This window comes from Gobio gobio (assembly GCF_949357685.1).
Source record: "Gobio gobio genome assembly, chromosome: 3".
NCBI lineage: Eukaryota > Metazoa > Chordata > Actinopteri > Cypriniformes > Gobionidae > Gobio > Gobio gobio.
The window spans coordinates 58,905,578-58,977,666 of NC_137099.1; the positions used below are offsets into that span (position 1 = coordinate 58,905,578).

The following is a 72,089-nucleotide window of genomic DNA, read 5'->3' on the forward strand; positions in this document are numbered from 1 at the left end:
TTATTTATAAAGAGAGCGCCTTTTTTAAAATTTTATCTGCCGTATTCGGAGTTGTGAGCACCAGTGGTTCAGCGGCGCTCAATTGATCATTGAGCCCGCCGAGAGGCGCCTTTCCTCGGCCAGTCCTTCTGCCGTCTGCCGCTGGCTCTGATGTCTCTGTAGTGGTTAAACCGTCTCGTCTTGTGTAGATCTAACGGCTGATCTTTGCTCTCATTAATCTATAATTTGTTCCTAGACAGATCGTTTTGTCTGTGGGCAAAGTGAAGTTTCATAACTTTATATTTTTAAGATATTAAACTTTACCGTTGTAGTCTCCTAGCGCTGACTTTGACTGAATTGCTTTATTTATTGTATACACTCTAAAAAGAGGTGTTAAAAAACAACACACTGAGTGTGTTGATGGTATTTTGACACATGTTGTGTAGATATAACACACAATGTGTGTTAAATGTTACTCTGGATGAACAGCAGTGGGTGTTTTGGCAGCCAATCACATCATGCCTCTTATTCAATGTCTTTTTCAAATGCTTTCACCGCTTTTCACTTGTTATCACTGACCAGACTGACTTTATTTCTGTCAGACAGAAGCTCTTATTGAGATGAACAGGATTTGGTGTTGATGATTCAGTGAATGTTTCATCTGAAGTCACCAGAATCGTGATCAGTGGCTCCTTTATTTGAGCTCTTGACCCTTGACTCTTTCACATCAGTTTTTCGCTGTTTGCTGTGACTGTGTGTTTATTACGCACATTAAAAGCAGCAGAACTAACCATGAGAAAACGATGATCAGAAGATAATGTTATCATCGCATACATTTGCTGAGCTCAGGCAAGTGTTTGATATCTGAAACTTTACTGTAAAAAATATTTTGCGCTGTTAATAATTATTTTATAATATTATTGTCATTATCTGCACATTTGATTTTAGATACACAGTGCACATAGGATGTTCTAGTCTATGGTGTCACACAGGCACACACACAAATCAAGAATCAGCTCATGAATCTCAATAATGGTAACAAACCAAAAGCTTCATCCCGCAATGCATTCTAGGAGTCACCATAGTACAAAACTCATCCATGACTCCCAGCATGCACTGCAGGATGAAGCGTTTGTCACCATTGTTGCGATTCATGAGCTGATTCTTGATGTTTGTGTTTGACGAGTATCTGCTGCAGCTCTAAACTTTCTGAAAACATTGAATTTGTATTTTTTTAAGAACTCATTCTGCACTGCTGGACATCATGGACTAACTTCACAAAACTTTTATAGCTAACAGCACATAAATAAAGTAAATGTATACCATCCATTTAATCATAAACTGGATCAGATCTTGAGATTATGACTTGATCAAGAAACTTCTGATCGTGTTTTCTTTCATGCCATAACAAACATATTTGATTAAAAGGCAGTTACAGCAGAAAGAGGAGAATTAAAAGACAAGTAAAGGGTCAAGAGCTCAAATAAAGGAGCCACTGATCACGATTCTGGTGACTTCAGATGAAACGTTCAATGAACCATCAACATCTAAACCTCTGTTCATCTCAATAAGAGCTGGTGTGTGTAGATTCATGATGTCTAAAACATCCAGGTAATACAATAAACAGTCAAACACACTTTATTAAACGTCAATGGACTAAACACAAGTTAACAATACGTGTCAGTGTTCATCCAAACACGAAGTAACATGTAACACACATCTGACACACGTTGTGTAACTATAACACATTATTGTGTAAAAGGTTTCAACACACTTCTGTGTAAGATGAATAACACATTAGTTGAGTTACAGGTAACACGGAGATGTGTTAAAGAAAACGACACAGGTTGTGTGTTAAATTTTAAATAAATTAAATAAATAAAATTAATTTAATTTTAAATAAAAATTTTAAATAAATAAAATTTTAGATTAAAAAGTTTGTCGAGACAAACTTTAAGTTGGCTTGGGAAGTTGACCAGAAGGTTTGAAAAAGTTTTTTAAAAAGTTAAAAATGTTCAGTTTAAATGCACGTTTAATTTTAATTAAAATTAAATTTTAACCCTGAGCACACACACTACATGTGTTAACATCTACACAACATGTGTTGTCCCTGAGCACACACACTACATGTGTTAAAATCTACACAACATGTGTTAAAATCTACACAACATGTGTTGTCCCTGAGCACACACACTACATGTGTTAAAATCTACACAACATGTGTTGTCCCTGAGAACACACACACACAATATGTGTTAAAATCTACACAACTTGTGTTGTCCCTGAGCACACACACTACATGTGTTAAAATCTACACAAAATGTGTTGTCCCTGAGCACACACACTACATGTGTTAAAACTGACACAACATGAGTCAATTTTTAACATATCTGGTTGTGTTGTTCTCAACACATCATGTTATAAAGCGTGACACACACCATCATTGTGCATTGTATGCAGTGTTTATGTTCTCAAACAAAAAGGCCTGAGTAAATAAAAGTTATTTATATAGAATGTTTTATCAGTTGCTACATTTTAATTTAATTCAAAGCGCAAACTTTATCAACTGTTATCTCTTCATGATCTTTTCTCAAAAGCGGCATTGATGTGGTGTTGAAGTGTGAATAATTGAGTTTATAGAGTCATAGAGTTTGAAACATTGTACTTTGTGTGCACATGCGTTCTGTACTCGACTATTGATTAAATGCTTAATAATTTAGTTTCACTTTATTTTTAAAATTACATCTGAGTATGTGATTACCTGACACAATTAGTGTGTTAAAATGACTTACACATTTATCGTGTTAAATTTGACACAACATGTGTTGTCCCTGAGCACACTCACTACATGTGTTAAAACTAACACAACATGTGTCATTTTTAACACATCTCTTTTTAGAGTGTATCTTCTTATACCTTTTACTTATACTTTTATGATTGCTATGGATGATCACACATAAACTGACATTTAACAAAAAGAGACTGGGTTGTGTTTTGTGTCATATTTAATTTATTACAGTGATAATCATAGCCTATATTATGTGTGTGTGTGTGTGTGTGTGTGTGTGTGTGTGTGTGTGTGTGTGTGTGTGTGTGTGTGTGTGTGTGTGTGTGTGTGTGTGTGTGTGTGTGTGTGTGTGTGTGTGTGTGTGTGTGTGTGTGTGTGTGTGTGTGTGTGTGTGTGTGTGTGTGTGTGTGTGTGTGTGTGTGTGTGTGTGTGTGTGTGTGTGTGTGTGTGTGTGTGTGTGTGTGTGTTTTTAAATGTAAACGAAAAGAGGCTGGGTTATAAACATGCATTGAAGATAATATGCATTGCCTGCACTACATATACAAATGTATACTGAGTGATACTGTCAAGAACGCTGCTTGTCCATTAGCAGAGTAGGCGAACTAGTTTCCTCCCGTCCTCGGGAGTTCATTCTCCGGAGTCAAACTTGGTAAGTCACGGAAGCAAGTCAGAAGTTCGTGTACGAAATGTGTCATAAAAAACACCACTGCCTCATTTCATAAAAAAAAATTATAATAATTAAACATAATAATAGCCACACGAATGTGGTTCAGGCAACGCATAGCTAGGCCTACATTGATTATCTTATATATTTATAATAAAACAAAGTATAAAACACCATGCCTCTTTTCGTTTACATTTTAAAAATAATATATTAAACATTAATATGTGGTTTAGGTAAAGTGACCAGATTTCTGAAATGGAAACCGGGGACATTTCCTATTTGAGAACACAAGTACAGACAAGAAAGCATATTGAGAAACGGCCAGAGTCTCAGCTGTTTCTCCGTCGCTCTGCATACGTCATCTCCCTCATCGCTCTGATTGGTTTTAGGTCTATCCAATTGCGCCGAGAGGCATTTGAGCGACGCCCGTTGGTGACGCCCCTTTGGAAATGATTTGTCTATGAAGCTTTGCCAGACCATAACTCATTTACTACTGAGAATGGTCTGGTTTTAACCAGGCTAGCATATAGCCCCTTTAAAATAAGAATAAAAATATGAATCATTAATAGCCACACAAATGTGGTCCAGGCAACTCCTACATTATCTTCACTGCATGTATATTTGAATATCCGAAATAAATAAAGTTATGAAACTTCTCTTTGTCCTCAGTCAAAATGATTTGGCAGACAACAAATTATAGATTCATGACACCAAAGATTGCCCGTTAGATCCACACAAGATGCACCACTACAGGACATCAGAGCCAGCAGCAAACGTCAGAAGGACTGGCCGGGGTTAATGAGCGCTGAGTGCCTGGTGATCCCCTAGATCTCACAACTCCAAAAACGCAAGATAATTTTTTTTTAGAAAGGCGATCTCTTTATAAATAAACCACAGATTAGAGCTTTAAACAACTTCATTCTCGCCTGAAAAAGTCTTAAAACTACCTTTTGTGACACAATAGTAGTATTTTTAATTTATGCAGGGTTTCTCATTACATCACTTTACCACGTGACAGCAGCAAGCAGGCTCCTGATTGGTTAACGCAGTAGTGATGTGTCGTTCATGAACGATTCGTTCATTTTGAACGAATCTTTAATATGACTCGGGACTATCGAGTTGTCTCAGAGAGTGATTCGTTCATTTTGTGTTGACCGCGCATGCGCATTACGGTGAATCCGTACTGGAAACAACAAAAATGATTAGTTCATCTTTCGAGTCTCGAGTTCGGGTTTGAGTCTTTCGTTCTTCCTGTCAGTCCCATAGAGTCTATGCTTTCAGTAACGGAAACAGAAAAGATTAGTTCTTACGAGTCTTTCGGGTTTGACGTTTGAGTCTTTCATTCTTTTCCCACGTGACTTGTCACTATGTCTGTTTTGAACACTATATATTTTTTTGTCCTTGTGTTATTAATGAATAAAAATCAGTTTAAAAATGTTACCTAAACCTTTGTAACATAGCTTATAGGCCTATAGCACCTATAAAAAAACATATTACACACACACACACACACACACACACACACATATATATATATATATATATATATATATATATATATATATATATATATATATATATATATATATATATATATATATATATATATATATATATATATATATATATATATATATATATATATATATATATATATATATATATATAAACCTAAACCTTTGTAACATAGCTTATAGGCCTATAGCACCTATACAAAAACATATTACACACACACACATACACACATATATATATATATATATATATATATATATATATATATATATATATATATATATATATATATATATATATATGTATGTGTGTGTGTGTGTGTGTAATATGTTTTTGTATAGGTGCTATAGGCCTATAAGCTATGTTACAAAGGTTTAGGTAACATTTTTAAACTGATTTTTATTCATTAATAACAAAAAAATATAACTCAATAGAGAAAAATAAAATACAGTTGATTCAAAACGAGTAATAGTCTAATTGAATTTGTGATGTTAGACTTGAATAGTCAATATATTTCCCATATTTGTTTATGTCTGATATTAACTGAGAATTATATATATAAAAATAAAAATAACTACGTGCTTGTTAGTAAAAAGGTTGTGAACTAGTGTTCAATACAGACAGTGACAAGTCACGTGGGAAAAGAACGAAAGACTCAAACGTCAAACCCGAAAGACTCGTAAGAACTAATCTTTTCTGTTTCCGCTACTGACAGCATAGACTCTATGGGACTGACAGGAAGAACGAAAGACTCAAACCCGAACTCGAGACTCGAAAGATGAACTAATCATTCTGTTCCCGGACCTGTGTCACATGGCCCGGCCCAGCCCCATATCAGAGTCAGACACAGACGAGTCAACAACTAACGTCTCGAGGAGTTCGAAGACACGAGAGGCGGAGAACAAACGTGATAACTATGAAGTTGCAAAAGAAAGAATGTCTTGGATCAGGAGGTGAGGTGAACTAACAGAGTTAGACTGCAATAGCCTGACCCAACAACTAATCAATTAATTAAACGTTTCAGTTTCTTATCATTTGGCTTTGGTTGCAGTACCCTATAGTTTATTTTTATTTAGTTTTACAAATGTAATCAACATTTTCATAAGTACTAGATGGGTTGGGCTATTTAACATGTCATTTTAATTATATTTTTCGGAAATGAACGAAATGACTCGAAATGACTCAAAAAAAGATTAGTTCATTTTACTGAACGAGACTCAAAGATCCGAGTCAGTAAAATGATCCGAACTTCCCACTACTATAATGCAGCGCAAATTGAAAGCAAAGTGAATTTGTGAATTTACAAAAGCACCAATCGCGTATAACACACAAGATGCTCAATTCACGATACGTGCCTTTTGTGTCATAGTATTTCTAGACCCGTCTTTCATTTAATTTAACATTGAAAACACTCGCTTCTGACAATCTATTCGCGTTTGGTGTGGATACAGTATAATGGCTTTAAAGTGAGACACTGACTTCCACACTGAATCTCAACAATGGTGACGTGCTTAATGCCACAATGTATTCTGGGAGCCATAGACTAGTTTTGTATGAAGCACCCAGAATGCACTGCGGCATGAAGCATGTCACCATTATTGAGATTCATACTCTGATTCTTTAAAGCTCCCATGGCATGGCATTTTTCTATTATTTAATAATGTTTTCTGAGGTGTACTTATATTGTTAGTATGATTTTGACATCATAAAATGTCATAATTTAGAAATAAAAGGCAATTTTTCTATACTACTGTTTGCCCTGTGGCTGAATGTCCTGCTTCAAGAGGCGTGTCTGCTGTGAGACTTCAGTAAAAACGCCCACTGTTGTGATTGGCTGACATCTTTGCATTTGATATGAGCGGAGGGGGCGTGGTTAAACGAGTTCTATGAGGCACGAGCTGCTGCCAGAGAGACGGATGGACCTGAGTTCACTTCACATCGGTTCTGTCAGTCTCAGTTCAGTGAACTGTTGTAGTTACAGCATATACTTCAGGTTATTAGTCTATTTTTAGTCGGAGGGACTGTCACTCATGTCAGAAAGTTAGTAACTTTAGTAAATTATGGATCAGCGCTGACTGGAGACGCGAACCGTTTAGAACGATTCAGTCCGATTTGGTGAACTGATTCGGTTCACTAAAAAGAACCGATTCAAAAGAATGATTCGTTCGCGAACCGGACATCACGGAGACGGAGCGATTGCTAACAAAGTTATTTATAGTACCTACTGAGTTATGAGAGCGCTGTCAGTCAGCGCAAGTTTATTGTGTTTGTATCTGAGAGTTCTGAATAAACACGAGTCCCAGCCACACCGAGTCCGTCTTCATCCTTATTCTACCAACTTTGTAACACATGCACAGTACCATTACAGCTGTCGAAATGAACGAGTTACGAGTAAGTGTTGATAATAGCATTATTTTTAGATATTTTCCTATCATATGAAAGGCGTCAGTGACGCGCATTGAGTACACAGCGCAAACAAAGACACAACAGCAGTAATCGAATGTAATCCAGTTTATTGTGGGGAAAGCTGGCTAGCCTAGCCGGATATGCTCACGCTTACCCCCCTTCTGCTTAATCTCACCCGCGTTTGGTGCCTCCGCTGTGGGCCAGATGCAGTACTGGGGGTCTGTGATGTTGAAGGCCGGCCAGTGCAGCCTGAGCTTCGGCGTGTGTGAGGTTTATCTCTAAAGATGTGACTCTGCTGATGTTGAGCTGAAACGACTGTATGCACATTTTAGAACAGAGAGACGCGACGAGGACGTACAAAAACACTGACTCACAAGATAGAAAACACCGTTCTGTCTGGAGAGAGAGAAGCCGCTGAGTGTGCACGAATAATAATTAATTAGCTACACATCAGAAATCACTGATCACAGATCAGAAGGAACTGAAAAAACGCTTCTGTTTTCATTTGTACATCCAAACACTGAGAAACTGCCAGCATTCACTCGTTCACAAGCAATGATCTCTCGAGCGTTTGCATGGGCGGGCCAGATTCTCTGGGCGGAGGAAAGGGAGGTAACCGTTCCTGCTTGGACGTCAAACCAGGAGACTTCAGGATTGGCTCGTCTGGCCTGTCATTTTCTCAAAGGCAGAGAAAGACAGCCAGAACTCGTTTTTACACCGATCAACATTTCTATCCACTTGGGGACAATATTCAGGCTAGGGGAACTCATATTAATGTTGAAAAACCTCATAAAATGAAAATTTCATGCCAAGGGACCTTTAATGACTGTGTATTTTTTTTTAGTGCATAATCACTCAGCTCAGAAAGCTTCTGATAAATCACAGGACTATTGTAATCAGTAAAGAGAAACGTATAATGTATTATCTAAAAAAGAATTAACTCTGAATATGATCAGTGAATCAAATATGATGATCATATCATTACCATAATTATCATAAAATAGTTATTTCAACCAAAATTCAACATATGCCCAACATTGAATCTGGCTGTCAAATAAAATTAAATTTTCAACCAAAATATGATTAACGTTGGATTAGTTGTTGTCCGAAGTCTACCTGAGGTCACATTGACATACTCTGGCTGCTGTGACTTTATTTCTGTTATACCTCTACAGAAGCTCTTATTGAGATTTTGAGTTTATTAAGTACATATTTGAAGATCTCAGCAGAGGAGGATTAAACAACTTCACAATTATCCCTGTCATACTGTACGTCTACAGACGCTCTTATTGAGAATTAACATACGTTTAGATGTTGATGTTTTATTGACAATGGTCACCATTATGGTGAATAGTGTTTCCTTTAGTTAATCATTTTGACTCTTTGCTTTTTTAAGAGTTTGTTTTAGGTCTTTGTAATAGTGTTTACCTAGCCTAGAAATCTAGACACACTCTAGCGGCAGAAAAAATATTTTGCCACGAGTGCAGTTTAGCAACTCTCGGTAGAGCTGAGAGCTGGAAAAACCAAACTCTGGTCAGGCCAATTACAGTGTGTGTAGAGTCGGTGGGTGGGCTTAACGTAATGTCGGCACGTTGCGGAGGGTTTGTCTGCTACTTGTAAATAAAGCTGACAAACAGCGGTCATTTGAATTGGCTTTGACCGTGACTCTGGAAGACTTGGAGTTACGCATTTCTTTGAGAAAAGAACAAAGAACGGCACTGAAGTCATTCTTAAGAAAGGAAGATGTGTTCGAAGTTTTGCCTTCCGGATAAGGCGAAAGTCTATCAACTAACGTTAGCTCAGCTTCACCTTTTTCTTCGCTCTGATTGGTTGTGGCGCTCATGGCGCTATCCAATTGTGTGCAGAGGGAATTTGAAAGACAGCCGTTTATCCCGCCCCTCGGATTGAGCCCTGTCAATGGTGGCTTGTCAGGCTAGTGTTTACCTTAACACATACTTTGTTACGAAGGAAGTCAGAAGCAAAGCTGATTGGATGATGTAGTTTTTGTTGTAAGATAGGATGATTCACTAACCTCATCATTAACCGGAAGAGGTAATTAATATTATTTTTTTTATGCCACAGATCAGATGAATGTCACCATTGTTGAGATTCATAGGCAGGAGTTAGAAGCGCTTAGTGTACAAACTGTTTAAAAACCTATTCAGCTTTTCCGGTAAAACCGTGCTGAATCTTTTCTAGATTACAGACAATAAAACAAAGTTAATAGTATATTGTGCATACTTAGTTTTAAGATCGGTGAATTAAGCCACTACTCAATGATCATATTTTTATCAATGAGTAGCCAACAGCATCTGTTTTTGTTTACTTTTGCTATTCTTGCAATAGCAAACTCAGTTACAACAGACAGACAAACACTAACATTAAAAAGTTGTCAAATTTCCAAACTAAAAAAATCAGTGATCACCATGATGGTGACATATAAAACAAAACATTTTCAACACAAAATCAACACACAAAATTCTCAATAAGAGCTTCTGTAGACATCTGACAGAAATAAAGTCAGTCTGGTTAGTAATGTGTGAAGCTGGTAATGCTGTTTGTGGAGTTGTTTAATCCTCCTCTGCTTAGATCTTCAGAGATTTAATGTCTTCTTTTTATCTTCAGTTGATTTCATCTAAAGCTGTGGCTGAAGTCAGTTGTAGTTCTTGTGTTTCTGCTCATCTCTTTTCTTCTGTTCTCTTCTTTCCTTTAGTGATTATGCTTGTTAACAGGTTTATTAAGACTGAGATGACTCCATATTTATTATACACAGATTTTGTGGCTCAGATAAGGTCCAGTTCTGGTTTATTTCTTTGCTCTTGGCTGACATGCGGCATTGCTCTGACCTGCTTGTGGCCCAGATCTGGCAAACAGGAGTGGTCCACTCAAGGGCCATAATTTATTGCGGCATGTGGGCCAGATCAGTATGCCACATGTGCCAGATTTGGGCCGGATCTGGGCTGACACAATGCTGCTATGTGGGTAATATAAAGTGGGGCCGATTAACCAACTCCACAAACAGCATTACCAGCTTCCCACATTACTAACCAATCTGACTTTATGTCTGTCTGACGTCTACAGAAGCTCTTATTGAGAATTAACAGAGTTTTTATGGTTTATGTTTTATTGAAAATAATAGTTTAGTTTCACCAAGTCACCATTATGGTGATCGTGTTTACTTTAGTTGGGTAGTTTGATTTGACTTTTTAAACATTAGTTTTTTTTCTGTATGCTGTAACTGTGATTATTATCACAAGAAAAGCAAATTAAAATCTAATCAGATGATATTGTCTTGTTTGATGATAAAGATTTGATACTCATAAAGTGATCAATTTCACTGATGTCATCCAGAATCTAATCTTTTGAGACATGATCATTTTGTATTTTTAAGTTTAACAAGCCTGTATTTCTGTTTTCCCCATTAAACATTTTGATCTCCAGCATCTATTAGACTCACTCAGATATCACTAATCAGCATATGAATCTCAACAATGGTGACAAGCTTAATGCCACAATGCATTCTGAGAGCCATAGACTAGTTTTGTATGAAGCATGTCACCGTTATTGAGATTCATACGCTGATTATTTAATGTCTGTGTGTATCTTTTTGGTGCACAATCACTCAGATTATAAGAGTACTGGACAATCCCAGGACTATAACTCAATAATATTAAATTAATAGCTGACATCATCTGAATACAATTTCTCTTGCAGTTCTTGCCATAACAAACACAGTTACAGCAGTCAGAGAAAAACTAATGTTAAAAGATTAAGAGTCAAACTGCCAAACAAACACTGATCACCATAACAGTAACTGAATTGTCAACAAAACATTAACATTTAAACCTCTGTTAGTTCTCAATAAGAACTTCTGTAGGTGCCTGAATCTGTAGATTAGAGGTCTTCATGGAGCCCCCGAGACCCGTGGACCCGGGACCCGTACGGGTTCGGGTCTATATTTTAAATGATCTGCCGGGTCCGGGTCGGGTCCCAATCTATTACTACGGGTCCCGGGTCTGTTTAACATTGTGTGTAATACCGGAGTCGATCCGGACTCGGAGAACACCTGCCAGTGATCAGAGTCAGTCAGCACTGCTTGTGTGTTGTTTGTAACTTGCAACTGTAAAATTAGGATAAGAAAAGTGTGCGCCGGGAAATAAGGTTTAAAAAAAAGAAAGAAGAAAAACATGAGCGATCTCTCTCTCTTGCTCGCTCGCCTCACGCGCCCGCTCTCTCTCTCTCTCTCGCTCACTCTCTCTGCAAGCGCACGGTAATAATAATGGTTACCTTCATGAGTGATGTGCGAAAAAAGCTAAAAAACAACGATTATAAAGAAATTAAACCCACGGGCACCTCTTCTGTCCGGGCATTCTTCATGCATATTGTGGACAAACATGAGAAAAAAGTAAGTGCTGTCTACGTGTGACGCACTGTTGAAGTTTGATTTGAACTTATATTTAAATAATATATTTCAAATCAGCAACAAAATCTCAGGTGAACTGTCACAAATGTTTTCTATGACGCTCAAATTGCGTAAAAAAGCTCATATTTCAGGTTGCTCCAGCCACGTGTGCAGTCTCAAGCGCGTCTCATGTTTCTATGGCAACCCGAGCTTCCGCTGTGATTGACTTTAATAATAATATGAATGAACCGTCTTATTTCGTAAAGTTTTGGTGGTCAGACTCGGCTCACAGAGATTATTGCAAATAAATATTGCGGACGTCAGCGGCCACCGAACGAGCAATCGTTATTATTGTTCAAAAAGGCAAACAGTCAAAGTTATTAGGCAAGTTAACTTGGCGAAATGCAAATCTGCAAAGACGCATTTGTCACCCGTCACCGTGACATAAAGTGGACTTTTAAAGCTGAAATGATGAGTGAATTAAGCATGCTTGGAATAACAAGAGAGGAATAACATGGATTTAACAAGTAAAGGAAGGGAGACGACGGCTAGGTAAGACAAAAAGTTATATTTTTTACTTGTTTATTGACTTGTTAATATCAGTTATTGTGGAATATGTGACAATCGGGTCCAGTCGGGTCTGTGTCTTCGCGCCGGGGTCGGTTCCAGCTTTTAAATAATAGACGGGTCCAGGTTGGTTCCGGGTACTATGTTTTTGGCATTTCTCGGATCTGCACGGGTCCGGGTCCAGCTTTTGAAATAATAGTCGGTTCCGTTAAGCACATTACGGGTCTCTTCGGGTTCGGGTATGAATTTTTGGACCCGTGAAGAACTCTACTGTAGATGACAGAAATAAAGTCAATCTGGTTAGGAATAAGTGAAGCTGGTAATGAGTGTACTTTTTTGCAGGGGGTGGGGGGGGTTTATTCCAACCAAAATTCAACATCTGCCCAACGTTGGAGCTTGACATCAAACAAACGTTGGATTTAGACATCAGACCAATTTTAATTTTCAACCAAAATCCAACGTCTGACTGACGTCACATTGACATAGTGTGCCTGCTGGGTTGTAGTAGTTTTGTCTATATTTCAAAAGGATACTATGATAAGCTGATAGTAATGTTAATTTGTACTGTATAACGCAAGATTGGCAGTCCTGCTTCCCATTTATAGTGTAATATTTTGCTAATAATATTTAAAAAGATAGATTTTATAATAACATAAGAAGCATGTTAATTTCGTTAAATATTTTCATTAACAGGTAATCTGTCTGATCCCTGCAACAACTACACTGTGCTGAGTGAACCACGGAGATCCATCAATAATACAGATTTTTTAATGAATTTACACTACACGTGTGACACTTATGTCACCTGGAGCGGCTGGTATCGTCTCTTCATTAACAACATGAGCGCTCATATGCCAGACACGTGTGTTGCAAAGGGTCACTGTGGCACTTCTGCCCCACTGTGGATACGTGGTGGACACCCAACAGTTGAGGATGGAGTCGTCACTCGAGATGTCTGCGGTCACTGGGACAATTACTGCTGCTATTTCTGGTCTTATCCCATTAAAGTCAAAGCCTGTCCAGACAATTATTATGTCTATGAGCTGGTTAGACCATCTGTGTTCTGTTCAGGATACTGTGCAGGTAATTATACTCACATGATCTCTTTCTACACATTCATGATTTGTTTTTCTGTTCATTAATCACTATTCACCCAAACTTTCAGACACTGGCAGCGTTAACACCATCTCTACATCTGTTGCACCAGTGACCGTCTCACCTGGTAATGTAATACTGCTTCCGAAAAAGCCTACTTCTAGTTTTGGGTTTGAAATTAGTTGAGTATGTCTTTAACCAGTCGAGTCAGATTCAAGTCCAAAAGGTCAGAGTCAAGTCTGAGTTCCAACTAAACAAAATTGTAAAAAAAAACATCAATATTAAATGTAACAAAAGCAAACATCTGTTACATCTTTCAATTTTGATTTCACACCATCTCATATTTAGTATCCTGCTCGACAAACTTAGTCATGTCATGGAAGTTATGGGTGACTTGATGTCTATATTGTGACATATTTCTGAGTGAAACAGCTTTGTGTATGGGGGGGGGGGGGGGGGGTAATTGGAGCTTGGTAAATAGGAACAGCCTATTGGGACATGAAGAGCCAAAAATGCTTGGTGTCTGTGTCTAAATCTCACAGAAGTTTGAAAGTGTTTATAAACAGGAGGGCAAAACTATTTTTTATCATCAATTAATCTTTCAGTTTATCTGATCAAAACACTGCTGGATATCATGCTGAAAGTCACATGGTTACTATAATCAATGTTTCTTATGACATAAGCAAATAAGCAATATATATAATTAGAAAATGTGTACATAGTAAAATGTATATAAAATATGCATTAAAAACCATAATGGTGATGGTTTCAATAAAACATAAAAATCTAAACCTCTGTTAATTCTCAATAAGAGCTTCTGTTATTTCATCTAAAGCTGTGCCTGAAGTCAGTTGTAGTTTTTGTGTTTCTTTTTCCTTTTTCTTATTCTGCTCATTATCATCAGGTTTCTTCAATAATCAAACAATCATCACTTAATTAATCTCTTAATTGTCTCATTAACTTTAACACTGATTCAGTGTTACTTTAACACTCTGGGACCATGTGTGCTCTAAGCAGTGTTAATTTAACACTGGGGATTTTACTGTGTATCTAAGAGTTCTGAATAAACACGAATCCCAGTCACGCCGACCCTGTCTTCCTCCTTATTCTACGAAATTTGTAACACATGTAATGTACCATTACAGCTGTCGAGATGAACGAATCATCAAAGTGTTGATTATAGCATTATTTTTAGATCTTTTCCCATTACATGTTGATCACGTGAATGCAGTGATCTCGTCATTGCAGTGCATTTTCTCTCACAAAATGCTTTCACCACAACTAACAGCAAACACGACATCAACATGAAAACAGTAAGAGCTTGGTTGTGCAGAATAACAGCGTAGTTCATTATAACAGTAGTTTGGACAAGTGTGCTGATACCCAGCAGACACAGTATGTCAATGTGACGTCAGGAAGACATTGGACTCCAACTAATCCAATGTCAGTCAGACGTCATATTTTGGTTGAAAATGAAAATCGGAACAAATGAAAACATATGTTTGACGTCAAGCTCCAACGTCAGACAGACGTTTAATTTTGGTTAGAATAAGCACCGCACTGTAAAAAAAAAAATCTTAAAAAAAGTGTGAAATGTATGGCAGCACATTAAATCTGTGAAGATCTCAGCAGAGGAGGATTAAACAACTCCACAAACAGCATTACCAGCTTCACACATTACTAACCAGACTGACTTTATTTCTGTCAGATGTTTACAGAAGCTCTTATTGAGAATTAACTGGGGTTTAGATGTTTTATTGAAAATAATAGTTTAGTTGTCATGTCATGTAGTTAGATGTCACCATTATGGTGATCAGTGTTTGCTTTAGTTGGATAGTTTGACTCTTGACTTTTTTAAAAGGTCCCACGGCATGAAGATTTCACTTCATGAGTTTTTTTAACATTAATATGAGTGCCCCTAGCCTGTATATGGTCCCCAAGGGTGGCTAGAAATGTTGATGGTTGTGAACTGAGTTCTGGCTGTCCTGCTCTGCCTTTGCCCGCCCAGAGCACTCAGAGAAAATGGATTCAGTCTATGTTAGCACAGGCTTTACAAACAGACTTTACGATGTGGATTTGACAGCTCGGCGACAAACAGTGTTCATTAATGCCTGATCTGTGATCAGTGATTTCTGATGTGTAGCTAATCATTCAAGTTCACTCAGACTTTCTTTCTAGATCGTTTAATGATCGCCGTCTTGATGCCCTAAGCGTAATGCATTAGTGAATCAAGCCAGTGACTAAAATGATCGTTTCTGTTAGTATCATGAAACAAATCCCTTATTTTAAGTGATTAAACTACAGAGAGTGATCATAGAACACTCTTTATAATGTTCGGAGCTGTCAATCACACGTCGCGAGTGTATCTGGACACTTGCCCAAACTGCATTATAATGAATGACGCTGTTATGAAGCACAACAAAGCTCTTACTGTATTCATATCGACGTTGTGTTTGCGGTTAGTTGTGGTGAAAGCATTTTGTGAGAGAAATAGCGTTGCAATGACGAGATCACTGCATTCACGTGATCAACAGACTATCTGTGTACTCAATGCTCATCACTGCAGCCTCACCGTCAAATTCACACTTTGACGATTCGTTCATCTCGACGGCTGTAATGGTGTTACAAAGTTCGTAGAATAAGGTGGAAGACAGAGTCGATGTGACTGGGACTCGTGTTTATTCAGAACTCTCAGATACAAATAAGCTTGCACTAACAGCACATCGCTCGCAACAACTCAGTACAATAAAACTTCCTCCAGCGCTCCGTGGTTCAGGAGTGCCCAGTCAGTCTCTCTGCATGTGAACCATATGTATGCAGTGCGTGCAGTGCCTCGCTAAACCACGCCCCCTCTGCAACATAATCTAACACTCATTTCAAATGCAAAGATGTCAGCCAATCACAACAGTGGGAGTTTTCACTGAAGTCTCACAGCAGACATGCCCCTTGAAACAGGGCATTCAGCCAGAGGGGTAATAACAGTATAGAAAAAATGCCTTTTATTTCTAAATTATGAAATGTTTTGATGTAAAAATCATACTAACAATATAAGTACACCTCAGAATACATTATAAAAAGAATAGAAAAATGCCATGCCATGGGACTTTTAACATTAGTTTTTCGATGGCTTCTGTTACTGTGCTAGCTATTGCTAGAAAAGCAAGAGAAAATGTTATCAGATGATTGTCTTACTTGTTGGCAAAGATTTGATTATCATATAGTGGTCTATTTCACTGATGTCATCCAATTTTTGGATCTATCCAGAATCTAAATTTTGACACAGTCATTTTGTAATATGAATTATAGTAAGTTTGAATTCTACATTTTGCTCTAAACAGTTTGTTCTTCAGCTTTTATTAGACTCACTCAGACATCAATAATCAGCCTATGAATCTCAACAATGGTGCCATGCTAAATGCCTCAATGCATTCTGGGAGCCATATGAAGCATGTCACCGTTACTGAGATTCATCGATGATTCTTTAATGTCTGTGTGTTTTCTTTATTGTGCCCAATCCCTCAGATCAGAACACTGCTGGACAATCACAGGACTATTACAATAAATAATGATAAATTATATAATCAAATAATAGCCACCGAATATGATCAGTGAATCAAACAATACATGCTAATCATATCTTTATCCTCTGTACACAATTTATCTTGCAGTACTTGCCATAACAAACACAGTTACAGCAGCCACAAATAAAAACCCTAATGTTAAAACGCCAAGAGTCAAACTGCCCAACTAAAGCAAACACTAATCACCATAACAGTGACTGAAATGTAAACAAAACATTAACATCTAAGCTAGAGATGCACCGATTCCGATACTGTTGTAAAGTAGTTGTTCTGCTACTATTTTGAGTGGTACTGGAATCCACTGAATGTTACAGATTATATTTATGTGAAATGGGCAGCAGTGCCATGTTTTTTTAGGAAAACACCAAGTTGAATGTTAAAATGTCAGCAACAGCATCAATTTGTGTATTTACTTTGTTACAGTCAGAAAGTGAAAAACATCTGACGAAAATAAAACATTGTTAGAAGAACTGTAATGGTATTATTAAGTACTCGTATCAGTACTCGGTATCGGCAAGTACCCAAATGTAAGTACTTGTACTTGGTCTGAAAAAAAGTGGTATCAGTGCATCCCTAATCTAAACCTCCATTAATTCTCAATAAGAACGTCTGTAGATGCCTGGATCTGTAGATGACAGAAATAAAGTAAATCTGGTTAGTAATAAGTTAAGCTGGTAATGAGTGTGTAATTTTTGTGTTAATTCCAACCAAAATTAAACGTCTGTCCGACGTTGGAGTTTAATGTCAAACAAACATTGGATTTAGACGTCAACCCGATTTTAATTTTCAACCAAAATATGACGTCTGACTGACGTTGGATTAGTTGAAGTCCAACGTCTTCCTGACGTCACATTGACACACTGTGCCTGCTGGGTACACTCGCAACGTTTGATTGACACATCCGAACATTATAAAGAGAGTGTTCTTTGATCGCTAATCTAAAGTCGTATCACAATATAAATAACAGATTTGTTTCATGCTACTAAGAGAAACGATGTGAAGTTGATCTTTAGTCACTGGCTTGATTCATGGATGCATAAACAAACAATTTAGAAAGAAAGTCTGTGTGAACTTGAATGATTGGCTACACATAAGAAATCACTGATTGCAGATCAAATCATCACTGTTACTTACTGTTTGTGGCGGTGCTGTCGAATCCATATCCTAAAAGCCTGTGCTGACATTGTGAGTAAAATAAACAATCAATTTCCTCCAAATTCTCTGGGCGGGCAAAGCAGAGGAAGGGGAGGTAACGTTCCCCATATGACGACATATATTTCCAGATCGGCCCGTCTGAGCTCTCATTTTCTCAAAGGCAGAGCAGGACACCCAGAACTCGGTTTACACCCATCAAAATTTCTAGCCACCTGGGGACCATATACAGGCTGGGGGAACTCATATTAATGTTAAAAAAACCTCATAAAGTTACATTTTCATGCCATGGGACCTTTAACCCTTAAATGCATGACCAAACATTCTTACATATTCAGGTTTTTAGCGACACGGATCTATATCTAACATGGATACATCTATACCTGTCGCGGTAATATATAAAACTCCTGATATTAGAGCAACAATTACATATATAAATTACATAAAACATATTTCGTTACCTTTTGGAGCTTTTAAGGGTTCATTTTGAGCAGATTTTTTATACCATGTCCTCGTCAGAACTCATTTCCCAGTACATTCTACATCTGGATCATATTCGTGATCTCACGCATATTCTCATTTTCAACGTCTTGAAAATCAAAATTTTGATCACTGACAGCTTCCTTCACCAGATCCATCATCAAGTGACAGTGACACTAATATTTGTGTTCAGTACTTGCTCTGCAGTAAATCGCTGAGCCATTTCAAGTTTTGCAGATTATATGTATTATTGTTTCGTTTTCTGTCTGAGGTCACTATGAGTGAAACGTCACTTCATCATTGTGCATCAGACATTGCCACCTTGTGGAATATAGATGAATTGTCAGTTATTTCATCATTATAGATTAATTTATTATTGTGCAAGAAAAAAAAAAAGGACAATCTTACAGACCTCGGGTCGTTAGCGACCCTATACAATTTTGACAAAAAACTAGTGGAAAAACAGGCATTCAATTATAATTTTATTATTTTTTTATTGTTATATTATTTAAAATGTGCCATTAATGTCATAATACTCAAAATAACATCTTAAAATAACAATATCTGTAATTTCACAGAGTCAAAGTAAAAGAAAAGAAAATGACCCTAAACAAATTAGTTATTTTCTGCAAAAGTTATATATTTTTTTCAGTGTACACACATTCAGGGTGATTTACAAATATGTGTCAATTTGGAATAGCAGGAAATCTAAAATCATAAAAAAATTGTGAACATGCATTTTGGAATTGTATTTTGTAAATACATTTATATTGAGACTATGACTTTATATTAATATGTTCAAGTTTATCTCTGCAGACCCCTGCTACAGCTACACTGTACTGGACAATCCATGGAGATCCATCAATAACACATATGCTTCAGTCAGAAAGTGTGACCAGTCTGTCTCCTGGAGCGGCTGGTATCGTCTCTTCATTAACAACACGAGTGCTCAGATCCCAGACACGTGTGTTGAGAAGTACAGCTGTGGCACTGATATCCCACTGTGGATACGTGATGGACACCCAACACTAACAGATGGAGTTGTCACTCGAGATGTCTGCGGTCACTGGAACAATTACTGCTGCTATTACGGGTCTTTTCCCATTAAAGTAAAATCTTGTCCAGACAATTATTATGTCTATGAACTCGTTAAACCCACTCTGTGCAATTCATCATACTGTGCAGGTAATTATATTCACATGAGCTCTTTCTACACATTCATGATATTTGTGTCTCTACAGCAAAATCTTAACTTACCTGAACATGAAGTTGCATCTCATGCATTGACATTACAGAGCTCCTGTAATCAGGGGCGCAGCTAAGGGGGGGAAAGTTAGGACGATTCTAAGGGCCCACACACTTTTGGGGCCACCTGAGATGATCTTGGATAGCTAGGTTGGTGTGGTAGAGGGCCCAACATCAAATTCTTTCATAGGGCCCAAAATTGCTAGCGGCGCCCCTGCCTGTAATCACTAACGTTAAACAAAAACATCTCCCATATAAACAAAGATTGGGCACAGATGTATATCAGCTAATTAGGTCACTAATCAATTACTTTGAAACCTGAAGACATGTACTCTCTACTTTCTTTACCGTAATTAACATGTTAAACACAATAAGATTTAAAGTAGCCAGGAAAAAAGTCAGGGGCTCAACTAAAGAAACACTGATCACCATAATAGTGATATTAGAATGACGACTATTTTCTTCAGTGATTCTGCTTATTAACATCAGGCGTCTTCACTGATGGTCAGTCATTACTCAGGGTATGTTTACACAATGACAATAATTCTCAAATTCACAAAAACTTCTGTTAATTCTCAATAAGAGCTTCTGTAGACGTCTGACAGAAATAAAGTAAATCTGGTTAGTAATGTGTGAAGCTGGTAATGCTGTTTGTGGAGTTGTTTAATCCTTCTCTGCTGAAATCTTTAGAGATTTAATCTTCAGTTGATTTCATCTAAGGCTGTGGCTGAAGTCAGTTGTAGTTATTGTGTTTCTGCTCGTCTCTTTTCTTCTGTTCTCTTCTCTCCTTCAATGATTCTGCTTGTTAACAGGTTTATTACCCAGCCAGCACAGTCATGTGATAATTAAATTAAAAAGGGAAGCTGATAATGCTGTTTGTGAAGTTGTGTCTGAAGTCTGTTGTGTTTCTCTGTCCTTCAGTGATTCTGCTTGTTATCATCAGGAGTCTTCAGTAATATTCCGTCATTACTCTATTAATCACTTAATTATATCATTAACTCCAACACTGATTCAGTTACATTTAACAGCCTGTAGTGTGCACACTGAGCAGTGTTCAGTTCATCTGGGCTAGCCCATGTGGGGCCTCCATGGAAACTGAGGAATAAACTGGCTGGGCCCCAGTTAGACAGCCCAGGTGACGCCCATATGGGCCCCACATGACTGTGCTGGCTGGGATTAAGGCTGAGATGATTCCTTATTTATTATACACAGATTTTGTGGCTCAGATAAGGTCCACTTCTGGTTTATTTCTTTGCTCTTGGCTGACATGTGCCATTGCTCTGGCCTGCTTGTGGCCCAGATCTGGCAAAAATGAGTGGTCCACTCAAGGGCCGTCATTCAATGCAGAATGTGGGCCAGATCAGTATGCCACGTGTGCCAGATTTGGGCCAGATCTGGGCCGACACAATGTTGCTATGTGGGAGCTGAGTAGAACTGAATCAGCAGCTCCGGTGGGAGGTTGAACTTCCTCAGCTGACAAAGGAAGTACAGTCTCTGCTGGGCCTTTTTCACAATGGAGTCAATGTGATTGTCCCACTTCAGGTCCTGAGAGATCCCAGCCAGCAGAGCCATGTGGGGCCCAAATGGGTTTGACCTGGGATATCTAACTGGGACCCAGCCAGTTTTGCACCCAGTTTCCATGTAGGCCCCACATGGATTTGCCCAGATGAAATGAACACTGCTTAGTGTGCACACTACAGGCTGTTTAATGTAACACTTAATCAGTGTTGGAGGTAATGAGATAATTAAGTGATTGAATAATGATTTTGTATTAGTGAAGAACACCTGCTGTTAACAAGCATAATCACTGAAGGAAAGAGAAACACAAGAACTACTTCCAGCCACAGCCTTGGATGAAATACATTACATCTCTCAAGATCTGATTAAACAACTCCACAAACAACATTAGCTTCACTTATTACTAACCAGACTGACTTTATTTCTGTCAGACATCTACAGAAGTTCGTATTAAGAATTAAGAAGAGGCTTAGATGTTGATTACTTATTTGAAAGTAATAGTTTGATTTGATGTTACCATTGTGGCGAACAGTGTGTGCTTTAGTCTTGCTCTTGACTTTTTAACATTAGTTTTTCTCTTGACAGCTGTGTCTGTTTGTTATGGCGAGAACAGCAAGAGAAAATATAATCAGATGCTGTAAGCTGATTGATGATAAGAATATAATCATCATATATTGTCTTAAGTCATTGATATTATGTGGGAAGTTTATACGGGTAGAATGTTTTTAATTCTGTTTTATTGTTATGATGCTTTAAAGAGGTTTATCTAACATCAAGAATCGGTGTATGAATCTCAACAATGGGGACAACCAATGAAATATTCAGATAAACAGATCAACTATAAAACAAGATACTAAAATGTCACAACCAAACAGCAAAAGTAAAAGCAAAGAGTAAGAATAAAAAATAATTAGTCACAATTGAGACGCATAATTTATGCATGCCGCAATGCATGCTGGGGACCCATGGGGAAGTTTTGATTGGTGGTACCCAGCATGCACTGCAGCATGAAACTTTTCACCATTGTTGAGATTCATATGCTGAATCTTGATGTTTGTGTGTTTATGTGTATACCTTCAAATTAAAACCTTTGGTGTACTGATTCAAAAAAATATTGAATTTTATTCAATTAACATAACTGTGCTGCATCACATACTGTAGAATCACAAAAATACATCTTAGAAATGAGATCTGTGATTTAGCTACTACATGATGATGTCCTCTTCTTCACCTGATTATAAATAAAATCAACAAAATCATAATCAAATTTTTTTGAGTGAGTGTTGTGTAAACATTCCCTGAGTCAATCTCTTGATTATCTCATTAACGTTAACATTATGTCAGTGTTACTTTAACACTCTTGAGCGTGGACTTAAAGGAGTATAAATTTAACACTGGGGTTTTTACTGTGTTTGTTTGTTGAGTATACAATTGGTCAGGTGGTAGGTATTGTGTGCATTCAAATAAAAACAAGAATAAATTGAAATGAAGAATAAATGTGTATGTAATGTTGGAATTAATGTTTAGTACCTCTGAGAAGTTTTACTGTACATATCCATTTAGGCTAGATAGCATTTGTCATATTTATTGAAAGAGTTCCTCTGCATTTATCAATAAATTTGTGAGAATTATTTGGTGCCCAAACAGTAGATATGCTAAAGTAGTTTTTATGTCTAAGGGAACAGGGAAAGAGTCTGTTATTTCACTTACTGTGCTTAAATATATTTACATGTGCCGTGCTTCCATATTTGTTGCGTTTGTTGGTTCATTGAAATTCATGATAGTCATTATTTTTTCAGCTGTTACTAACATCAGCATTACCGCTACAACAACAGTCACACCACAGACGACCTCAGCTGGTAATCTATTAATATTGTTTAACATGATTACATGATATACAAATGGATATGAGGTCTTTATGAATTATCAATCGCAGCTGTATTGTATTATTGTCTTAATGTTGATTTCTGTCATTGCAGGTATAAATATAACAGTACCGAAAGGATGCACCGTAAGTTGAGTTTCTGAAACTGTAGTTTTAGAGTTTGACTCACAGCTCAATAGCCACCCACTGAGCAAAGTTATGTCCAAAAGACGTCTTTTCAACGTCTTTGCCACTAGAGGCGTACGTTGAAAAGACGTCCACTGAGGAGCCAGAATGAAAGTTTTTATGACGTCTGTTTTTGACGTGTTCTGCACGTCCGATATAGACGTTCATGGAACCTCAAGGTTAAAAACTAGTTCAAATTGTGGACATATTTTCCATTTGTAATTGCAAAGCAACTCACAGACAGTGTGTGTTTGTCCAGAAATCATGAAAATAAAAGAAACTTCGCTCACACCTTTAGACACTTTAGACAACTTAGCATCTGTAATTCACACATCTTTGGATCGTGAGAGAATCGTGGGATTCAATCCAGGATCTTCTTGCTGTGAGGAGACAGTGTTTCCCACTGAGACACTGGTGCTGCCCTTAATCACAGACATAAGACACACTTTGACTATTTCTGTCAGACGTCTACAGAAGCTCTTACTGAGAATTAACAGAGGTTTAGATGTTGATGTTTGTTTCATTTGAAGTCACCATTGTGGTGGGAAGCGTTTGCTATAGTTGGGCTCTTGGTCCCTATACTTAAGTTAGCTTTCCTTTGGCTGCTGTAACTGTGTGTGAGAAACACAATAGTTGTGGCTGAGAAAGTTGATGACTAAATCATCAGATAGCAAGCATCTGATGTTGTGCCTGTCAGTTTTGCGTGTGTTGTTTCTTTTTAATATTTTATTATTTCCACTATAAGCTTGCGAAAACAGTACTGGCACCAATAGCATCAAAATGATCACTTGTCTTGAAGGATGATAAAACAGCATGTGCACACAATGTTTTGAGCAAATATTTCACATAGTCACACACAGACATCAAGATTTTGCCTATGCTTCACAACAACGGTGACAATCAAAACAAAAAAGCTTCATGCTGCAATGCATGATGGGTAGCTTCATAGTACAAAACTCATGCTTGATTGTCACCGTTTTTGTGAATCATATGCAAAATCTTGATGTCTGTGTGTGACCATATGAACTATTTGCTCAAAACATTGTGTGCACATACCGTTTTATCATCCCTCAGGACAAGTGATCATTTTGATGCTATTGTTGCCAGTACGTTACATTCACAAGTTAGTTTGCCAAACAAGCACACAAAACTTAAAAAAAAAAAACATCAAATGATCACTTTCCAAAAGTTTAGTCATCAACAAGGAGCTGACAACACCTGATGTCGCTTTGTCTTTGCTTTCTCAGCCACAACTATTGTGTTTCACACACAGTTACAGCAGACAAAAAAAAAGCTAACTCAAGTACAGGGACCAAGAGCCCAACTAAAGCAAACGCTTCCCACCACAATGGTGACTTCAAATGAAACAAACATCAACATCTAAACCTCTGTTAATTCTCAGTAAGAGCTTCTGTAGACGTCTGACAGAAATAGTCAAAGTGTGTCTTATGTCTGTGATTAAGGGCAGCACCAGTGTCTCAGTGGGAAACACTGTCTCCTCACAGCAAGAAGATCCTGGATTGAATCCCACGATTCTCTCACGATCCAAAGCTGTGTGAATTATAGATGCTAAGTTGTCTAAAGGTGTGAGCTAAGTTTCTTTTATTTTCATGATTTCTGGACAAACACACACTGTCTGTGAGTTGCTTTGCAATTACAAATGGGAAATATGTCCACAATGAGCACATTACTAGTTTTTAACCTTGAGGTTCCATGAACGTCTATATCGGACGTGCAGAACACGTCAAAAACAGACGTCATAAAAACTTTCATTCTGGCTCCTCAGTGGACGTCTTTTCAACGTACGCCTCTAGTGGCAAAGACGTTGAAAAGACGTCTTTTGGACATAACTTGGCTCAGTGGGCATGTTTCCATCCATGTATTTTATGCTGATTTTGGGATATTTCATAAGATTATGCGATTGGATAACTGGACTTATCAAGTCAAATTTATTTATATAGCACTTTTACAATGCTGATTGTTTCAAAGCAGCTTCACAGTGTTAAACAGGAAAATAATGCAACAGAATTTGATTCGGCTGTACAGCCGTTCTGGAGAAAATGGTGATGTCATCAGCTCATTCCAATTACAGTGACAATGTGGGCAGATCAGTAATTTAGTTTATATAGTTCATTTAGTTTACTAATTAGATTCATTTGGACAATTAGTTGAAAATTGGAATCTCAAACTGAGCAAGCAAACGACAGGCGACAGTGGCAAGGAACCAGAACTCCATCAGGTGTCCTAATGGAGAAAAATTAACCTTGGGAGAAACCAGGCTCAGTCGGGGTGCCAGTTCTCCTCTTGGCAATTAACAAACAGCGTATGATTATTATCTTGGCGACTTTACAGGTCAAAAGTCATATTAGATCGGAATATTCGAAGGATCGGAGGTAACACAACAGAGACGGGTTTATTGAGGATGACATCGATTCAACAATTGTTAAATACACAGTAAATTCCCCAGTGTTAAAATAACACTGCTCAGAGCACATTTGGTCCCACTCTACAGGGTGTTAAAGTAACACTGAATCAGTGTTAAAGTTAATGAGATAATTAAGAGATTAATTAAGTGATGATTGGCCATTAGTGATGGACACCTGATGATAATGAGCAAAATCACTGAAGAAAAGAAAAAAAAGAAAAACACAAGAACTACGACTGACTATAAAAAAGACATTAAATCTCTGAAGATCTCAGCAGAGGAGGATTAAACAACTCCACAAACAGCATTACCAGCTTCACACATTACTAACCAGATTTACTTTATGTCTGTTATACGTCTACAGAAGCTCTTTTAGGTAATGCTGTCTGTGGAGTTGTTTAATCCTCCTCTACTGAGATCTTCAGAGATTTAATGTCTTCTTTTATCTTCATTTGATTTCATCTAAAGCTGTGGCAGAAGTCAGTTGTAGTTCTTGTGTTTCTCTGTCCTTCACTCAATTAATCACTTAATTATCTCATTGACTCACTTAACATAAACTGATTCAGTGTTACATTTAACTGCCTGTAGTGTGCACACTGAGCAGTGTTCATTTCATCTGGTCATCTGGAAACTGGCTGTTAGAGTCCAGGTCAAACCCATCTGGCTCCACATGGCTGTGCTGGCTGGGTGGCCAGAGTAGGAGGGACTGCTCAATGTATGGATCTGACAAGAGACTGTCAGCGGTGGAAAGTCCAGGCTCAGAAAATAAAAAGTCCTGCTCCGTATTTTGTAATGAACACCTGGATTTGCTAATAGCACAGTTTTTCAGCCAGGAGGTTGAATTAATTAGTGAAATTAGCTGACTGAGTTCATGAGTGGAATAAAAATATGGCAGGACTTCTACTTTCTGGCCCTTGAATTGACACCTCTGCACACAACGCATATCAAATAAACGGAATCTGAGGTACGAGTCCGAGCTCATTATCATGAGAACCAATCAGGTTTAATCATGTGTGGTTTGAATTTAAACACAAGTAAAAACAGAGATTTTTATTCAAGATTTATGATTTATTATCACGATTCTCTATATAGATCAGTGTTTATGATGCATTTCAAATAATATGAAGTTGAAATCCTTGTGAGAATTTCAGTAGTAGCCTATTACAAACAGATCATGTAATGGACAACAGCCTTTTAAGAAGTAAAAGTGAACAACATTTTAATAAGTATGCATATTGCAATGCTTAATGATAGTTGATAAATGTTTATAATACATTATAATCTGATACATTTTAAATGTTAAATGTTTTTTTTAAATATCTTACTTTTGAAAATATTAAAATTATAAATGCATAAATATTTAATATGTATTGCATCATATACACACTAAAACTTCAATAAAAGTACGCTTGTGTTTAACATGTTTCTTAAAAGTTTAATTAAGCATATATTTATTACCAAAGTACTTCTAGTATACTTTTTAGAAATATATTAAAATGCAATTCAATATATTTTTAATGCACTTCAAATAAGCATGTTGGGAATACAAATGTATTATAAGCATACTACTTGAATTTCAAATATATTTTTAATATATTTCATAAAACGACTTTTTCACTTGGGTGGATTAGTTGGAGTCCAATGTCTTCCTGACATCACATTGACGTAATGTGCCTGCTGGGTAATTACTAACCAGACTGACTTTATTTCTGTCAGACATCTATAGAAATTCTTTTTGAGAATTAACTGAGGTTAAGATGTTAATGTTTGGTGGAAATGTTTAGAAAGGTCGCCATTATTAGTTTTTCTCTGGCTGCTGTAACTGCATTTGTTATGGCTGTATAGAGATATTGTGTTCAGATATGATGTCAGCAATTTGATGATGATAAAGACATGATGTTTGATTCACAGATCATATTCAGAGTCTATTATTTGTTTATATATAATGTTATTAATTTCTCATTATTGATTGTAATAGTTCTGTAATTATCCATCCATGTTCTAATCTGAGGGATTGTGCACCAAAAAGTTTTAAAGATACACACAGACATTAAAGAATCAGCGTATGAATCTCAATAACAGTGACATGCTTCATGCCGCAATGCATTGTGGGTGCATCATACAAAACTAGTCTATGGCTCCCAGAATGCATTGTGGCATTAACCACATCACCATTGTTGAGATTCATATACTGATCATTGATATCTAAGGGAGTCTAATAAATGCTGGAGATTGAAATGTTTAGTGGACAATGTAGAATTACAGGCTAGCTATAATTAATAATACAAAATTACCAGTTTTCAAGTTTTCCAAGTTTTTTTTTTCAGGAAATGTATCAGCTAATAAGTTCAAAGAGTAGTGCAATAAAATGTGCAACTGTTATGTGAAATATGACTGCTTTTCTATTGTTGATAGATTTGTGTTGTGTGTCTGTATAACATCCAACCTATACAGTGGCCTTCAGTGCACTAACAATACATGTTTGCTTCTCTGTTAATATTGAAAACTATGATCAAAATCAACAAATCCTACTTTCACAATTGTGATTTCAGGATCAGAACTGCTTCCAAGATATTCTTAAGCAGATGGAGAACATCACAACTCAAGTGCTCTCTGTGAATGTAAGTCTTCAAGAGAAAAATGATAATCAAATATTTGTCAGTTCCATAATGTAGATAATAGATTATTGACATGATTACCAGTGCGGTCTTATTGGCTCTGTTGATATTTACTGTGACTCTGTTTATCTGATCATTAAACTAGACTGTGACCGACATTTTGACTCTGGCCTTCAACGCTTCAGGGAAGATTTTCGAGTCATCCTCATCAGTCAGCCCAGCTGAACTCGCCTCCTATGGAAACCTTGTGTTGAAAACCAGCGAGAAACTCATTTCTACATTGGTGAAGCCGACAGTCACGAGTGACAATGTCAGTTTTACTCTTGCCACTGTAGGTGAGTGATAAAACTGTTATTATTGATGATGATGTAACTGAGATTATATATGATATCAAGTACTATATAGAGGTAAAATACCACAAACTGACATAAAAAGTCGAGAGTCAAACTTCCCAACTAAAGCAAACACTTATTACTATAATGGTGACCAAACATTTTCAATAAATCATCAACATCTAAACCTCTATTAATTCTCAAAAAGAACTGTAGAGGTCTTTCAAAAATAAAGTCAGTCTGGTTTGTAATAAGAGAGATTTAATGTCTTTTCAGTTGATGTCATCTTAAGCTGTGGCTGTAGTTGTGTTTCTCTGTCCTTCAGTGATTCTGCTCATTATCATCAGGTGTCTTCAATAATCAAACAATCATCGCTCAATGAATCACTTAAGTATCTTATTAACTCTAACACTGCTTCAGTGTTACTTTAACACCTGCTGGTGGTTCCCATATGAACACTGAGTGGTGTTAATTCAACACCGGGAATTTACTGTGTAGCTTATGCTGCGTTCCAGGCAGGTTTTTGAGCCCGTAAATTACAACTTCAAACCACGACTCACGACTTTGTAGTGTTCCAGGCAAAGTCACGCCAAACTGCCTGAGCGCAAGGAATTGTGTGGTAGTTAGATGTAAACAAAGCATGGCAGACCGTGCGGGGTGTATGCTCATTTACAATAATTTCTATCGCCAAAGGTGCTTACTCCTTGCTTGTTTGAGGGAAACGGAGGAGAAAAACAGCGCAGACGGCAAGAAAAGCGGTTATACCTTTTATTTTACGTTATTTGTATATTTGTTTCATAAACACTGCATCCGTAGGGGGCTGCCATTGTTGCTTCGTGGGCTAAGTGACGTCAAAACTCGTAACTGGGAGTACATCGATCTAGTACGAGTTCACGGGTGGGAAGTCACGGGTTTGACTGCCGTTCCAGTCCACTTTCACGGATAGAAGGTTGGAAAAACACGGGTTACGGGTTGCCTGGAACGCGGCATTAGCTTTGAGCACAGCACCGGCTCTACAGGATTTACACCTCAGTTCCTGTGGTATTGGGTGAACAATACCAGCGTGTGTCATTGAGCAGAGAGAAATCAGCTTCTCAATTGAATAGACAAAGTTTACGACTTGAGGATAGAGAAAAATCCATATCCATAGATTCAAAATGTAAAAACTAAAAACTCTTGTAGTATATACAAAGTGAAAACAAGTGTAACAAGTACTAGAAGAACACGCAACAGAAATGCAGCTACTGAAAGGCAGACACTCGCTTCAGAGCCATTAGTAAACATGAAGGGTCCAAACTACATCAGAGATGAAAACCAATCAATAGTCATTTTATTTGTTTGTAAATTGTAATTTAATAATAAAAAAAAATTAATTATGTAACCTATTTAATATGTCACATAACTAAATGTTTGTTTTTAATCAGAGGTTGAAGTCTTCATGGTTGGACGACAGGTCACCTTAGATAAAATCCCTCGACTTGACACAACAAATTCTTCTGTGGACATTGATCTCATCGGGATCGCCAAGAACAACATTGAAACAAGTATGTGAAATGTTTTAGTTTGATTTAATTAGAAAAGAAATCAAAGAAAGAGACATCATAGCACTAAACTACATTTACTTGTAGGTTTTGTTTTCATTGTTGTTTTTACATAGTTTCACATTTCTGTTTCTGTCACACAGGATCAGCTGCTGTGGCTTTCATGAGTTATAACACAATGGAGAATCTACTGAAGCCCGACTTCTTCAACACATCAAATGACACGATTAAAACCATGATGTCCACTGTGATCTCAGCTACTCTTCCCAAAACCATCAACACTAAACTCACCAAACCAGTCAACTTCACCCTCAAACACATCAGAGTGAGAGACTGAAATGTGCTTTTGTCCAACCTGAGAACTGATGAACATCAGAAAACATCTAATATTCAGTGTTGTAATATTTTCTGCATGTTCTTTCTTCTTTTTGCAGGAGTTCGACCCCAGCGGTTCTCTGTCCTGTGTGTACTGGAATATCAGCGAGTGGATTGTAGATGGTTGTTCTGTTTTAGAGACCAACAGCAGCTTCACTGTGTGTTCCTGTGTTCATCTGTCCACATTCGCTCTCATCATGCAAACCAGCCCATCAGAGGTACGAGAACATTTATAGAGAGCATTGAAGAACAGCACAGATTTGGCACTCATGTACTCTGACATGTTTTCTCAGAGCGACTCAGAGCAGAGCGACTCACTGCTGGATCTGTTGAATTTGGTGTGTGTGCCCGTGGGGCTGGTGTTCTTCAGTTTGGCCCTGTTGACCTTTGCGCTTTGTCAGTGGAGTCCTGGAGTGAATAATGTGGCAATTAAGAATGAGAATTGAACAACGGTGACAATCAAGCATGAGTTTTGAGTTTTGTACTTTGAAGCTACCCATCATGCATTACAGCATGAAGTTTTTTTTTTATGATTGTCACCGTTGTTGTGAATCATATGCAAAATCTTGATGTCTGTGTGTGACTATGAGAAATATTTTCTCAAAACAATGTGCACATGCTGTTTTATCATCTTTCAATATGAGTGATTTGTTTATTGCTATTGGTGTCAATACAGCAGATTCACAAGGTTATAGTATATAAACAAATTATTATTTGCCAAACAAGAACATAAAACTCAAAAGCACAACATCAGATTCTAGACTTCTGATGATTTAGTCATCCACAAGGAGCTGACAACACCTGAAGTCACTTTATCTTTGCTTTCTCAGCCATAACTATTGTGTTTCTCACACACAGTTACAGCAGCCAAAGAAAAGCTAACACAAATACGGGGACCAAGAGCCCAACTAAAGCAAACGCTTCCCACCACAATGGTGACTTCAAATGAAACATAAACATCAACATCTAAACCTCTGTTAATTCTCAGTAAGAGCTTCTGTAGACGTCTGACAGAAATAGTCAAAGTGTGTCTTATGTCTGTGATTAAGGGCAGCACCAGTGTCTCAGTGGGAAACACTGTCTCCTCACAGCAAGAAGATCCTGGATTGAATCCCACGATTCTCTCACAATCCAAAGATGTGTGAATTACAGATGCTAAGTTGTCTAAAGTGTCTAAAGGTGTGAGCTAAGTTTCTTTTATTTTCATGATTTCTGGACAAACACACACTGTCTGTGAGTTGCTTTGCAATTACAAATGGAAAATATGTCCATAATTTGAACTAGTTTTTAACCTTGAGGTTCCATGAGCGTTTATATCGGACGTGCAGAACACGTCAAAAACAGACGTCATAAAAACTTTCATTCTGGCTCCTCAGTGGACGTCTTTTCAACGTACGCCTTTGCTCAGTGGGATGTGTGTGACGGATTCCCACAATATCTCGAGGGCTTGTGTCCAGCGAAAGTGACGTCGTTTCCTGTTTCCCAAATGGATTTTTTTTCATAACTTTGATGAAAACCAATCACATAAACTTTAAATAACAGAATCTTGTTTGTTTTATAACTCTTATTATTCAAACAATGTTAGTATTTATTAACTAATTGCATTAAATAAATTGTAAAATTGATTAAATCTTTTAGAGTTTATTTACTTTTAATGTATAGATTTTAAAAATATGAGTTTTTAAATAAAATCAAATAGATGTAAATGCATAAAAACTAACTCTGCCATGAATATACATTTAACATGATTCAAATAAATGTTATTTAACTTTTTTAATTATCCTGATTTAGTTCTCTTAATTATTATGCAATTTATACAATAAACTTTATGTATTTTAAATAAATAGGTTTTATTATCCTAATGAAAATAAATTGTGTAAAGTTTATTTGGTAGATTTGTGTTAAAATTATGAAAAAAATATAAATGGGAATTTGTCATTTAATAAAATTACATAAATCTTAAATTTTGGGTGAAATATTTCTGTGAGTGTGTGTTCATCTGTCCACATTCGCTCTCATCATGCAAACCAGCCCATCAGAGGTACGAGAACATTTATAGAGAGCATTGAAGAACAGCACAGATTTAGCACTCATGTACTCTGACATGTTTTCTCAGAGCGACTCACTGATGGAGCTGTTGAATTTGGTGTGTGTGATCGTGGGGCTGGTGTTCTTCAGTTTGGCCCTGTTGACCTTTGCCCTTTGTCAGTGGAGTCCTGGAGTGAATAATGTGGCCCGAATCAACCTCTGTGTGAGTCTGCTGTTGGCTCACCTTCTGTTCCTGCTCACACAACAGTTCCTGATCCACATACACCGCCATCAGCAGGTGAGAATGATGAAGGAGCCCTACAGCTCAGCACAGCCTCACTGAGAATCATCATAACCGTCTCTCATGCTCTCCAGGTGTTGTGTGACGTGATATCAGGTGTGCTGCACTTCCTCTTTCTCTCCGGCTTTGTGTGGATGTCCATTGAAGCTGTGCTGCTCTTCATCTGTGTGAAGAACCTATCACAGATCAGCTCCAAAAAGAGGGAGGTGCTTAGCAGTGGATTCCTGTGTGTGATTGGATATACGGTTGCTCTGGTTGTGGTGAGCGTGTCTGTCGGGCTGTTTCCTGAAGGCTATGGCAGCAAACAGTGAGTTGTTGTTGGTGTTGTTTAAATAAATTTGATTAGAGGGAAATAAAGCAGCTCTGAGCTATTGTGACATTTGTGCCATTTGATAAAAGGACATTTTACACACACCGTATAAATGCATACAAGATTAAAGAGATAAGTTAACACCAGAAATAGTATTTTTGACAAATATTTTGATTAATTCAGTTCTTGTATTGTGTTTTCCTCTAAACAGCTGCTGGATAAAAATAGATAAAGGTTTTATCTGGAGTTTTCTGGGTCCTGTTTGTGTCATACTAGCAGTAAGAACATTTATTCTTTATCATGATTTTAATTTATAATAAAGGGAAAACAAGGTGATTTTAATTGGTCTTTTTTTTTTTACTTTTCAGTTAAACACGATTCTCTTCATCAACATCATCATCAATCTGAACTCAACTCTCAAAAATCTGAACGCTGAAGTTTCACAGATGAAACAAACCAAGTAACAAACATTATGATTTGAACACTCACACAAAATTTTTGTCAATAAGACACATAAATTGCAGCAAATTACCTCAAAGGGGAAATATTAATAATTAATCATTACTTGTTGTAATTAGAAACGGATATGTGGATGAATTAATCAGATTAACTTGATGTAGCTAAATACATTTTACAATAATTCAATCAATTTGTTAAATGACCTTGCACTGTTAGTTTGACTCTATTATGGTCAAGTTGCTTGAGGCCTGCCGGTCCACAACCTCACGGTCAGACCGGGTTTCTGGTCCCACACATGGGACGTTTTCCAGCCAGCACAGCGATGAAGGCTCCACATGGGTTAGCCCAGATGAAATGAACACTGTTCAGTGTGCACACTACAGACTAAGTGTAAAACTGAATCAGTGTTGGAGTTAATGAGATAATTAAGGGATGACTGAGCATTAGTAAAGATAGCTTGTGTTAACAAGCAGAATCACTGAAGAACTACAACTGACTTCAGCCACACCCTTAGAAGAAATCAACGGTTATTTTTTTTAATTTAATTTTTATTTGTGTTGAAACTTCGTTTTTTTATGTCACCATCATTGTGATCAGTGTTTTCTTTAGTTGGGCAGTTTGACGACTTTTTGATGTTAGTGTGTCTCTGATTACTATAATAGTGATGTCTGATTAATTAAGAAATTATTCTTTTGAACAGGTTTCACCAAAACGAACTGAATTTTTCTAAACGGTGTGCAGCTCCAGTCAGCACTGATCTGTATGTTACTGAAGTTACTAACTTTATGACATGAGTGACAGTCCCTCCAACTAGAAATAAACTAATTTTGTGAAGAATATGTTACTCTAGTAACTCCAACAGTTCACTGAACTGAGACATGTTGTGCTGAGAAAACTGATGAGAACTCACAAGCAGTTGATACTGAGCATGTGCATGTACTACCGAACATACTGCGGTTCTCGAGTTAACAGTTCTCGAATCCGATTGAATCGTTTCTTTCGGACACGTTCGATGAGAACCGATGAGCTGAGCATGCGTGTACAACCGGATCATCAGTACAGAATCGAGAACCGTTTCTGCCGGACACGTTCGATACTGAGAACCGATGAGCTGATAATGTGTGTAATTTGTTCAGAGGAACGAAATGCAGGTTTCATGTGTATAAAATGAATCATGTAGTCAAAAAAATTAATCACAGTAGTTTTGAAACAAACAAATAAATGCTGTGATCAGCTCTTGTTTTTTCCAGCTACGTCTTCTCTCTAAGATTAGATCTTCTCTTACTGAGAAAACCTTAGAGATTGCTATCCATGCGCTCATTACAACTTGTTTGGACTACTGCAATTCTCTGTACTTTGGTATGTCCAAAAAGTCTATTGCTCAACTTCAATTAGTACAGAATGCCACAGCAAAGTTCCTCAAAAGAAAGCATAAATTTGATCACGTAACTCCAATTCTAAAATCACTACATTGGTTACCTGTGCATCTCAGAATTGTTTTTAAAATTCTACTCTTTGTCTTCAAATCATTAAATAACCTGGCACCGAGCTATTTGTCTGAGCTACTCTGTCCACATAATCCCACATGAAATTTGAGGTCTGGTGATAAGAGACTTTTATCTGTCCCCAGATCTCGATTAAAACACAGAGGAGACAGAGCCTTTGCTATTGCCGGCCCTAGGCTATGGAATAGCCTTCCGGATTACATCAGGTCGGCTCAGCCCGTAACCTCCTTTAAATCTTCTCTTAAAACCTACTTTTTCTCTATAGCTTTTAATTTACAGTGATTTTATGTCTTAAATGTTGGACTATGTCCTTGTTTCCTTAACTTGTGTACTGTTCAGCACTTTGGTCAGCCATGTTTGCTGTGTTTAAATGTGCTATATAAATAAACCAAACTTGAAACTTGAAACTTTTGATATAGACTACATTCAGCTGCAGCAGTTCTCAGCTCAGCACACTTATACACTGATACAGCGGTTCTCGAGTCAGGAACAGGTCGGAGCGGTTCTCGGATTATCAGTACAGAATCGAGAACCGTTTCTTTCGGACATGTTCGGTCTTTCGGACATGTTCGGTACTGAGAACCGATGAGCTGAGAAACTGAGCAAAGTGAGCATAGCACCGTCTGAACTGATCTGTTTCTCTCGGACAACTGATGCTGTGCTGATAATATGAGCATGGGTGAACCGAGGACTTGTGTACATTTATTTAATCCCTGTAAATATCCACGTTTGCACCACAGTGGCTATATTGAGTGCTTTTGCAAAACGTAAATGTAAGACCTTATTCAAGATGATAACAATACTTATTATTAATTTAATGTGTTTCATTATATTTTCATCCGCTGGGATGACAGAAATTACATCATTACGTGATGATGTAAAAGAGCCGGTGACCCGTTTATCTGAACCAAATCATTGAAATAAACTGTCAAAAACAATTGAACTTCCCATCACTATGCTGAAACTGAGTTTGCTACGGCAAAAAAAGATGAATAAGGTTTTAACAGATTGTACAATAGGTACTATAACCTCTCTTAACATTAACTCACACACAGAATTCAAGATTCAGCCTATGAATCTCAACAATGGTGACATGCTTCATGCTTCATGCAGCAATGCATTCTGGGAACCATGGATGAGTTTTGCATGATGCACCCAGAATGCATTGCGGCATTAAACATGTCACCATTGTTGAGATTCATAAAAAACAAAACGTATGTACATGTTTTAAACATCTTTCAGTTAATTAGATGATAACACTGCTGGATCTGCTGTTGAGTTACAAGGCTACAATAATCAATGACTCTCAGCCCAACATCATCTTTCATCAACTTGACGTTATCAATTTTCTCTCACTGTTCTTGCCGTAACAAATAGTTTCAGCGGACAGAGAAATATAAATGTTAAGAAGTCAAGGGTCAAGAGCCCAACTAAAGCAAATACTGATCACCATTATGGTGAATTCAAATAAAACTATTATTTTCAATAAATCATCAACATCTAAAACTCAATTAGACGTCTGACAGAAATAAAGTCAGTCTGGTTAGTAATGTGTGAAGCTGGTAATGCTGTTTGTGGAGTTGTTTAATCCTCCTCTGCTGAGATCTTCAGAGATTTAATGTCTTCTTTTATCTTCAGTTGATTTCATCTAAAGCTGTGGCTGAAGTCAGTTGTAGTAGTTGTGTTTCTCTTTCCTTCTGTGATTCTGCTCATTATCATCAGGTGTCTTCAAAATGCAAATTCGTAGATACCAAACATGGTTAGGTGAGTTTACATTACATGTTAGTTCTATCACAAAACATGCATAAAACAAAATACAATACAAGAGACAAAAGACAGTAATAATCATAAACACTGTGTCCTGGAATGCATTTTCTATCATAGAAGGTTTCTTATGAATTAATGTGGAAGAGTCCTTTTTATGGGCACTATGTGTGTTTCACTAGGAGTGTGGAGTGGTGTTAATTACTCTTCAGGGTTTGTCTAATATCTTGGTGTCTCGTTTGTTGCTGATTGGGGGTTTTTAAAGATTATTTGTTAAACATAAATACCTGTGTCTGATTCGTCTCAGTCATTGCTCTTTCTTTCTCTGCAGGATTATGGCGTTTAAAACACTGGCTCAGTTTGTGGTTCTTGGTTGCCCCTGGATTCTGGGTTTCTTCACTAAAGACAGTAAGACGCTGGAGATCCTCTTCCTGATCGTGAACTCCCAGCAGGGAACCTTCATCTTCCTGGTCTATTGTGTCCTCAATGATGAGGTCAGACATCACTCAATTTACTACCATATTCCATTCAAAACTGAAGGAGGTCATGCAGGTCCTTTTCTTATTTTGGCAATCCGTATCTTTTAGAGGGAAATGTCAGAGGCAGTTGTTTAATCTGTAACTATTATTCCATTTTCTTCCTGTGACGGAACGTTCAAATGATCTAAAACTTTTCAAACTCCAACTGTCAAAACTACTAGTTTTAACCCTTTCAAGTGTGAGTTTAAAATATTCTATCTGACCCCCCAGAGTGAATTTATCAAGGCGGCCATTATTTTAGAACTTTTCACCTTATTGTTTCCATGGTAACGTGTCATGTTTTTCACATGACTCACTGCAGCCCAAATAGCTGTATGGCAGATGTTTTGCTTTAATTTAATTTTCCTTTTTCTACACTCTCAGAAAAAAAGGTACACAAATGGTCCTTAGGGTACAATTATACCATTGTTTTCCTCTACTTAGAGCAGGGGTAGACAAGTTCAGTCCTAGAGAGTTGCTGTCCTGCAGACTTTGACTCCAACACTGAAAAGTTTGATTAAACTCATCAAGGACAAAAAATGTTAATAAACAATATTCATCAACAATACTTACTTGACACAGATCTGACTTTTTGAATTCTGATTTTTAAAGACAGGGAAGTTAGAAGGGAAGTATAGATGCACACAGATTTCAAGAATCAGCACAATGGTGACATACTTAATGCTGCAATGCATGCTGGGAGCCATGAGTTTTATACTGTGGTGGCTTAGTAGGGTTGGAGCTAAACTCTGCAGGACATCAGCTCTCTAGGTGGAACTTGCCTACCGCTGACTTAGAGGTACACCAAACGTGAATAGAGCGTCAGGAGCGAGTGATTTCAATGTTAAGTCAATGGAAAGGCGCATTGACGTGCGCCTGGAGGTCCTGCGGCGCGATAGACGCGATACGCGTGAATGGTGCTTTTTGTGCATTCACGCGTTTGAAGCGAATTCGCGTCTGACGCCCGAGTTGAAATTGTTTAACTTTGGCGTCAATTTGCGCCGCGTTAACCAATCTGGAGCCTGCTTGCTGATGTCACGTGGTAAAGTGACGTGATGAGAAACCCTGCATAATTTAAAAATACTAATATTGTGTCACAAAATGTAGTTTTAAGACTTTTTTAGGTGAGAATGTAGTTGTTTAAAGCTCAAATCTGTGGTTAATTTATAAAGAAAGTGCCTATTTAAAAAAATAATCTTGTGTTTTTGGAGTTGTGAGATCCAGGCGATCACCGGGCAATTACCGCTCATTAACCCCGGGCGAGGGCAGCCTTTCCTTGGCCAGTCCTTCTGACATTTGCCGCTGGCTCTGATGTCCTGTAGTGGTTCATCTTTTGTAGATCTAACGGCCGAACTTTGGTCTCATGAATCTATCATTTGAGTTGCCTGGACCACATTTGTGTGGCTATTAATGTTTAACATATATTTTTAATGAAAATGAAAAGAGGCAGAGTGGTATTTTATGACATATTTCTCCTGGAGGGCCTTGAACGCACCTCTATTTCATTTCAAACGCTCGATTTATACGTGCGTCCAAATCGCTGTGGACGCGCGAATGGATTCAAAATGTTCAAGCATCAAACTAGACGCGGTAGACGCGATTTTGATGCTCTATTCGCGTTTGGTGTGAACGCAGCATTTGGCCCTGTCCCAAATGGTACATTTAAAAGGTACAATTTTGTACTCTCATTTTTGAGAGTGTATTCAAAATATTCACAAACTTTTTTTTCCCAATATTCCGATGCTCAAATACGTGTAAGTGAGTGTGTTTTGTAATTTAAAAACCTTTATAAACGTCTATAACGTGAGATGGGTGCCACCATGTTTGCTCGCGACGCAGTTCAGAGAGTCCTGTCAGTCAGATTTACAGTTTCTTCTGAAATACATGCAAATAAGTGGCCTGTGAACTGGGGGAAGAATAGATTAAACTTTATAGTTACTTACACTATGTGTATCTTATATGAATAAAACACGTTGGTAAATTATATTTGAATGGATTATTATTGCTGCTTCCATAGACACCAGTGTGTATTTTACAAACTCTAAATGTATTGTTTTACTAGTACTTATGTGTATTTAAATGTTTGAAACCAAAAATAAGCATTATGTGGTTGCAAACACTGCATAGTTGTGATATATGACAAGCACTGAGCGTGTCTGACTCTGGTTCAGCACCAGCCAAAGCACGAAAGCACAGGTTTAAACAGACACAATCTGATCTGTCTGTTGAACTGTTTGGCATCAATGCTTTCAATCTCCAAGCTTTAAAAGCTTTTAAATTGATGTCATGAAGTCACTCAGCTCCTCTCATCTCATTCTTGTCCAGGTCAGACAGCAGTACAGGAAGTGCTTCAGATGTATTTGCTGTGGAACACTGAGGACTACAGCATCATAAGCCAAGCTTTTAAAACCACTTCAAACTTTTAGGCCCAGCTTTCTCAAGCTTTTTTTCTATTTTGTCCTCTGTAATTAGTTCAGCCTTTTTATGATCCCGCTCCATAGGAAACCGTTTACATCAGAAAGTCTCTTAAAACACGTTTTCTTACGTTTTTATTATAACGAAATTCACTGTGGTTCATGAGTTTCAGAGGTTAAATTGATGTCATGAAGTCACTCAGATCCTCTTGTCTCTTCTCGTCCAGGTCAGACAGCAGTACAGGAAGTGCTTCAGTCTTTGCTGTGGACGCAAACAACACTGAGGACTACAGCATCATCTTCAGGAAATAAAAAATAAAAACATTATTATACGGGTATTTTATATAACAGATGTTTTAGGATGTCAAATGTCATAGTCTCAGCTTATTTTTGCAAATAATAGAAAACATATTATATGGGTGTCTTATTTTATAGCCGTCAATGTTTTGGTGTAAAGCTGAAAAACATCTTGGATACTATTGTAACATCCGTTCCCTGATGGAGGGAACGGAGGTGCTGTGTCGACCCGACACTAGGGGTTTCTCTTGATGGCTCCAATCACTTCTGATGTATTCAGAGAAGGCCAATCAAATTTTTTTTAGCAAAATATGCATAGCTGGCCATGCCCTGGACATATGGGTATAAAAGCGTGCCAATAACAAATGCACTCAAACCACTCGCAACCTTCCAATGCCCGGTGACATGACCTCTAGTTTTCCTTCAAGTAGGAGACTATACAATGGAAGAGGTCACTTCAGTTGCAGATAGCCTTTTCTGCTAAATAAATGTAAGTAATGTACAGCTGAGCACACCTGATAGTTAAAGTTAGGAAGTGTTCTCCTCTACGGAGGCCACATCCTACCCAACACGGAGGTCTGTATGGAGAATACATCCTATGGACTTACTACAGGTAGTAAAACATAGGGAAGTCTCTCTGGAGTGCTACAACTAAGGGGAAGAAACTACCAACCACATTGACTGGTGATGGAGCAAAGCTCCGTCCACGGGAAGATACAGTAAGGGAACCCGAACAGTGAAGAAATACACATATGGGACCGCCGTTAGGGAGTCCCTAAATATGGAGCACTAACCCAAATATGAGGGCTCACCTGAAAGCAATGGGTGATGAATTCCTGGGTGATGGAGATAAGTGGTCCAAGGTTCACCATTATGGGAAACTTTAACGTGAACCTAAAAAGCGCACAATTGGAGAGAGGAAATGCGCTAATGCAAGCATTACACCCTACCAGTCATCTGAGTTCTCAGAATTCTGAACTCTGGACGAAACTGGTTCCATGCGTAGATTATATAATCTCTCTAGACTATATAATGTCTCTGGATGGGCAGTACTGAGGTAAGAAGAATGCCGCTATACTTGGGTGGGTGCCTGGCGAATTGAAGTGCATAGCCAAGCCGAATTGCCTTGAGAAGCCAGTGTAACTGGTTGGCGAGTGTTAACCATGTGTCCAAACTCCGTACAGAAGCAGTAAAGGAAATATGTTTAGAGTGTTCCCGCAACATTGTGGAACAAGGCTGACCATGCCGGGAAACTTTGTGTCCCTTAGTGTTCATGGTGTAATGTGTGCTAATGTGTTACCTTGTTCTGGGTGTCCACTGTGAAAGAGGCCAGTGTCAGCCGAGAACGCTGGGCCTCTTGTCATGCTTACCTGATCCATCTAGCAGAGAGCAATATGTTTGCATCCATCCAGGTTCTGTTGCCAGTGAACAATGCCTGGCTGTTGTGGTAGCAGGAGCCATGAACAGTGTGTGTGTGTGTGTGTGTGTGTGTGTGACCCAGGGAAAGAGGAAATTGCTCCTTTACTGACCATGTGGTAGCTGTTTGCCTGGTGGCAGAAAAATTGTGTTGATAAGGGAGAGAGACCGCTAAGATGTGCCATACGGTCCAGCAGCATGGAAACTTTGCTTCTCCTAGATGCTCCGAAGAACCAAGCTGATTGAACAATGCCACGCTGGCCTCTTTTATACCTCTATGTCTGGGGTGTGGCCAACTAAGCAAATTTTGCTCTGCAATTTCATTGGCCTTTTCTGAATGCAGCACCTGAACACGAGGTGATTGGGGCTCTCAAGAGCGACACCTAGTGTTGGTTAGACATAAAACAGTTCCCTTCCTGTCAGTCATGTCCGGCGTTATTTAAACATGCAAGATTTTCTTGGTGGAGGGTGAAAATCATATTTGTATAGATTCCAAACTTAAAGGTGGGGTAAGTGCTTTCAGGGGTCCATTATTTGTACCTCACTTAATAAATCTGATATCATTTGACAGATCCCAGACCTTTTAATCCTGATAACTGATATCTGGCTAATTTGGTTCTTCAAAATAATTGGATTAAAATATCTGGATTAAGTTGTCTAAGATTACTGTGTGTTCTTGTGTTTCCTCAAGAGGGCAGATGAATCGATACTCAAAACCACGATCAGCATGGTTAAGCAGTGATTGGCTGGTGTCAAGACAGCAACGTAATGACATCATATAATTAAAAAAGCCACCTGGCAAAAAACTTGACAAATTACACAAAAAAAGCCCTCACATTTCTGGACAGCCAAACGACCAAACCAACATAAAAATATATGTTGGTTATAATAGATAAATATATAATAGATAAATTATAAATGTTTTTTTGTTTGTTTTTTAAACATGACAGTATTTCAAACAACAGTATTTGTACACCCTTTACATTTTTATTTCAATGTTCTATTTAGCAATTCATGTAATTTTTAAGTCAATTTGAAGCAGATTGGTGCATGACAGCATTAATTAAAGTTTCTTAAGGGTCAAGATCAAGTTATCTGCTTCTCCTGCGCTGCTTCAAGCCATCCCATGATATCCGTCATCACTCAAATGAATGCACGGCTCAGAGTAAATGTACAGCATGTGTGTAAGACTTGTTACGACCCGCTCGTTTTGAGTCGCAACATAAAAGGGGGATCCGACAACAAAGGTCCAATCAAAGAAAAGTGTTTTATTAAACTGTGCATAAAGAACACAAACAAAGAACAACAAACAAAAGTCTAGGGGTAAACAATGAATGAATGAACATATAACAAAATATACATATATGCTACATGACTTAAGATAAACAAACAAATGAGAAAATAATCAAGAAGTGCTTACATCCAGCATGGAGACGCCTCTGGGAATGTCTATCCCACAGAGAGCGTAACCTCTAATGAAACACACTGGCTTATATACACATACACACACACTCAAGTTAATTTGGCAATTAACAGGAGACCCAATCGGAAGCTCTCCCATTCTGCCCAATAGGAAGACTCAGGGTCGTCACACCTCCCACTCTAAAAGGAGGTTTCCTGAAAAACCGACAAAAGAGAAAAAAACAATAAATACATTTGCAAAAACCACCACCAAAAATATGAGTATATAATAACATTAACACTCATCTTCATAAATCCCAACTTCTTTTCGCTCCTGAAATCCTGGGCCCTAGAACATCAGAGAGGGGAAAAGAAAGAGGAAAAAAAAAAAACGAGGAAGAGAAAAAAAACCTAAACAAATAGAGAAAAGACAAGAAAATGTATAAGATACCCAACGCATTTGGACTCTTATACACGGGAGAGAGCATCAGCGATGATGTTATCCTTGCCACGTATGTGTGTAATCTGCAGGTGGAAAGGTTGGAGAATAAGGCTCCATCTCAGAATCCTTTGATTCTTTCCACGCATGCGATCTATAAAAGTCAACGGGTTATGGTCAGTGTAAACCATAATAGGTCCACAGACTGAACTTAAATAGATCTCAAAATGTTGAACAGCTAAAACAAGGGCCAAAGCCTCCTTCTCTACCGTGGAGTACACTTGCTGGTGACAATTACATTTCTTGGAAAAGTAGCAAACCGGATGCTCGATTCCCTTTGAATCCTCCTGTAAAAGGACAGCACCGGCGCCAGATGCACTAGCATCAACTGCTAGTAAGAACCTTTTTCTCAAAACTAGGTGCCACTAAAACAGGAGCAGATGCTAACAAGGATTTAGCATTATCAAAAGGCATTCTGACACTGCTCTGACCAATTAAAAGGTCTCTTTGGGCTTAACAAGTCTGTCATAGGGGCAACGACACTTGCAAAATTCTTACAAAAACCCCTGTAGTACCCCACCATCCCAAGAAACCGTCGTAACTCGCGACGTGTAGTTGGAGTAGGAAAACTACAGATAGTTTCTACTTTTGCATTTATCGATTTTACATGCCCTTGACCAACCACCTTACCCAAATATGTCACAGTTGCCTTTCCAAATTCACATTTCGCAAGATTTATCGTTAAGTTGGCTTTTGCTAAGCGTTCCAAAAGTTCTGTGATTTGTACGAGATGTTCAGACCAAGACGAACTGTACAAGACAACATCGTCCAAGTAAGCCTCACATCCCGTCAACCCAGACAACACTCGATTGACTAATCGCTGAAAAGTAGCGGGAGCATTTCTAACTCCAAAAGGCATGACGGTGTACTGTAGGAAACTGTCAGGTGTAATAAAAGCAGATAGCTCTTTAGCACGAGGTGTTAATGGTACTTGCCAGTAACCTTTCAGAAGATCGAACTTGCTGACAAACTGCGCAGAACCAACACGATCTACACAGTCATCGATCCTAGGTAAAGGAAAACAGTCAGGTTTTGTTAAAGTGTTAAGTCTCCGGTAATCAGTGCAGAAACGATAGGAATTATCAGGTTTCCTCACTAAGATGCAGGGAGAACTCCAAGAACTAAAACTAGGTTCTGCTAAATTATGAGCAAGCAAATAATCCACCTCCTTCTGTAACAACTTCTTTTTAATAGGGTTTACTCGGTATGGATGTTGTTTAACTGGTTGAGCAGAGCCAACTTCAATGTCATGCTCGATGACGTGAGTTCGAGTAGGAATGTCGGAAAAGAGAGAAGGAAAGGAATTTATCAACTTGATAATATCAGCCTTTTCAGATTCACATAAATGAGACAAATGATAACCCAGGTTAGCAAGAACCTCAGAGTTGTTTAGACGGCCTTCCACAGCACCTCGTGAAGGACCAATCTCCACCGGCGTTTCTGGAGCACTCAGATCTACAGTGGTCACAACATCGACAAGCAATGAAGGTACAGGAGTCACATAAGATTTCAGCAAGTTAACATGACAAACCTGTGTTTTCTTACGACGATTAGGTGTACTCAACACATAATTGTTATTACGACAAATCTTAATAACAGTGTAAGGACCAGCGAACCTAGCCTGGAATGGACTAGTCAAGATGGGTAACAAGGCCAACACCTTATCACCCACTTTAAAAATTCTAGGCTTGACTTTACGGTCAAACAGCCTCTGCATCTTCCCTTGCGACTTACCCAGTTTCCTTAAAGCTACAGCTCGGGCTTCATAGAGTCTGTAACGGAAACTGCTAACGTAATCTGACACGTTCTCAGGAGGATGAGATGATGTCCACTCATCTGCCAAGACAGCCATAGGACCTCTAACAGTATGTCCAAACACTAACTCATTGGGGCTAAAGCCCGTGCTCTCTTGCACAACCTCACGAACGGCTAACAGCATCCAGGGAAGTCCTTCCTCCCAGTCACTATCAAGTTCAACACAATAAGACCTCAAGAGCGACTTAAGGAGGGTTGGAAAGATTTCATCAGACTCTTGACTCTGAGGATGATAAGCACTTGAGACATTGTGTTTATGTCTAGACAGTTTTCTAAAGCCATGCGCCAACTAAACATTAAAGTTTGAGCCTTGGTCGGACTGAACAACTTTTGGAATGCCATAAGTAGACATGAAACTCGTCAAAGCCTTTACTATAACTTTCGTGGTAATAGATCTCAAAGGATAGGCGGCAGGATAACGTGTAGATTGACACATCACAGTGAGTAGATACGCATGTCCAGCCTTAGAACGTGGTAAAGGACCAACACAATCAACAATTAAATGTTCGAAAGGAGTGGTCATCACAGCTATAGGCTGTAAAGGAGCTAATGGAATCTTTTGATTCGGCTTACCTGTCATCTGACATGTGTGACAGGACCGTATATACTGAATCACATCCCTCTTGATTCTAGGCCAGTAAAATTTCCTCAAAATTCTATCATACGTCTTCCGTACCCCCATATGACCAGCAAGCCCCTGATGTGATAACTTGAGGACAGCTTGACGATGGGTGAGAGGTACGACGATCTGGACTCTAGGATCAAGTGAAGAATCAGCACTCATAGACTGCTGTCTACAAAGTAATCCATCCTGTAAGAAATAAAGGACAGACAAAAGCTCATTTCCTTCGCCCCCAGCGACTAAAGAAAACAGTGCTCGGAGAGTTTCATCCGCCTGTTGTGCTTGAATCAACTCCTCGAGTCACACCCTGAAGTGATGACAAAGAAAAGGTGTTAGCAGGGTTACAAACTGAACTGTCAGGCATGGAATCAGACTTAGTCTCACGATCATTGGATTGTTCTTCATTTACAGAACACACATCTTCAGCTTTAGCACACACAGTACTAGATTCAAGCTGAGAAAGGTTTTCCGCAGCAATAAAAGTATCACTAAGATCACAGTCAGTTTCATCTGGCATATTTTTCTTAGTCATTGCACGAGTGATAGCACAGGCAGGAAATAAATGAGGACAGTCAGATGAACTACTTAGTTTCTCATCCGCAGAAACCACTACAGGTGAAACACCTCCATCAGATTTCTCCCAGACATTACCTCCGTTTCCAAGGATGAAAGTAACACCAGGAACAGGAAGCATGGCACGAACTCCAACCACCACGTCTCCTGAAACAATCTTTGAATCAAGATAGACATGATGTAAAGGAACTTCCATGTAACCCATCTCAAGCCCTCTGACCAGCACATGAGAACCAGTGGCAGTATGTTCTGACAAAGGTAACAGTCCTTCCAACAAAAACGATTGCCCCGCCCCTGTATCTCTTAGAATACGAACAGGCACAATTTCATTAGAGTGAGGCAAAGAAACAGTCCCTTCCGTGAGAAATGGCATAAAATCACTGTTTTTAACATTCTCAGTCTTATTCAGCAGTTCAACCTTGTCAAGTTGCTCATGAGTACTATTCACGGTCGACGTCGCAATTAAACCAACAGGTTTAACAGTTCGGTCTTTCTTTTTAAGAATAACACAGTCTGAGATTTTGTGTCCTGGTTTTTTATAATAAAAACAAACCATTTCACCTTTTGTACGCATGACTGAACTATTTTCAGCGGAAGGGTTTGACACATTCTGGCGTGGAACCATCTTTTTATTTTTAACAGAGAGACTCAACTTAGACCTACTCAAATCACTCATATGACCACTCGAAACTTGATGAGTGAGAACAAATTCATCTGCCATAAGGGCAGCATCTGACATTTTAGTCACTTTATGTTCATTGAGATACATAGCGACAGCACTTGGAACACAGTTTTTAAATTCTTCCAGAAGAATGAGTTCTCTAAGTTGTTCCTTAGTTGTAACTTTTAAAGAGGAACACCAACGGTCAAACAGGTTCTGTTTCTCTCTAGCAAACTCAAGATACGTGCACTTCTCAGTTTTAAAATGACTCCTAAATTTCTGGCGATATGCCTCAGGTGCCAACTCATAAGCAAGTAAAACAGCAGATTTAACAACCTCATAGTCACCACTTTGTTCCATAGTCAACGCTGAATACACTTCTTGTGCTCTCCCTACTAATACACATTGCAAGAGTAATGTCCAAAACTCTTTTGGCCATCTCAAAGACTCTGCAACACGTTCAAAATGTTGGAAATACTTCTCTACTTCCTTCTCTAAAAATAACGGCACTAATCTAATGTTTTTACAAACATCAAAAACAGGTGCAGCAAACCGAGCCTCAATAGGTGACGCGTGGAGTGGAGTTTCAGGTGGATTCGCATTCAGCTCTAGCTCAAGTTTCTTTAACTGAAATTCTCTTTCCTCCTTTTCTTTTTCAAACTCTAACTCCATTCTTCGCATCTCAACCTGCTGTTGTAACTTCTTTAATTCTAAATCATTTTCTAACTCTAACTCTTTCTCTTTAAGTGCACACGCATCGCGCTCAGCATGAAATCTTTCTGCATCAACACACAACTGTTTCTCTTGCAACGACATCTCACTAAACTTCACGTTTCGATCGGGACCACAAAGAGGAGAGGTTAAAGATACATCAGGATCAATAACGTGAGCTCTTACCTCTAAAACACCCCGCTCAAACAACGCAGTTTTCACAACTTTCATCAGCGTCTCTTTAAGTTTCTTATCATTAGTTGTTACCTCCACATCAAAACGTTCGGCAATCTGCAACAGCTCTTCCTTCGTACATCGCTCCAACAGTATTTCCGAAGGAAATGCAAAGAAATCCTCGACTACCGACGCCATTTCTGCAAAAAGAAGCAGGAGAGCAAAACAACAACAATACAAACCCCCGCGAGACGCCGCAAAGCTAACACACGAGATACCGTTAACCCTAGAGCGTGAAAAATACAAATCCCATCAGCCACTTCGTCAGGAATCGTCATATATCCGTGCTCCAAGTCTAAGCCACCGTAGTTAAGATAAATAAAGACTTACCACAAGTCATTTCTCAAATTATCTTCAACCTCTGTAGGCATCATAAACACAGATACAGAAAAAGACAACAGTACCATCTTATATGAAAATGAGAGACTCCAGCTAACTATAAACCCAAAACTAACTAACCTTCCTGCTCTTCAAAGGTGTACCGGACTCGAGGTAGCTTTAAACGCTGAACTCACGACAATTGGTAATGAAACCAAAAGCCTGAAGCGTACCCCCGACAGAGATTTAAAACCTCCGCCCAGAATAACCTTCAAAAATAAGAAAGGCAAAATAACAAACGAAAACAACAAATAGTGCCTCGATGGAAGGATTATAAAACCCAACTGAGAACACTCTAACTACCTGAAGTCTGCTCATTTACATAGATGACACTCTAAACATGATGCATCTACTTAAAATTGGGCGCTCGTCCAGGATGCTACAGGCTTATGTTACGACCCGCTCGTTTTGAGTCGCAACATAAAAGGGGGATCCGACAACAAAGGTCCAATCAAAGAAAAGTGTTTTATTAAACTGTGCATAAAGAACACAAACAAAGAACAACAAACAAAAGTCTAGGGGTAAACAATGAATGAATGAACATATAACAAAATATACATATATGCTACATGACTTAAGATAAACAAACAAATGAGAAAATAATCACGAAGTGCTTACATCCAGCATGGAGACGCCTCTGGGAATGTCTATCCCACAGAGAGCGTAACCTCTAATGAAACACACTGGCTTATATACACATACACACACACTCAAGTTAATTTGGCAATTAACAGGAGACCCAATCGGAAGCTCTCCCATTCTGCCCAATAGGAAGACTCAGGGTCGTCACAGACTGCAATGACATTATAACGTAATTATTCCATCAAATATAAATATCTCAATCAAGTGGCTGTCTATAGTATTAAACACCTTTTACACAACCTTATTCACAGTAAAATCCCCAGTGTTAAATTAACACTGCCCAGAGCACATATGGTCCCACTCTACAGAGTGTTAAAGTAACACTGAATCAGTGTTAAAGTCAATGAGTTAATTAAGAGATTAATTAAGTGATGATTGACCATTAGTGATGAACACCTGATGATAATGAGCAAAATCACTGAAGAAAAGAGAAAAAAGAAAAACACAAGAACTACGACTGACTATTAAAAAGACATTAAATCTCTGAAGATCTCAGCAGAGGAGGATTAAACAACTCCACAAACAGCATTACCAGCTTCACACATTACTAACCAGACTGACTTTATTTCTGTCAGACGTCTCTTATTGAGAATTAACATATTTTTTTGTTTGATTTTTTTTAGAAAACTGTTAGTTTTTAATGTCACCATTATGATGATTAGTGTTTTCTTTAGTTGGGCAGTTTGATGACTTATTAATGTTAGTGTTTCTCTGGCTGCTGTAACTGAGTTTGCTATGGCAAGAAAAGCAAGAAAAAACACAATCAGATGCTGTCGGCCACTCAGTGATAAGAATATGGTAATTGTGCATTGATTTAATTAATTGATCTTATGACTGAGTATGAACAATATACTATTAACTTTTTTTTAATGTGATTCTAGAAAAGAGCCAGCAGAGTTTTAATCAGAAAAGCTGAATAAGTTTTGAGACAGATTGTACACTAATCACTTCCAAGTCCTGCAAGAATAACTCACACACAGACATCAAGATTCAGCCTATGAATCTCAACAATGGTGACATGCTTCATGTCGCAATGCATTCTTGGAGCCCTAGATGAGTTTTGCTTAATGTACCCAGAATGCATTGCGGCATGAAGCGTGTCACCATTGTTGAGATTCATAGGCTGATTTTTGATGTCTGTGTGTGAGTTAAGCTCGCAGGAGTTAGAAGTGCTTATTGTGTGATGTGTTATGTGTTATTAAACTGGAGTACAAAACTTATGTACAAATATTTCGATAATTGTTTAGTTTTTCTGATGAAAACATTGCTGGATCTCCTGCTGTGGAGTCAAACAGCTACTATAATCAATGACTCTTAGGAGATCAGCAAATAAGGCACTATATGATGATAACAACTGAATCATCAACAACAAGCATCAAGTTTCTCTTGCTGTTCTCACCATATCAAACCGCTACAGCAGCCAGAGAAAATATTATGTTAACAACTCAAGGGTCAAGAGCCCAACTAAAGTAAACACTGATCACCATTCAAACAAAACTATTATTTTCAATAAAACATCAACATCTAAACCTCAATAAGAGCTTCTGTAGACGTCTGACAGAAATAAAGTCAGTCTGGTTAGTAATGTGTGAAGCTGGTAATGCTGTTTGTGGAGTTGTTTAATTCTCCTCTGCAGAGATCTGAGGTCTTTTTTATAGTCAGTCGTAGTTCTTGTTTTTTTTCTTTTTTTCTCTCTTCTGCAGAATATTACATGATTGAAAATATTAAGAATTTAAACAAATGTACACAGGAAGAAGAAAAGAGCTGTCTATGAAAGCTGTCCACTTTAAGAAAAATCTTACTTAGTCAGAACAAGTAAAAGTTATAAAGTTAGTTTAGTTGATATATAGAGAGAATTGAACATTTAAACTCGCATGTAGTCATTTTTATAGCTTTATTTATTGATTTTAAAGCTTATTTGTATGACCTTTATATACAGTAGGCTATTTATATTAATTTTAACTATGTGCCTATTAATGATTGATTAACTAAAATGATACATGTGTAATTGATTAAGGGTATAATAATTACTTAAATGATATCTAAGTCATTCAAAATTATTATTATAATAAATAAGCATTGTTAAAAGCCAGACACTTTAGTCTTTTAAAACCATTTGCTATTTAAACCTTTAATTTGGAGTAGAAACAGAGGGAGTGACTTCATTGCATCAGAGGTGTGTCACTTTGCTCACAGCTGATTGGTCTAATTTCAGTTTGATCTCTTATCCAGAACATAACCTGCCCTGGAGCAGGTTAGCCGTGGAGCGTAAGTTACTATGGAGATGAACACTGCTAAAAGCCAAACCACTTTAATGGTACCTAAAACCCAGGATTGGCACAAACTAAGCTTAAACATATCTGGCTAGCCAGCTAAACCGGCTTCATGGTATAGGCCCCTGGACTTGCTGTCATAGCAACATGTCCGTAAACTTAAACCTGCTCGAGCCGCTTATTTCACGTAAACAGGATTAGAGTTCATTACTGAACCAGGGGCAATAATAATTATTTTAAATAATAATAATATAAAAATGTTATATTTTATATGTATATGAGAATGTATATAATATTTTAATGTTGTGTATAAGACTATAGACACAGCCACTTGATTGAGAGATTTATTTGTGATGGAATAAATACTTTATAATTTTATTGGAGGTTTACACACATTTTGTACAGTTAATCTGAGCCCTGCATTCATTTAAGTGATCACAGATATTATGGGATGGTTTGATGCAGCGCAAGAGATGCAGATAACTTGATCTTGACCCTTAAGAAACTTTAATACTGTCACGTTACAAATCTGCTCCAAATTGAATTAAAAATTAAATTGCAACATTGAGATAAAAATGTAAAGGGTGTACAAATACTGTATAAAATCTTGAATATAAATAATTGGTAATCATGTTTAAAAAAAAAAAAACATTTATCATTTATCTATTATAACTTTTATGTTGGTTTGGTCATTTAGATGTTTCCTTATAAAGGTCCAGAAAATTGTGGGGTTTTTTGTGTATAATTTGTCAAGTTTTTTGCCAGGTGGCTTTTTTAATTATGTGATGTCATTACGTTGCTGTCTTGCCATTGGATTGCATTGCTGATCGCGGTTTCGAGTATCGATGCATCTGCCCTCTTCAGGGAACACAAGAACGCGCAGTAATCTTAGATAATTTAATCCAGATATTTTAATCCAATCCTCAAATTCGTTTGAAGAACCAAATTAGCCAGAGTTCAGTATCATCATTATTAATAGATCTGGGTTCTGTCAAATCATCTCAGATGTATTAAGCGAGGTATGAAGAACGGACCCCTGCACTATGCTCACTATATATAGAAAAAAAGTTATTGAATATGTACAGGTGCCATGCCTAAATTATCATTGTTGTTTTTTGTTTTGTTTAGTATGTATGTTGATTTGGAGCTTTTTCATGTGCCTTTTTGTTTGAGGGAGAATTAGGGGGACTTTTGTTGGCCTCTAAGGACTTTTATTGTGATGGGCCGACCAATAAAGGGGAAGGGCGACCATTTAAAAAAATGGGTGTTTGGTGAGGTGGCATGGTTGTTTTTGCTAACATAGCTCAGCATAATTGTCAGAGTAAAAGTAATTGAGACTAGTGATGGGCAGACCAAGGCTTCATGAAGCACTGAAACAAATTGAAGCAAATGTGCCATATTGTTTCGAAGCTTCGAAACAATCCGACACCCATCTCTATGGCGACATCTAGTGGCCACTTGCATGTGTTGATCTGAAATACCTTGACAATGATCCATGTAAAAAAAAAAAAAAAAGTTTTTAACGTCTGACAACTACATGATCTTGGTTTTGTTGTAACCTGTAGCCTCCTCATTGTGAATAACTATAGTTTTTTTTTGTGGTCATGGAAAATGAACATTAATAAAATAAATAAAGCCACAATGTGTCACATTTGTTATATAACATTTTTATTCAAAAATATTATTTGCTCTGCTGTTGAAGGAGTCAGCTGACTTCTTTTTTTTTACATATAATTTCTCCAGCCTTGGAAAAAATCCTCTCACATGGGACACTTGTTGTCCTCTGCACTCTGCAAAACGCCAGGATGAGTGCTCCTCAAATGGTCCATCAAGGCTAGCTGCCTATCAAAATACACACATCTCACTTTATTTGGTGTTTCCAAATGGAAATGCTCCCACACCACAGATGTCTTGAAATGTACAATAACAAAGATAACTTCCTGATTAACAACATCCTCATGCTGGGAATATGTTATTTACACAAATGCAAGTTCTTAAAGGTGAAACCACGATTTTATTAATTTCATAATGAGTTTAACTCTTATACAAAAGCCCTCAAAGTTATGAAAATGCAATCAGTCTTTTTTCCATTATAGAAGAATGTGATATTCAAACAAAACCCCAGCCCCTTTAATTTTTTTTGTGTCTTTTATTATGATTTGCCTGATATATTTTTCTACTGTACTTTCAAGCACCTGATCTGTATTTTGTAATGCAAAAAAGTTCTGTTATTGCCATGCTGTTTGTAAATGATTATTAGTTCAGCAATAAAAAAAGTCTATGGCATCTCTTATGTGGAGCCTCCATTTTTATCTATTCTATTAATATATCTATCTATATATCACCTATGAATCTATATCATTCTGTATCTCTAACTTATGCTGTGCTATCTGTCACTGTCTAACTTAGCCTATATGAATGTGTCACTATATCTATCCTATTAGTCACTGTCTATACCTATCAGTCAATATATCTCATATGTATTTTCAATAAGTGTAATTGGCCAGTTTATTTTTATTCCTACATATCTGTGTGCACTTTCATCCACGTTGTATATTTAAGATGTGTGTGGTGAGCATTGTAACAGCTGAGCTTTTGGGAATGTTTAAAATTGTGTGCAAAGAAACGCTGTTAAGAGCCTGTTATATACATGTGAACAGAAGAGGTGGAAAGTCCCGGGGTCAGAAAGTAAAAGTCCTGCCATAATTTGTATTCCACTCATGAACAAAGTCAGCTGATTTCACTAATTAATTCTACCTCCTGGCTGAAAAACTGCTTCTTGGCAAATCCAGGTGTTTGGAACATGTTTGGAAAATACTGAGCAGGATTTTTTATCTTCTGAACTTGGACTTTTTACCTCTGTTCACATTTCAAAGTCTCTGCTACCCTGTGGTGGACAACTTGAGACACTGACAATCAGGTCATGTTGTGACTTGTGACTGTCCAGCGAGCACAGTCATGTGTGTCCCAGATGGGTTTTACCTGGGCTGTCTAACTGGGGCCCAGTCAGTTTTGTCCTCAGTTTCCATGGAGGTCCCACATGGGTTAGCCCAGATTAAATAAAAATGAAGTATGCACACTACACAGTAAAATCCCCAGTGTTAAATTAACACTGCTCAGAGCACATATGGTCCCACTCTACAGAGTGTTAAAGTAACACTGAATCAGTGTTAAAGTTAATGAGATAATTAAGAGATTAATTAAGTGATGATTGACCATTAGTGATGACACCTGATGATAATGAGCAAAATCACTGAAGAAAAGAGAAAAAGAAAAACACAACTACGACACTATAAAAAATACATTAAATCTCTGAAGATCTCAGCAGAGGAGGATTAAACAACTCCACAAACAGCATTACCAGCTTCACACATTACTAACCAGATTTACTTTATGTCTGTTAAACGTCTATTGAGGTTTAGATGTTGATGTTTTATTGAAAATAATAGCTTTGTTTGAAGTCACCGTTATTGTGATCAGTGTTCACTTTAGTTGGGCTCTTGACCCTTTCAGTTGTTAACATAATTTTTTCTCTTGCTGTTCTCACCATATCAAACAGCTACAGCAGCAAGAGAAAAAAATTAAGAAACTTGATGCTTGTTCTTTATGATACAGTTGTTATCATCATATAGTGCCTTATTTGCTGATCTCCTGAGAGTCATTGATTATAGTAGCCGTGTGACTCTACAGCAGAAGATCCAGCAGTGTTTTCATCAGATAAACTGATCAATGTTTAAAATGTATTCAGTCTTGTTTTCCAGTTTAATAACACATCACACAATAAGCATGTCTAACTCCCGCAAGTACTAATCCGACACGGACATCAAGAATCAACCTATGAATCACAACAATGGTGACACGCCGCAATGAATCCTGGTGCATTCTGGGTGCATTAAGCAAAACTCATATATGGCTCCCAGAATGCATTGCGGCATGAAGCATGTCACCATTGTTGAGATTCATAGGCAGATTATTGATGTCTGTGTGTGAGTAAGTCTCGCAGGAGTTAGAAGTGCTTAGTGTACAATCTGTATCAAAACGTATTCAGCTTTTCTGTTTAAAACTGTGCTGGCTCTTTTCTAGAACCACAATAAAAAAGTTAATAGTATATTGTTCTTACTCAGTCATGAAATCAATTAATTCAATCACTACACAATGATCAATCTTATCACGAGCTGCCGACAGCATCTGATTGTGTTTACTCTTGCTTTTCTTGCCATAGCAAACTCAGTTACAGCAGCCAGAGAAACACTAACATTAAAAAGTCATCAAACTGCCCAACTAAAGAAAACACTGATCACCATGATGGTCACATTAAAAACTAACAGTTTTCTAAACAAAATCAAAATGATCAAAAATCTAAAATTCTGTTAATTCTCAATAAGAGCTTCTGTAGACGTCTGACAGAAATAAAGTCAGTCTGGTTAGTAATGTGTGAAGCTGGTAATGTTGTTTGTGGAGTTGTTTAATCCTCTGCTGAGATCTTCAGAGATTTAATGTCTTTTTTATAGTCAGTCGTAGTTCTTGTGTTTTTCTTTTTCTCTTTTCTTCAGTGATTTTGCTCATTATCATCAGGTGTTCACCACTAATGGTCAATCATCACTTAATTAATCTCTTAATTATCTCATTAACTTTAACACTCTGTAGAGTGGGACCATATGTGCTCCAAGCAGTGTTAATTTAACACTGGGGATTTTACTGTGTACAAGCTGTTAAATGTAACACTCATCAGTAGCCGATTTTCCATTACAGATTTGCGCAGGAGACATGTGTGTTATCCAAGCATTGATGGCAAGGAAAGCACTTGAGCGGCATATGAGGTGTTTCTGGGTGTTTCTCCCTCTTATCTGCTTCAAGGTCTTGATATATTGTGGCATTTTCTATTCTATTGTCTTTTATGAGTTTAATAAAGAACTCTGTCTCGTCTTCTGTCCAAACATACCATCACAAATAAAAGTAGACAGTTTACTGTTTATAATTATGTCTTGCACTTATCTGTATGGCTAAAAATGACGAAGTATTGTGAGTTGTATCCGCTGTCATAAAGAAAAAATATCCATCAGAAGGCACTGGTACCTTCGTCGGCCATGGGTTAAAGAAAACGCAGCCTATTTAGTTTCATGGTTAGACTATGTTTAAATATTATTATTTTAATTTTATATGTTGATTATGAAAAGTGAGCAGCATGAGTAAGGCTACATAATCAGATGCGCATATGTCTGGGGACATGGATTTTGAGCACTTCATTGAATTTTGTTTTCTAGAAAGTCTTTAAAATTATTTAGTTTTGTATACATTTTATCTTAATTTTAATCAATGTTTCATAAACCAATTAGCTGGATTTAATAAACAATTAGGAAATATAGCAGTCAATATAATCGTGACATGAAGGCGTCGGCGCCTAGCCTGACAAGCCAGAGCAACATCAAGATGTTGGGTCTGGGAACTCACCATTGGCAGGGCTCAATCCGAGGGGTGAGATAAATGGTTTTCTTTCAAATTCAACAACAATGCCGTCTTCCTTATCAGACATGGCACTTCCAAATGTCCGTCTCATCCTCAGCCAGCACACTTCGTCTCGCTTCCAGCAACTGTAATACAATCCATAAAGACAATAAGCAACCTGAAAAATCCTCACATTGACAAAAAACGGATCTAATATAATAAATTTTACCCTTTTTCTTCTTGATCGACTCCGAGCTATACTTCGCAGTTTCCGCTCCAGCGTGTCGATTCATAATACGTCTTACAGGCAGCTGGAAAACAATTAAATGAGACTGGTATTAATAAAAACACGGTAAAAATTAAACAAGGAATGAGAAAAACATTAGAAGTTATACTTACACACAATGTCTTCATGATCAGCGGTTAAATCTGGACTCGCGGAAATCGATTCCAAGCAAATAAGAGGTCACGGCTTCGTTATGAGGCGAGGATAGTCTGTGAAAACAAAATGTGCAGTTTTAAGCTCGGATCTATTAACGCATCCATTTCCTTATACAGCTGAATAAAAGCATATTCTTTAAATCGTAACGTTACATTACCCATGCTCTGGTTCATAGTGCCTGCAGTTTGCCTCAGAGTTGTGAAGACGCCAGACAGCCTCCTGAAAATTAGTCGAAAAAGTTGGTCGCGTCCTTGGAGAGGAGTTGAAGGGGAGCTGAAGGCGAGACGGCGTCCTGTCATTGTTGATCACGAAAAAGGAAAGCAGCAAAAACATAGGAAATGTAAAAAAAAAAAAAAAAGTTTAAAGCTCGTCTTCACGTCTTGTACGCGTCATGGCCATGACCTCGCACGTGATTGGACTAGGGCGAGAAGCTCTACTATGGAACGCGCCCGGGGCCAAATCTCTTTATACGAAACGCATGACTTTTGACCGTGTCAACACGCACTGTTTGTCCACGTCAACGCAGCAATTTTTTACGTGTTTCTTTTGTATGTGTAGACACGCAAATTCTGGTCGTGTTAAGGCGTCAGTTGTTATTTACCCATAAACGTGTCTTTAGGAAGCCATAAGTTATAGAGACAAGAATAACTTTTGCCATTTAAATGCCACATTCATTTACTGATGACTTATACAGCCAATGATCATGTGTGAAAACACTTATACATAAATTGATTACTTAGAAATCAAAACTCAGGTTTGAGAAATAAAGAATATGCATACAACAAAATATATTGTTTAATAGCAGCTTCAGTAACAAGTTCAAAACAGATTCTGCTGTAAACGGGCTCTAACAAGCCAATATAGTGTCAATATTCAGCTCAAGTGACTTCAGTGTTGATTCAGTTCAGCTGATTTCAGTTCAACTGTAAAATTCCTCAGTTGTGCATATTTGTGTGTAGTTAGTTATATGCAAAAACAAAATTTTTGGAAGAGTTAAAATAGTTTTGCACAAAGTTTTGCTTTTGCAAGCGATGTCTGATGTTTTGCATGTTGTGTGTTTTGTGTGTAGAGTTACAAGAAATGGAGCCATATTTTCAGATATTGTGTGTAAGCAATTAGATAAAACTGTAAATGAATCCAGTTTATTTTAGTTCAGGACTCATAGTCCAGGTGTTAGTAATCTGTGCTTAATCTTTGTTCCAGGCAACAATTTTTTAACTCACGATTAACTAGATTAAGGCCTACTCTTGGCATAATTTAAACCCTGTCCAGGAAACCACCTCTTGAAAATCTGCATTGATAATTTATAAAATGTGGTGTGACAATTACAGAAAAACACAATCTGACTTAACTATTAACACACAAACTTGTACTTTTCACATTTATGATTAATAGCCATTTAGAAATCATTCAGAGTGCAGGGTGGAAAAATTAATTTTGGTATGTAAACTGTATGCTTTACTTGATTTATTTGTGTGCTTTGGTTCATTGTCTTGTTGCATCACATAACCTCTCTAAAGGTTGAAGACATGAACTGCTGTCCTGTATTTTTTTTTATTTTTTTTACATAACATTGGTTATTGCTAATGACATACAGAGTAATTAATCTACACTGTGAGCCCGGACAAGTTGAATCTACTTAAAAAATTGGAGCAAACTGGTTGCCCTAAAAATGTAGTAATGTGAACTAAAACGAGTACATGTAACTTAAAATGTTTTAGTTAAAAAAAATCAGAACCTAGATAAAACTCCCCCTGCTGCTACTCTGATTTGCATTTGTGTAGCTCACAGCATGTTCATTTACATGTTAAAGCCTCCCCTAGAATTAAGGGGAGGGGGGGTCATGGGGGGACAACTGCCAAGCAAGGCCCACGTCAATTTCCGACAATTTACGGCAGTTTTCGGTGTTGCCAGCAAATTGCCGTGCACAGTCGTAAACCTGAAGTACCACAGCAATCTACAATGCCACATACTGACGAAAATCCCACTTTTCATGCAGTGTAATATACAAATAAATAAATAAAATAAATAATAAACAATGATATAATAATTGCATTTAAAGCTACACTATGTAACTTTTCCGTCCACTAGAGGTCGCCTGTTCAAAACAAAGGCGTAGTTTAAGACTGAAATTTTATTGTTTAATGTTATTTTTATTTAGTATTATTATGTTTTATTATTTTTCAGAATTATTTGTATAATGTACAATGTAAAGTCAGACTGTGTTGAACATTGTGTCCCAAGGAGAGACTTGGATGAGCTATATTTGTTACAGGAATATGTATACTTATAGCACATTTTTCCACTGATGCACACAGTAGCATGCATCTGTTCATGATGTTTTGTAAACTGATTCTTTATAAGGAAAGTGGATTGTGCAACTGATGTAAGCATGATGTATACGCTCTATTTTAAACATAGGACACATGTTTCTCTTCCTTCTATGGAAATCTCTTCCAAGTGAGATCCTCTGTTAGTAGTATATATAATATCCAAATTGAGTGTTCGGGCTCAGACGGGACGAGACGAGACGGGACAAGACGAGATGAGAGATGGACGAGGGATGGAGAGAGGATGAAGAAGGGAGAGGGGAGAGAAATGGAGGAATGGAGAAACATACAGCTGGCATGAGACAATAACTTTTCAATGTCTCAACTATGTCTGATATATAAAATAATAAATAAGAGATCTCTTGGCAAATTACTGGTATCCGGTCCTGTGATTCGATCATAACGGGGACAAAAGCTGAATTTTCAGATCTACAGCCACGTTTGAGCGCAGATTCTTGGGACATGTGGTCTTCACCTCACAGTCGGTGGAAAACAGTCAGGATAGGACTCGGGCAGAAATCATGTTCATGGATGCGATTATTAACATTACTGTAGTCTGAAGCAGAGCAGGACCAAGTGTTGTGGAGCTGAGCAAGGCCGCAGGAGCGATTGAAGAGCGGGACTGTTATTATGGCATAGTCGCCGGCGGGACTTTTATTATGACACGGTTGCCGGCGCCACTTCCTCTTTTCCAGTCATGAGTATATGAGGTAACGCAACTCTGTTTATCGTATTAGATATATCTAAGTGTGTTGAAAAGGAAGTTATGACGTTCGCTCGGCGGCTGCTATGACACTTGTTCACACTACAGTGAGAGTAAAGTGTTTCACTAAATAAAACCAGAAACGTGTCGCAGGGTGACGCAGATATGACGCAATCGACAGGCGACTCCCTTACACGCATAGCTCACACGTCCCGGTTCCTCTGTTAAAATAGCAATTTCTCACGATTTACAAATAGTTGGAAACATTTGGGATATTCTAAGTACTCAACTGAACAAAATATATAACACTGGCCTAGTGGTTTCTGGATATTTTACTGCAAAAATCCTACATAGTTCACCTTTAAACATGTTTTTTTTTTTTTTTCACATTCCGCAAAATAAAAAAAGCTCCATAATAGACCAACTTTGATTTCAGATTAATATTGTAGTTTGAAATATGAAATACCAAATCAAGCCATCATTCACAGCATTTCTGTACATAAAATGCAACATAATCAAAAACCTAATGATCAATTACCATGTGAGTTAAAACTGACAAAAACCTGATATTAAATTACACATGCTGTGTGGAAGGTCTCTTAAAATACACTACAAAGGAAACAGGACAGGTGAGCTATTGTTATATATAATTAAATACATTTGTATACATATTTGAATTTGATAAGGAAACAGTGTACTCATATTTCCTTATTAGGATAATGGTTAGACATCACTCTATAAAGTCAAACAATAGTGTAATCGCAGCACACACAATATTGTCTTAGTTAAACTTTCAGCCTTGGTGGCTGAGGACAACTGTATATCAGATTATATCAGGTAAGGTCTTCTATCTGCTCATAATGATGATAATCAGTCTCTGATAAATCGATGATAAATCGAACACACTGCATGTTGATGTGTTATTTGTGTTTAGTTATAGTTGAGTAATTAGATTCATGTTCTGACCTGGGGCCAGTTGCATAAACTAAGCCATTATGTTAAGACAGTGTCTTAAGATCTAGTATGAGCCACTAGCAGTTAGGCAAGTGGCATTCAGTCGTACTTTTCGTATCAAATTAGGCCAGTCTATCTTTTTATGTAACTGATTTTAAAAAATTATGAACGGTCTTAAATAAAAAAATGTATGTCTAAATTGTAAGACTAGTCTTAACGTTTTATGCAAACGGCCCCTTGTCAGGGCTCTTAAACCTTTTTAACAACTTAAGAAGTGTACACATTTTGACACAATGTCTTTGTGAAAACAGAAATGTGTGAAACTCAGCAAAAAAGAAAAAAAGGTCCCATTTCAGGATACTGTATTTAAAAGATATTTTCGTAAAATTCAAATGAGCTTTACAGATATTTATTAGAAAGGTTTAAAACAATGTTTAACCTTGTTCAATGAACTTTAAACAACACTATACACATGCCCCTGTGGAACAGAACTTAAAGGTTAGTTCGCCCAAAAATATTTTTTGAATTCTGTCATCAATTAATAAGCAGACACAGTACGTCAACGATTTCAACTACTCCAACGTCAGTCAGACATATTTTGGTTGAAAAATTAAAGTCGAGTCTAAACCCAACGTTTGTTTGATGTCAAGCTCCAACATCAGACAGACGATGAATTTTGGTTGCAATGAGCACCGCATTGTAAATTTAAAACATTTTAAAAAAATTGTTTTAAGACACGTAAAAAAAGGGCGAAATATATGGCGGCACATTAAATCTCTGATCTCAGAGATCTCAGCAGATGAGGATTAAACAACTCTACAAACAGCATTATCAGCTTCACACATTACTAACCAGACTGACTTTATTTATTTCAGACGACTACCGAATCTCTTATTGAGATTTTGTTGTTTATGTTTTATTGAAAATAATAGTTTAGTTTGATGTCACCATTATGATGATCTGTGTTTTCTTTAGTTGGGTAGTTTGACTTAACTTTTTAACATTAGTATTTCTCTGGCTGCTGTAATTGTGTTTGTTATGGCAAGAAAAGATGTGATCAGATGATATTGTCTTACTTGATGATAAAGATATGATCATCATATAGTGGTCTATTTCACTGTTGTCTCCCAGAATCTAATCTTTTGATACATGATAAGTTTGTATTATTAATTATAGCAAGACTGTAATTCTACATTGTCCACTAAACTGTTTATTCCAACCAAAATGCAGCGTCTGCCCAACGTTGGAGCTTGTTGTCAAACAAATACTGTTCAGTTCTGATCGATTGTTCTGTTCTGGGCAAGAACTCCCTGTGCATCCATCCAGCCTAGCATGGATAAGAGCAGGGAGAGCAGCGATAAACCCCCCTTATGGTAAACAAAACAGAACCAACATAATGTATTACAGATATCATTAATGTTAATATTTAATGTGCAAAATAATTCAGGAATTTAGTCTGATTCCAGGGGAATCAGAATAGCAGATCTTGACAGGACAAGAGGAGGAGCTGGGGATGGAGGTGGATAAATGAGTTCTTGCTGAAGCTCAAACGTGATGTGTAACATGAGAATGAACCTCATTGGTTCTTGCTGAAGCTCAAACGTGCTGCGTAACACGAGAATGAACCTCATTGGTTCTTGCAGAAGCTCAAACGTGCTGCGTAACAGGAGAATGAAACTCATTGGTTCTTGCTGAAGCTCAAACGTGCTGCGTAACAGGAGAATGAACCTCATTGGTTCTTGCTGAAGCTCAAGCGTGCTGCGTAACACCTGAACGAACCTCATTGGTTCTTGCTGAAGCTAGACGTGCTGCGTAACACGAGAATGAACCTCATTGGTTCTTGCAGAAGCTCAAACGTGCTGCGTAACAGGAGAATGAACCTCATTGGTTCTTGCTGAAGCTTAAACGTGCTGCGTAACACCAGAATGAACCTCATTGGTTCTTGCTGAAGCTCAAACGTGCTGCATTACATGAGAATTAATCTCATTGTTTCTTGCTGAAGCTCAAACGTGCTGCGTAACAGGGGAATGAACCTCACTGGTTCTTGCTGAAGCTCCAACGTGCTGCGTAACTGGAGAATGAACCTCATTGGTTCTTGCAGACGCTCAAACGTGCTGCGTAACAGGAGAATGAACCTCATTGGTTCTTGCAGAAGCTCAAACATGCTGCGTAACACGAGAATGAACCTCATTGGTTCTTGCTGAAGCTCAAACGTGATGTGTAACATGAGAATGAACCTCATTGGTTCTTGCGGAAGCTCAAACGTGCTGTTAACACAAGAATGAACCTCATTGATTCCCGCAGCAGACCGCCGGAGTGTCGAGGTCCCCGACCCAGCAATGTGTCGAAACCTGAGCCTCCGAAGCCGTCCTAGCCAGAGGTATAAAGAGAAGGCGGATAGTGCCCGCTTCGGCCGGTGTACCACCTCGCTCCCTTCTAAAACGTTCCCCAGCTACACAAACGCCGTTTTCACGGCGACCCATATGAGTCACAAAAAGAGCTTTTTCTTTGTAGGCAGTGTGCCAGCATTAAAGCATGTACCCCTACACTCAAGCACTCCCCCATGTTCCCCAGTCCCCTGCTCTCAGGTGGCTGGAAACATTATTCTCACAGTCAACGAGCCCGCACTCAAACGTGCTCGCCCCTTACACAAGCACCAATATTCTATGTCCCCCGGCCCCCTGCACTCAGGCGGCGGGAAACATTTCCCTCATAAGCGCCAACTTAGCGCAAGGTTATCGGGCCACCGAGTCCCTGTTACTCAGCGACTCGCCCCACAGATTAATTCAGCCCCTGGCTTCGATGCCCGAGGCCTGGCGGGCCATTCCCGGCATTTCGAAATGGGTGTTGAACATAATAGAACGAGGTTACTCGCTACAGTTTGCTCGCAGACCACCGCGCTTTTGCGCCGTGGAAGAGACAACGGTGAGAAGTGACAAAAGTCACGTGCTTCGAACCGAGATATCAAAACTGTTAATAAAGGGAGCGGTGGAAGCCGTACACCCCTCACAGAGCGAGTCGGGCTTTTACAGCCGTTACTTCCTTGTACCAAAAAAGGACGGTGGTCTCAGACCCATCCTAGATCTCAGACATCTGAACAAAGCCCTTATGAAGCGCCCGTTCAGAATGTTGAGAATGAAACAAATCCTCGCGCACATTCGCCCGGGAGATTGGTTTTTCACTGTGGATCTAGAGGATGCCTATTTCCACATACAAATAGCCCCCCATCACAGGCCATTCTTGAGATTCGCCTTCGAGGGGAAAGTATACCAATACAAGGTGCTACCTTTTGGTCTATCTCTAGCCCCTCGCACGTTTACAAGGTGCATGGAAGCGGCGCTAACCCCGCTGAGGCTTCGGGGAATGAGAATTCTCAATTATCTCGACGACTGGCTCATAATAGCTCAGTCAGAGATACAGTTATTAAACCACAGATCTTGGCTTCTCAACCATTTACAATGCTTGGGACTCAGAATCAACGTGGCAAAGAGTTTATTGTCTCCCACACAGAAAGTTTCGTTTCTGGGAACAGTATTGGACTCACTGCAGATGAGCGCACAGCTGACGTCACAGCGCGCTCTCTGTTCGGAACCGAGCGGTTTCCCTCAGGTCCGGTGCACACATTCCTCTCAAACACTTTCAGAGGATGTTGGGTTTCATGGCCTCGGCGGCGCCAGTTCTCAGACTGGGTCTGTTGCACATGCGCCCCCTACAGCACTGGCTGAATCGCCGCGCTCCAGCTCACGCATGGCTTTCGGGCCGATTACAAATCAAGGTAGACCACAGCTGTGTGTTAGCTCTGGCTCCTTGGGAAAATCCCGTCTGGTACAAGACGGGCGTGAGTTTGGGCACTGTTACGAAGTGGAAAGTTATCTCGACAGATGCATCCAACCTAGGTTGGGGAGCCCTTCACGAGGGCAGGCCGATCTCCGGTCTCTGGTCAGACTCGGAGAAGAGCCTTCATATAAACTGTCTAGAGATGATAGCGGTCACGATATCGCTAAGAGCTTTCCTTCCGTACATAAAACACCACCATGTCCTGATCCGAACGGAAAGCAGGTCGGTGGTAGCCTATATAAATCGCCAAGGCGGTCTGAGATCTATCGATCTGCACTCAATGGCGGAAGAAGCCCTAATATGGGCAGTCAGGGCAGAGCACAATCTGAGCTCGCTGAGAGCGACTCACGTGCCAGGCATTCTGAATTTGGGTCCGGACATGCTGTCCAGGGGCAAAGTGTCCCCTGCAGAGTGGTCTCTTCACCCACATATAATTCAGACAATTTGGGGCAAGCTTGGAAAGGCAAAAGTGGATATTTTCGCCTCACAAGACAATGCTCAATGCCGAATATATTTCTCCAAGCATGAGGATGCGTTGACCCACAAATGGCCAAACCTTCCTCTTTATGCTTTTCCCCCAATCCCAATGTTACCTCAGGTCATAGAGAGGATCAGGGAGAGCAAATGCGCTGTGCTTATAATAGCCCCACTTTGGAGAAATCAACCTTGGTTCTCACTGCTGAGTCAGATGTCAGATACAGCTCCATGGCCGATCCCGCTGAGGAGAGACCTCCTCATGCAGGCGGAACGGCAGATCTGGCATCCCCGTCCCGATCTATGGGCGCTTCATGTTTGGCCCATCAACGGGTACATGAGAACCTTTCTGAAAGCGTATTGAATACTATTACTGAAGCTAGAGCCCCCACGAGTAGGCGGCTCTATTCAGGCAAATGGTCAATCTTTTCAGATTGGTGTAAAGCGCGAAGTCTGACCCCACATGATTGTGCAGTGTCAGAGGTGCTTACATTTTTACAAGAGCTTCTGGACGCGGGTCGTTCCCCCTCCACGCTCAAAGTTTATGTGGCTGCTATTGCAGCGTATCACATTCAAGTGAACGGACTGTCACTAGGAAAGAATGATCTCATTGTTCGCTTCCTTAAAGGGGCTAGAAGGCTTCACCCACCTCGCCCCCCTTCAGTCCCTATATGGGACCTGTCCACGGTCCTGGATGCCATGAAGAGCTCTGCATTTGAGCCTCTGCATTCGGTGAGCTTAAAGCTCCTGTCACTAAAGACTGCTTTTCTGTTAGCGATCGCGTCAGTTAAGCGAGTGGGGGATCTGCACGCGCTCTCTGTGAGTGCCTCGTGTCTGGAATTTGGGCCAAACGACTCCAAAGTCGTCCTCAAACCAAGACATGGATATGTACCTAAAGTGCTTTCAACTCCGTTCAGAGCACAGGTCATTTCACTTTCGGCACTTTCATCACCGTTAGATGAAAGAGATGCTAATTTGCTCTGTCCTGTCAGAGCGCTGAGAATATACATAGAGCGTTCCGCTGCTTACAGGCAAACTGAACAGCTCTTTGTATGCTTTGGCGGCCGCACACGAGGGTGCGCGGTTACAAAGCAGACTTTGTCACGGTGGATAGTGGATGCTATTTCACTGGCTTATGAGTCTAAAGATCTCAGCTGCCCCTTAAGAATGAAGAATGAACCTCATTGGAAACTCAAACGTGCTGCGTAACATGAGAATGAAACTCATTGGTTCTTTCTGAAGCTCAAACTTGCTGCGCAACACTAGAATGAACCTCATTGGTTCTTGCTGAAGCTCAAACGTGCAGCATAACACAAGAATGAACCTCATTGGTTCTTACTGAAGCTCAAACGTGATGCGTAACACGAGAATGAACCTCATTGGTTCTTGCTGAAGCTCAAACGTGATGCGTAACACGAGAATTAACCTCATTGGTTCTTGCTGAAGCTCAAACGTGATGCGTAACACGAGAATTAATCTCATTGGTTCTTGCTGAAGCTCAAACGTGCTGCGTTACACAAGAATGAACCTCATTGGATCTTGCAGGAGCTCAAACGTGCTGCGTAACATGAGAATGAACCTCATTGGTTCTTGCTGAAGCTCAAACGTGCTGCGTAACATCAGAATGAACCTCATTGGTTCTTGCAGAAGCTCAAACGTGTTGCGTAACACGAGAATGAACCTCATTGGTTCTTGACAAGCTCAAACGTGTTGCGTAACACGAGAATGAACCTCATTGGTTCTTGAGAAGCTCAAATGTGCTGCGTTACACAAGAATGAACCTCATTGGTTCTTGCAGAAGCTCAAACGTGCTGCGTAACACGAGAATGAACCTCATTGGTACTTGCTGAAGCTCAAACGTGCTGCGTAACACGAGAATGAACCTCATTGGTTCTTGCAGAAGCTCAAACGTTTTGCGTAACACGAGAATTAACCTCATTGGTTCTTGCTGAAGCTCAAACGTGTTGCGTAACAGGAGAATGAACCTCATTGGTTCTTGAGAAGCTCAAACGTGCTGCGTTACACAAGAATGAACCTCATTGGTTCTTGCTGAAGCTCAAACGTGCTGCGTAACATGAGAATTAATCTCATTGACTCTTGCTGAAGCTCAAACGTGCTGCGTAACACGAAAATGAACCTCATTGGTTCTTGCTGAAGCTCAAACGTGCTGCGTAACACGAGAATGAACCTCATTGGTTCTTGCTGAAGCTCAAACGTGCAGCATAACACAAGAATGAACCTCATTGGTTCTTACTGAAGCTCAAACGTGATGCGTAACACGAGAATGAACCTCATTGGTTCTTGCTGAAGCTCAAACGTGATGCGTAACACGAGAATTAACCTCATTGGTTCTTGCTGAAGCTCAAACGTGATGCGTAACACGAGAATTAATCTCATTGGTTCTTGCTGAAGCTCAAACGTGCTGCGTTACACAAGAATGAACCTCATTGGATCTTGCAGGAGCTCAAACGTGCTGCGTAACATGAGAATGAACCTCATTGGTTCTTGCTGAAGCTCAAACGTGCTGCGTAACACGAGAATGAACCTCATTGGTTCTTGAGAAGCTCAAATGTGCTGCGTTACACAAGAATGAACCTCATTGGTTCTTGCAGAAGCTCAAACGTGCTGCGTAACACGAGAATGAACCTCATTGGTACTTGCTGAAGCTCAAACGTGCTGCGTAACACGAGAATGAACCTCATTGGTTCTTGCAGAAGCTCAAACGTTTTGCGTAACACGAGAATTAACCTCATTGGTTCTTGCTGAAGCTCAAACGTGTTGCGTAACACGAGAATGAACCTCATTGGTTCTTGAGAAGCTCAAACGTGCTGCGTTACACAAGAATGAACCTCATTGGTTCTTGCTGAAGCTCAAACGTGCTGCGTAACATGAGAATTAATCTCATTGACTCTTGCTGAAGCTCAAACGTGCTGCGTAACACGAAAATGAACCTCATTGGTTCTTGCTGAAGCTCAAACGTGCTGCGTAACACGAGAATGAACCTCATTGGTTCTTACTGAAGCTCATACGTGCTGCATAACACCAGAATGAACCTCACTGGTTCTTACTAAAGCTCAAACGTGCTGCGTAACACTAGAATGAACCTCATTGGTTCTTACTGAAGCTCAAACGTGCTGCGTAACTGGAGAATGAAACTCATTGGTTCTTGCAGAAGCTCAAACGTGCTGCGTAACACGAGAATGAACCTCATTGGTTCTTGCTGAAGCTCAAACGTGCTGCGTAACTGGAGAATGAACCTCATTGGTTCTTGCAGAAGCTCAAACGTGCTGCGTAACACGAGAATGAACCTCATTGGTTCTTACTGAAGCTCAAACGTGATGCGTAACACGAGAATGAACCTCATTGGTTCTTGCTGAAGCTGAAACGTGATGCTTAACACGAGAATTAACCTCATTGATTCTTGCTAAAGCTCAAACGTGATGCGTAACTGGAGAATTAACCTCATTGGTTCTTGCAGAAGCTCAAACGTGCTGCGTAACACGAGAATGAACCTCATTGGTTCTTGCTGAAGCTCAAACGTGCTGTGTAACTGGAGAATGAACCTCATTGGTTCTTGCAGAAGCTCAAACGTGCTGCGTAACACGAGAATGAACCTCATTGGTTCTTACTGAAGCTCAAACATGATGCGTAACACGAGAATGAACCTCATTGGTTCTTGCTGAAGCTCAAACGTGATGCGTAACACGAGAATTAACCTCATTGATTCTTGCTAAAGCTCAAACGTGATGCGTAACACGAGAATGAACCTCATTGGTTCTTGCTGAAGCTCAAACATGCTGCGTTACAGAAGAATGAACCTCATTGGTTCTTACTGAAGCTCAAACGTGATGCGTAACACGAGAATGAACCTCATTGGTTCTTGCTGAAGCTCAAACGTGATGCGTTACACAAGAATGAACCTCATTGGTTCTTGCAGAAGCTCAAACGTGATGCTTAACACGAAAATGAACCTCATTGGTTCTTACTGAAGCTCATACGTGCTGCATAACACCAGAATGAACCTCACTGGTTCTTACTAAAGCTCAAACGTGCTGCGTAACACCAGAATGAACCTCATTGGTTCTTACTGAAGCTCAAACGTGCTGCGTAACTGGAGAATGAACCTCATTGGTTCTTGCAGAAGCTCAAACGTGCTGCGTAACACGAGAATGAACCTCATTGGTTCTTACTGAAGCTCAAACGTGATGCGTAACACAAGAATGAACCTCATTGGTTCTTGCTGAAGCTCAAACGTGATGCGTAACAGGAGAAATAACCTCATTGGTTCTTGCTGAAGCTCAAACGTGCTGCGTTACACAAAATGAACCTCATTGGATCTTGCAGAAGCTCAAACGTGCTGCCTAACATGAGAAAGAACCTCATTGGTTCTTGCTGAAGCTCAAACGTGCTGCATAACACCAGAATGAACCTCATTGGTTCTTGCAGAAGCTCAAAGGTGTTGCGTAACACGAGAAAAAACCTCATTGGTTCTTGCAGAAGCTCAAATGTGTTGCGTAACACGAGAATGAACCTCATTGGTTCTTGAGAAGCTCAAACGTGCTGCGTTACACAAGAATGAACCTCATTGGTTCCTGCAGAAGCTCAGACGTGATGCGTAACACGAGAATGAACCACATTGGTTCTCACTGAAGCTCATACGTGCTGCATAACACCAGAATGAACCTCATTGGTTCTTGCTGAAGCTCAAACGTGCTGCTAACAGGAGAATTAACCTCATTGGTTCTTGCTGAAGCTCAAACGTGATGCGTAACAGGAGAATTAACCTCATTGGTTCTTGCTGAAGCTCAAACGTGATGCGTAACAGGAGAATTAACCTCATTGGTTCTTGCTGAAGCTCAAACGTGCTGCGTAACATGAGAATGAACCTCATTGGTTCTTGCTGAAGCTCAAACGTGCTGCGTAACACGAAAATTAACCTCATTGGTTCTTGCAGAAGCTCAAACGTGCTGCGTAACACGAGAATGAACCTCATTGGTTCTTGCAGAAGCTCAAACGTGCTGCGTAACACGAGAATGAACCTCATTGGTTCTTACTGAAGCTCAAACGTGATGCGCAACACGAGAATTAACCTCATTGGTTCTTGCAGAAGCTCAAACGTGCTGCGTAACACGAGAATGAACCTCATTGGTTCTTACTGAAGCTCAAACGTGATGCGCAACACGAGAATTAACCTCATTGGTTCTTGCTGAAGCTCAAACGTGATGCGTAACAGGAGAAATAACCTCATTGGTTCTTGCTGAAGCTCAAACGTGCTGCTTTACACAAGAATGAACCTCATTGGATCTTGCAGAATCTCAAACGTGCTGCGTAACATGAGAATGAACCTCATTGGTTCTTGCTGAAGCTCAAACGTGCTGCATAAAACCAGAATGAACCTCATTGGTTCTTGCAGAAGCTCAAACGTGTTGCATAACACGAGAATGAACCTCATTGGTTCTTGCAGAAGCTCAAACGTGTTGCGTAACACGAGAATGAACCTCATTGGTTCTTGCAGAAGCTCAAACGTGTTGCGTAACATGAGAATGAACCTCATTGGTTCTTGAGAAGCTCAAATGTGCTGCGTTACACAAGAATGAACCTCATTGGTTCTTGCAGAAGCTCAAACGTGATGCGTAACACGAGAATGAACCTCATTGGTACTTGCTGAAGCTCAAATGTGCTGCGTCACATGAGAATGAACCTCATTGGTTCTTGCAGAAGCTCAAACGTTTTGCGTGACATGAGAATGAACCTCATTGGTTCTTGAGAAGCTCAAACGTGCTGCGTTACACAAGAATGAACCTCATTGGTTCTTGCTGAAGCTCAAACGTGCTGCGTAACATGAGAATTAATCTCATTGACTCTTGCTGAAGCTCAAACGTGCTGCGTAAAACGAAAATGAACCTCATTGGTTCTTGCTGAAGCTCAAACGTGCTGCGTAACACGAGAATGAACCTCATTGGTTCTTACTGAAGCTCAAACGTGCTGCATAACACCAGAATGAACCTCACTGGTTCTTACTAAAGCTCAAACGTGCAGCGTAACACGAGAATGAACCTCATTGGTTCTTACTGAAGCTCAAACGTGCTGCGTAACTGGAGAATGAACCTCATTGGTTCTTGCAGATGCTCAAACGTGCTGCGTAACACGAGAATGAACTTCATTGGTTCTTGCTGAAGCTCAAACGTGCTGCGTAACTGGAGAATGAACCTCATTGGTTCTTGCAGAAGCTCAAACGTGCTGCGTAACACGAGAATGAACCTCATTGGTTCTTACTGAAGCTCAAACGTGATGCGTAACACGAGAATGAACCTCATTGGTTCTTACTGAAGCTCAAACGTTATGCGTAA

At 38.8% G+C, this 72,089-nt stretch overlaps 1 protein-coding gene across 1 annotated transcript; it reads left to right on the plus strand.

Annotated features, from left to right (window-relative positions):
* Nucleotides 1–28,425: 28,425 nt before the first annotated feature.
* Nucleotides 28,426–42,400, plus strand: LOC307122972 (adhesion G protein-coupled receptor E3-like). The gene is made up of 11 exons (XM_079811321.1): nt 28,426–28,488; nt 28,631–28,820; nt 30,242–30,361; nt 30,502–30,683; nt 30,793–30,951; nt 32,850–33,059; nt 33,137–33,369; nt 33,584–33,650; nt 33,741–33,832; nt 37,432–37,594; nt 40,260–42,400. The coding sequence occupies exons 1-11, from the start codon at nt 28,453–28,455 to the stop codon at nt 40,314–40,316; spliced, it is 1,509 nt and encodes a 502-aa protein (XP_079667447.1). The 5' UTR covers nt 28,426–28,452; the 3' UTR covers nt 40,317–42,400.
* Nucleotides 42,401–72,089: the final 29,689 nt, after the last annotated feature.

Bases quoted from the DNA above. Each gene is read 5' to 3' on its own strand.
- LOC307122972 (XM_079811321.1), top strand. From the start codon at position 28,453: ATGGAGAACATCACAACTCAAGTGCTCTCTGTGAAT. The intron at 33,370-33,583 runs GTGAGTTGTTGT...TCCTCTAAACAG, and splicing joins GAAGGCTATGGCAGCAAACA to CTGCTGGATAAAAATAGATA. The intron at 33,833-37,431 runs GTAACAAACATT...CTTTCTCTGCAG, and splicing joins TCACAGATGAAACAAACCAA to GATTATGGCGTTTAAAACAC.